This window comes from Chaetodon trifascialis, chromosome 21 (genome assembly GCF_039877785.1).
Source record: "Chaetodon trifascialis isolate fChaTrf1 chromosome 21, fChaTrf1.hap1, whole genome shotgun sequence".
In the NCBI taxonomy this organism is placed as follows: domain Eukaryota; kingdom Metazoa; phylum Chordata; class Actinopteri; order Chaetodontiformes; family Chaetodontidae; genus Chaetodon; species Chaetodon trifascialis.
In genome coordinates, this window is record NC_092076.1 from 1,821,625 (window position 1) to 1,891,528 (window position 69,904).

At 40.4% G+C, this 69,904-nt stretch overlaps 8 protein-coding genes across 8 annotated transcripts in view; 3 read left to right on the forward strand and 5 right to left on the reverse strand.

The window, feature by feature from the left end:
- Window positions 1–130, reverse strand: part of LOC139349809 (stonustoxin subunit beta-like) — a 3,546-nt gene extending 3,416 nt beyond the window's left edge. Inside the window, exon 1 of the mRNA XM_070990804.1 lies at window positions 1–130. This exon is cut by the window's left edge and continues 2 nt beyond it. Coding sequence (XP_070846905.1) covers window positions 1–89 — 89 coding nt within the window. The 5' untranslated portion in view covers window positions 90–130.
- Window positions 131–1,216: 1,086 nt separating this feature from the next.
- On the reverse strand, window positions 1,217–5,730 carry LOC139349812 (neoverrucotoxin subunit alpha-like). Its single transcript, XM_070990808.1, has 3 exons — window positions 5,637–5,730; window positions 2,972–4,435; window positions 1,217–2,867 (listed from the first exon to the last, which is right to left on the reverse strand). Exons 1-3 carry the CDS (start codon window positions 5,725–5,727, stop codon window positions 2,317–2,319), a joined length of 2,106 nt encoding a protein of 701 aa, XP_070846909.1. The 5' UTR covers window positions 5,728–5,730; the 3' UTR covers window positions 1,217–2,316.
- Window positions 5,731–17,869: 12,139 nt separating this feature from the next.
- Window positions 17,870–20,994, reverse strand: LOC139349805 (neoverrucotoxin subunit alpha-like). Its single transcript, XM_070990801.1, has 3 exons — window positions 20,901–20,994; window positions 18,525–19,991; window positions 17,870–18,420 (listed from the first exon to the last, which is right to left on the reverse strand). Exons 1-3 carry the CDS (start codon window positions 20,989–20,991, stop codon window positions 17,870–17,872), a joined length of 2,109 nt encoding a protein of 702 aa, XP_070846902.1. The 5' UTR covers window positions 20,992–20,994.
- Window positions 20,995–26,960: 5,966 nt separating this feature from the next.
- On the forward strand, window positions 26,961–30,997 carry LOC139349866 (neoverrucotoxin subunit alpha-like). Its single transcript, XM_070990903.1, has 3 exons — window positions 26,961–27,054; window positions 28,879–30,342; window positions 30,447–30,997. The coding sequence occupies exons 1-3, from the start codon at window positions 26,964–26,966 to the stop codon at window positions 30,995–30,997; spliced, it is 2,106 nt and encodes a 701-aa protein (XP_070847004.1). The 5' UTR covers window positions 26,961–26,963.
- A 5,210-nt stretch (window positions 30,998–36,207) lies between these two features.
- On the reverse strand, window positions 36,208–39,318 carry LOC139349806 (neoverrucotoxin subunit alpha-like). Its single transcript, XM_070990802.1, has 3 exons — window positions 39,225–39,318; window positions 36,863–38,329; window positions 36,208–36,758 (listed from the first exon to the last, which is right to left on the reverse strand). The coding sequence occupies exons 1-3, from the start codon at window positions 39,313–39,315 to the stop codon at window positions 36,208–36,210; spliced, it is 2,109 nt and encodes a 702-aa protein (XP_070846903.1). The 5' UTR covers window positions 39,316–39,318.
- Window positions 39,319–45,256: 5,938 nt separating this feature from the next.
- Window positions 45,257–49,309, forward strand: LOC139349872 (neoverrucotoxin subunit alpha-like). The gene is made up of 3 exons (XM_070990910.1): window positions 45,257–45,350; window positions 47,191–48,654; window positions 48,759–49,309. Exons 1-3 carry the CDS (start codon window positions 45,260–45,262, stop codon window positions 49,307–49,309), a joined length of 2,106 nt encoding a protein of 701 aa, XP_070847011.1. The 5' UTR covers window positions 45,257–45,259.
- A 5,213-nt stretch (window positions 49,310–54,522) lies between these two features.
- On the reverse strand, window positions 54,523–57,539 carry LOC139349808 (neoverrucotoxin subunit alpha-like). Its single transcript, XM_070990803.1, has 3 exons — window positions 57,446–57,539; window positions 55,178–56,641; window positions 54,523–55,073 (listed from the first exon to the last, which is right to left on the reverse strand). The coding sequence occupies exons 1-3, from the start codon at window positions 57,534–57,536 to the stop codon at window positions 54,523–54,525; spliced, it is 2,106 nt and encodes a 701-aa protein (XP_070846904.1). The 5' UTR covers window positions 57,537–57,539.
- An 8,967-nt stretch (window positions 57,540–66,506) lies between these two features.
- LOC139349881 (neoverrucotoxin subunit alpha-like) lies at window positions 66,507–69,520 on the forward strand. Its single transcript, XM_070990920.1, has 3 exons — window positions 66,507–66,600; window positions 67,402–68,865; window positions 68,970–69,520. Exons 1-3 carry the CDS (start codon window positions 66,510–66,512, stop codon window positions 69,518–69,520), a joined length of 2,106 nt encoding a protein of 701 aa, XP_070847021.1. The 5' UTR covers window positions 66,507–66,509.
- The last annotated feature ends 384 nt before the right edge of the window (window positions 69,521–69,904 follow it).

Consider the following 69,904-nt stretch of genomic DNA (forward strand, 5'->3'; position numbering starts at 1 on the left):
GGGATCAGTTCGTCTCTCCGAGCGTCATACAGCATTCCCAGGGTGAAAGGTCGACCCAGGGCAGCAACTTTCATGGTATTTGATTCCATTTCTCCAACCTGATGAGAACACCTGACCAAGCGGACTCGGTTCGATTGAGGAGCTGAAAGTCGCAACACTGATGCGTTTATCACTAGTTTCGGTTTTGCGTTCACACTGTGACTTCTCAAGTACAACAAACGTTCTGAGCAGCATCACGTGGTTGAAAGGGGCGCTCGTCGATTGGACAAAGTAGGAGGGGAAATCCCTCCCTCCCGGCCCGGAAAAAAACAGTGAACGCAACTGTTGCTGTAACGCTATCGTAGCTTGTCAGGGATTGATTCTGTTATTTTTCTAACTTTGACGATCTAACATGTAACAGCATATGAGCTCAGAGTTTAAGGACTGTGACTGTTGGTAGATGTGATTTGATTTTGTTTAAATATGCCAAATTGTGAGTGTATGGGTTATTGTTGTTCAGACAGTTGAGCTAAGCTAGTTAGCAACTGCTACTGTCAGCGGTCACTTGTTGCCAAAGCGACAGTAAACGTTCACGTAAGGACTAATGAGCTGTACACAGAGATGCAGAATCAGGCTATATTATAAATACAGATGAGATACGTTGTATTTTAGCATGCGTATGCACTGCGTATAGCGTCACTACGTACATTTGGTCCTGTGTTTGGTCCGGTGAGCTTTCACACTGCATACGAACCGAGACCCACGTTTTCAGGCGGACCAGAGTTCGGAAGAGCTTTCACACCTGCCCAAACGAAGCGGACTATCCGAGGAAACGAACTCTGGTCCGTTTAAAGCGGACCAAACAGCTCTGGTGTGAAAGCGACCTAGTGACCACAGTCTTCAGTATTACATTTACATGGTGGAAAGCAGCGGTCCCCAACCACCGGGCCACGGACCGGGCCATTTGGTGCCGGGCCACACAGAGACACTGAACAATGACATAAAAATGTGGTGGCTAATGTTAAAATACATGTGGAAAAAACAAACATTACCTTCATCTGTGTTATTACGATACTCTGAAGAAGCAAAGTTCTACAGTTTCCAAAGAAGATTCTCTAAGTTCTATTATTGTAGTGCTGCATGCAGTGAAATATACTAATTTGTCATAAATGATGAACGTTATAATATTTATTTGTCAACTTCTGAATCTGGAGTAAATAAAGTAGGACACAGCAGTAAACTCAGATCTCCACTTTATTGAAAGTTCTGCTGAAGAAGAGAGTGAATCCAACAGGTGTTTCGCTGTCAAACACATCTGACATTGTTTCAGGTCCACAAACATCATCTTTGTGCTGAACATCCAACAAAATGGTGTTAACAGTGACTCTCTCCTCAGAGCAGGAATTACAGACTGAGTCATTCATGAATCATTGCTTAAACCCAGGTCAGGATTAAGGTACAGACTTGAGAAAAACAAATAAGATTCTTCTTGTATTCTGAAAAGGTAACTTTTGAAAATACCACCCAAAGAACTTTAGTCACCTTATGTCCCAAAATAATCAACACCATAATTTCAACAAAACCAGTCCATCTTTTGTTACACGAGCAACGAGTTTCAATTTCAGCCAACTAGTGTTGACGTGAAATTATGTATTGATATAAGCTCGATATGTTGAAGTGTCAAGAATTAGAACAGAGAGTTACAATTAAAAAATACCCCATGCACCAAACAATGACAGTTTAAAGTGATTGTGAAGCTGTGAAGCACAAACCAGTTTGAAAAGAATGCTGTGCATGAAATCACCATTAACTAATAAAGAGGAAAGGTTTTTAAGTTTGTTAAATCATTAAAAGTCATTAAAAAGATGGCCATTGAACCTCAGGTCAGCTCCAATCAAACAGAACTAATTTATTCCTCTGATACTCTTAAAAGTCTTTTATAAATGCTGCATGAAGAAAAAAAAAAAAGAAAATGCCAAATTAAACAATATGCACTTTAACTACCCCATGTCCTAAAATGATCATCGTGATAAATTCAACATTGTTACATGAGCTTTGAGTTTGTGCATCAATATAAGTTCTGTGTCTTTAAGTTTCAGAAATTAGAGCCGTGAAAACTGATTGTGAATCTGTGAAGCACAAACCACTTTGAGAAGAAGGCTGTGCACAGAATCAACATGAACTAACACACAGGAAATTCTGCAGAGTCACTTTATTACACCATGAGCTATCTTGGTCCCTCTGGGCTTGAATACATTTTTTTATTTGGGAAGGATACATGTTCAAGCTAAACTGGGGTGTTAACAGATCAAGACTCGAAGGTCTTTGTCATTGCACTTATTCAACTGGACACAGGTGCATATAATTGTTGCTGCGTGAAGCCCAAAAACCTGGGTAAACAGGTTCACTGAATTTGTTGTGAAAGGTGTACAGGTGGCTCAGTGTGTTAGAGGAGACTCTGTAGAAGGACAGAGTGCCACCAGACCAGTCCAGATACACCCCAACTCGTCTGACACCAGTAGAGGGTATCGACCCTTCCCATATCTTACCATTATGCCATGCCTTAACTTTGGATTCATCTGTTCTTTTGCCAAAGCTCCATGATATGGAATTAGCGCCTAGCTCGGTCATATTACCCGTTCCTTTTCTTTCAACTCCCTTGTATCCAGCAATCACGTAAACAGAATCATTGGAGGTATTACTCCACTCTATCTCCCAGTAATGGCGCCCAGTTAACCCCTCTTTGCACAACACCTGAGGTTGTGTGTCAAACCTCTCTTCATGATCAGGATATGACTGCCGTGAACCATACGTTGCCTTCTTGTTTCCGTCAGACAGTGTGAGGTTGTAGTTTGCAGTGTTTGGGTCCAGGTTGAGATCAGTGGCATCTGAAGGAGAGACCAAAACAAGACGCGATATTAATCATTCTGATGGTCAAACAGGTCATTTATACAACATGTTTTTGTCTCAAAAAAGGATGGGAAATGCTTACACCAGATCAGATCGTTGCTGTCTTTGATGCTCTCCACAGGGGGGGGGTCAGGCTTTGTAAAGTCATCAGTGACCAGTTCCCCCTTCTTGTAATGATAGATGCTTGCTCCTGCGTGCTTCTTATTATCAAAGGATGCAACCAGGAAGCGGAATCTGCAGTTGTTCTTCAGTGCTTCAGCAAGTTCATGGACAATTTTGGCTTTTTCTCTCATTTTGGTGATCACATCACTTGAGTAGTACCACAGGTCTTCTTTGGCATTTCCTTTATTAGTTGAATCCAAGTAGCTGGCCATGGCATCAAGGCCGGGGTCAGCAGTCTCCAGAGAGGTGAAGACGAAGCACAGAGCATGATCTACACCTGGAGCAAGGACCTCTTTGTCCAGCTCTGACTGACTTTGGACGATTGTTACTCCCTCCATGGTGTTGACGCAGGACCTGATGATGTTGATTTGTCTCTCTTTTTGATCCAGCCACTTGCTCAGCTCGTCATGACTGAAAGGTGACTTGTCTCTCTGGTCAAGGACTTGTTCCACTGAGCTCTCCTCTTCTTTACCTTCACGGATGAGGGGAAATTTCTTTGCCATGGTCTGCTGGAGGCTGTACTCATAGTCATCACACAATTTTTCGAATTTGCTCAGCTCGTCTTGAATCTCTGGAAAATTCTTCACCACATTGTCGACCAGACAATCGTGGCATCTCATTCTTATTTCCCTCAAATCTTGCAGAGCAGCCTTGGCCTTCCTCACCAGTCCAACACTGATTTCTCCTGTCAGCTCAGAAGCTTCAGGAGCAAAAACATTTAATGGCATCAGCCAGACCTTCAGTGGAACACTGCTGTCTCCGTTCTCTCCCAGTAGCTTTGGGAGGTCTACGTAGGTCTTCACTGCATCTTGAAATGTTGCAGGGTTGCTTTCAAGAATGAAGTCTCCGTAGAATTTGCAGGAGAATTTGTCAGTCAGGGCTTTCTCCTCTTCAGTGAGCTTGATGTCAACTTTCCCCGAAATAGAGAAAGAGGGGATCTTCTTTATCACAGCTTCCATGCTGCCCTGCATGTCCTCAACACTGGTGTTTTCTAGCTTCTCACTGTCAAACACAAAGATGGCATTTGCCCCATAAACGATGCCTGTGACCACATGTGTTGCCAAGCCCTTCTTGATGACATCCTTCTGTTGGGTGTTCATGGCTTGAAGGTCAATCACTGACAGCTCTTTGAAGTTGGTGGTAGCGTTGTACTGGCACGTCACTCTGCTCTGATTCTGGAATTGTTTCTTATCATTAAGATACTTGGCAGATCCTGAAACCTCAATCAGTCCACCCATGAAACTGGCCTCCAGAGAAGCACCAACATCCAGCAGAGAAGACCTGGATTCAATGGTGTCAGATGCAGTGATTTGAAAAGAACTGAAGGGCTTAGTGGCTTCACTTGTCTTCTGTTGCAGAGTGTCATTATCCCACAATTTCAAACCTACAGAAATTAGAAGCCGTCAATAATCTATTAAAGCAAGTCAATACTTTTTGTGAATAATTATAATCATTTAGATTTCTGCATGTTGCAGCTTCTTTTCCAGCCAGCAGCTAATATATTTATTGCTTCATTCATGTGTGTGTGTGTGTGTGTGTGTGTGTGTGTGTGTGTGTGTGTGTGTGTGTGTGTGTGTGTATGTGCGCATGTGTGCGTGTGTGTATGCATGTAGTTGAGGGTGGGTGCTTGTACATATGGAGGGTGGGAGGGATGGGTTTTTATTGTTGCTTTATTTTGATTTCTATTGTTTTTAAATCCTGTGAAGCACTTTGTGTTACATTTTAATATGTATGAAAAGTGCTATATAAATAAAGTTTGATTGATGATTGATTGATTGATTGATTTGACATCAACCTAGTTAGGGTTCAAAACCTGACAGGGTATAACCCTATTGAGTTTGCTGATGGTTTATCATCATCGTTTGTTGTCATATGCCGTTACTCAATTTGCTGTGAGCTGGAATGACATACAGACATGAAACTTAATGTATAACAACATGCAAATGCTCCACAAGAAATACAACCGCAATCACAATCATGCTGCGTAATTAACAGCCAAAAGTGACAGTACTGTTTGCTGTGTGTGTGTGTGTGTGTGTGTGTGTGTGTGTGTGTGTGTGTGTGTGTGTGTGTGTGTGTGTGTGTGTGTGTGTGTGTGTGTGTGTGTGTGTGTGTTGTCAGCAGAGCTTAGGTCCACTCTCATGCAAGCGAGTCAGAGAACACAGGAGGATCATCATGGTTGGAAACATTGCACACAAAATCAAAAATTACACCACAGCAATGTTTTCTACTTTGCTAATCTCTCTCCTTGCTTTTGTTCAGTGCTAAAATAACTGACAAATATGTGTTTTAATCCTCATTCAGAGTCACGATTCACAGGGCAGCTCTAATCTGGGGCTCTTACATGTCCGTGGATATAATTCAATGTTCTTATTTATCGTAGGATAATATATCAGCCATCAATACATCAGAATCTCTAAAATTATTTACTATCAACTGGTCAGCATTTACAAATAATTTTTATGGTGTGTATGAATGTTAAAACAGGTGAGATCATTCAATGTTGTGGCTTTGTGAGAGCTGTGACAGGCAGATATATCTAGAAATACATTTCTAATGAGAGTGTAGTCTGAGAGCAGACTTACCTGGGATCAGTTCGTCTCTCCGAGCATCATACAGCATTCCCAGGGTGAAAGGTCGACCCAGGGCAGCAACTTTCATGGTATTTGATTCCATTTCTCCAATCTGATGAGAAATGTCGATTCAGTGACCACACAGTCTTCAGTATTGCATCTACATGGTCTAAAGCAGCAGTCCCCAACCATCGGGCCATTTGATACTGGGCCACACAGAGACACTGAACAAAAAATATTTTATTGCTCATCAGAGTCTGAAAGAAGTTTTATTTTGAAAATTAGGTGCATCCGCCTGTGCCTCTGTACACATGTCAAACCGCTGTCTCGGTCACAGGATACAGCAGTAAAAAAGTAAGCCCACAAGCTAGCAAAAATGTGTAAAAAACAAACATTTTTGGATGTGCGTAAAATGTGGCGACAGGCTCGCAAATGAGGCAATGAAGCTTTCTGGTTGAAGAGAAACAAGCACAGGGCTCGCACTAATTACAACGACATTCAGCATAATGGTGAGTTGTATTTTTAACTAGACAAATTCCCCTCGGCGGGAAATTTGGAGAGTGATACAGTGCGCAAACACTGGGCCGTGTGGCAAACACCGGGCCGTGTGGCTGACAGTGTCCCATACTAAAAACAGAACACGGAGCTGACATTAGCATGTCAAATAACACATTGAAATGGTCTCAAACACCCTTAGAATGCCTTCACCAATCATTTTAGCCAAGGTTAGCATTAGCATGCTAACATTAGCATGTCAAATAACACATTAAAAACATCTGAACCATCATTACAATGCCTTTAACATTAATTTTAACCAAAGTTAGCATTTTAGCATTAGCATGCTAACATTAGCATGTTAGCACAACAACCCGACATCAACAGGTTTACCTCCACGCACCAACAAGTTCATAGGACCTCATGTTAGCATTAGCATGTTAGCATTGTGGCTAATGCTAACAGGCCAACATCACTCATTACATGACCAACACATACAACTCACCAGTAGGTAGCTTGGCTGTGGCTGGTTAGCATGTCACTACAGAGCTTAATGGACAACTGATCATTTGACTGAGCTGCACAGCTGCAGTTAAAGCTACATATGTGTGTGTATGGGAGAGGCACTCAGGCTCAGAGGTTGCCACGGCAACTTCAGATCAGGCCACCGGTCACCATGGTGACGAGCCACGTTGGCTCTGAGAGTTTGAGAAACGTCTGAATTTGGCCTCTGCGCACCCTCCGAACAAACGCTTCTCACGCTGACATCGAAAGTCCTATTGCTGAAATTTCTTCACCATGAGAGCCACAAGGCTTTGCTGTACAAGCTGATCACTTTCTTTTTTCTTTTTTCTGGGCTCAAAAATACAGATTTTACAGCGAGTTAAAAAATGGCTGGCTTCTGTCTCTTCTGTTTTTCATTTGTATTGGACCTTATGGGCGAGGTCAGAGGCGCTCTCTTCGCTCAGGGGCTGAGAACTCAAAAACCGTAAGTCCTATCGCTTAGCCAGGCACATCATGAGAATCAGCGCAAGTGGCACTACGACTCTGGAAATTTTCACGTGCGTAGAGCGAAATTTGTGCTTTATAGGAGCGTGGAAAGACGAAAGTTTCAGACAATTTCAGAGCTTCTCTCCACTCTGGCAGTTAATCCCCTCCACTCTAGCGCGAACATTCCATGCAATACACACCCATTATAAACTCACAATTTCTCCCAGAACGCTCACGGTCATTGAACGGCGACTGCTCAAAAACTATATGACCTATCAAAACGAGAATTAATACACCAATAGACGAGACTTGTGTCTACGTTTTAAAGTTGGAACGACATCTCTAGGTGAAAGTATGCTGGAGCAGTAGCCCTTTGAAAAAGGGGGAGATTTTATTGCATTTTTCGGCTTGTCCCATTCATTTCTTATGGGAATTTTTCGTGCGTTTTTCGGGTCTTACAATGCAAAAAACGCACGAAGAGCCATCGATTCCCGATCGAGCTCCACGTTTTGATATATAATTCGCCTGGGTGCTCTCAGAACTGTAGGACTAGTAGCGAACCGAAAAAAGTACAGAAGAAGAAGAAGAAGAAGCGCACAGAAGAACAATAGTGTTCAGTGCTCAGCACTGTATCACTAATTATTTGTTTTCATTTGTTTCTATGCCCGTCCAGCAAATTATTGCTTAAGTGAAACCGGCCCGTGGTGCAAGAAAAGTTGGGGATCACTGGTCTAAAGCAGCAGGTGTTGACAGTCAGAAAAACTGGGAGTCAACTCTCCTCCTTCACACAAACAGATGGAAAGACAAAGATCAGAGACAGAAAGACTGACGTTTACTGTGCTTAGAAAGGCAGTATTTCCGTGGAAACACTAGTCTGACATTGACACTTTAACACAGACTGGAGGTCAGTAAAAGTCTAAGCATATATTGTCTTTGTCTTTGTCTCCCTCTGCCTCTGCGCCCACTTTGTCCTCACCTGGTGAAGTTGTGGAGATCAGCTGAGTTGTGTGTCAGTCTTCTTGACTTCCAGCTGGAGCGGCGGTGGTCTGATGCTCTGGTCTGCTCCAGGATTGCTTATATCCTGTCAGATCCTCTCCTCTTCTGACTCCTCCCATGACATACCTCCAGACATGACAACAGGCATTTCTTAATATAACAGGCCCAAACCTGTTCTAATGACTGAAGTGAAGTGACATGAAGAAAACATGTTCGCTCTGGCAATAGTAAAACCGCAAACAGATTTTACATCTATAACTCAATTCAATTCAATTCAATTCAATTCACTATACCTTTATTAGTCCCGCAAAGGGAAATTCCAATTTACAGCAGCATCAGTAATAGATAGATAGATAGATAGATAGATAGATAGATAGATAGATAGATAGATAGATAGATAGATAGATAGATAGATAGATAGATAGATAGATAGAGTAAAAACAATAAGTATATACAAAAGAGTGTAATAAAAATAAACATTATCTTAAATTATAAATTGTATTTGCAGACTGTTATGTACAGGCTGGATTGCACAGATTATTGCTCCAATTATTGCTCAGATTATTATAACAGTACAGATGAGACTTCGCAGTTAAGCAGCTTTCATGATGTAAACTCACAATTATAACTCTAACATGATGTAAAGCCACTTTCTAAAGTCCGTATAAGTTTGTAGAATAACAGTATATGTTTGTCTTTGTTTGATGATGATTTAGCCTCTGGGGGTAATGTTTAGGGGCTTCCAGTGTGGCCAGTGTATTTCCTGATAAAGGATATCCAGGTGAAGATTTCATCTTCCAGCATTGATTGTCAGTCTCTATAAACAGGTATCTGCACATGAATGCAAGTAAATTAATAAAAAGGTTAACAGGATAGCCGATGGGTTCAGAGATTACATTTGACATTTGGACCAATGTATTTGGACTCTGTTGCTCTCCACATGGATTATTTACCTGAATGCAACTAAAACCTGCTCAAACGTGATTGGTCAACACTACTCTGACTACAAACAGACACCAGATTGCTTCCAATACCAAAATCTTTCACTTGTCACTCTGTTCAGGTCATCTTAAAAGTGGTTTTTGACATTTTCTGTCACTTTTTGTGAGAACACTGTTTGCATAACAGGTTGCTTTTAGCATTTGGAAAAGAAAAATCTGACCAAACAATTTTTCCAGTGAGGACATTCTGGATCATGACAGTTTTGTATAAATCATACTTTTACAAGGTTTTAATACTCCCTGATAGCAATGAGGCATTCTCCAAAATGTATGGCCGCTATCAGGAAATCAGTTCTCAATCTCCATTGTGAAAAAACTAGTTTACAGGACTGCAAAGCTCTGGTGAATGTAATGCTCGACGGGAACCGCAAAGTAGTTGACAAGTTAAACCACTGGTCAGTGCTCTGTTCAGTCGTCAATAAGAAAATAGGAATACAGCCAGTGTAATAAGCTCCTGAAGGATTGAAGTAATGTGAAATTAGGGGCCGTTTAAACTGGAGAATTTGTGATATCCTACTTGATATATGCGGCAAAAAATTCCATTTAATTCAATTAAAGAAATAAATCTAAATCTAATCTGATCAAGTTGCTCATTGGGCCGTAATCAATGATGGAAGATGCTGGAAGCCCTCAAACGTTACCCCCAGAGGCTAAATCATTGTCAAACAAAGACAACCATATGAACTCTCTAAACTTTGTGAGTCCTCCACACTCAGAATCCACTTGAACGCCAAACAAAGTACAAACTGTTATTTTCCCATGACCTTAAAAGGAACTTGCAGTGGTTAGCAGAAATTTTCCAACAGAAATGAAGACACACTTCGAGGGAAATACGATCAGAAAGACCGTCCCTCTCGCGGCATTTTTGTGCTCCAAACGCTTGAATAAGTTTCATGGTTTTGCAGATTTTAAGTAAACATTAAAACCACATACAGGTTTCTCACATAGAACAAACAGCAACAGAATTGTTCGCTTTCAATAACCTGAACGGTGCAGAAGTTACATCAACGGTTTCCAACAGATATTAAGATAAAGTGACTGAGAACTATGACCGCGCCATGATCGTGGGATTTGTGTTTGACAAACACTTGACTGGGTTCCAGGCTTTGACACTTTCTGATGAAACACTGTAAGGGAAATTCTCCTTGCTGATCGTTGAGAGCTGCTAATCCTCTGAAGAATTACAGAATGTCTTAAAGTTTATACTGTCCAGAAACAAAAGGACGACTGTTTGTCACATACACCTGGTGTTGGTAAATCATTCCCCTGAGGAAGGGCCACAAAAACATGAGACTGATTCCTGGTATTAGTGAGTCATCTAATTCCTACATGGTTTATCATCATGGTCATAACTCCAAACGATGAAGGAAGCAAGTCTTCCAAGGAGGTTCAGGCTAATAAATAAGGAACTTTAAGCGGTGACATTAAAGGGACGGTTATGGCTTCCATGAAACACTCCTACAGTGTATTGTTTTTGTGTTCATTTTCATTGCTCTGCTCATGATACATCGCTGTCTGTACCTGTAGAAGTCTGAACTTCCTGCTGTGGAAAGTTCATAAAGCAGTTATTCGCTGCTGTCTGAACATCGATGTCTGCGTTACCTGTGAAACCTTGACCATTGAGTGATTTTCGTTCTCGTCTGACATTACAGTTTCATCAGAGTCTTACCAAGACGCCATTTGTTCATCTCAGTAACACTGCTAAATCCAACCTATTTTATCACAGCATGATGCTGAAATCATAACTGATGCCTTTGTGTTGTCCAGACTTTATGATTGTAAGGCTGCTGTCTTGGTAGGTGTTCAGCAGCTTGTTCAGCATGAATCTTTACAAACACGAACAAATCTGATCATGTAAATGTTTCTGGCCTCTCTTTACTGCTTATCAGAGCACACTAAGCTTCTTTGGATGTTATTGTGCACTGTTATACAGTCTGATGGCTGTGAGCAGGAAAGACCTGCGGCAGCTCCTTCCTGCACTGGGGATGTAAAAGTCTGGTGCTGAAGGAGCTGCTCGGGGTCCTCACAGTGTGGTGCAGGGGGTGGGGGGAGTTGTCCATGATGGATGTCAGCTTGGCTAACATCCTTCTGTCCGCCACCCCCTCGATGGAGTCCAGTGGGCAGCCCAGGACAGAGCTGCTCTCTTCACCAGTTTGTTCAGTCTCCTCCTGTCTCTGTCCGTGCTGCCCCCTCCCCAGCACACTATGGCATAAAACACTGCAGAGGCCACCACAGTGCCATAGAAAGTCTGTTGTAGAGCCCTGCACACCTCCTCCTCAGCAGGTGTAGGCGACTCTGGCCCTTCCTGTACAGGTCCACCATGTCAATGACCGAGCCCTGGATGTTCATGTGTGAGGGGACGGTTTCCTTCGGAAATCAATGACCATCTCCCTGGTCTTGCCGGTGTTTAGGATCACCACGTGGTTCTGCTGACACCAGTCCATGAAGTCTGTGATCACCCCCCTGTAGTCCTGCTCATTGTCCTCTGACACACAGCCAACAATGGCACTGTCATCAGAGAATTTCTGCAGATGACAGAGGGTGGAGTTGTACATGGAGCCGAGGTGTAGAGGGCGAAAGGGAACGGCGACAGCACTGTTCCCTGGGGGGCCCCTGTGGTGCTGACTACCACGTCTGACACACAGCTGTGTAGCCTCACATATGCGGTCTGTCAGTGAGGTAGTCGCTGGTCCACGCAGCCACCTCTATTTCCCCCCCGCAGCATTGACGGCTGAATGGTGTTGAAAGCACTGGAGAAGTCAAAAAACATGACTCTCAGTGCTCCTGGGGGTCTCCAGGTGAGACAGGGCCCGGTGTGTTATTTATTAGTCTAAACCTCCCTGGAGGACTTGCTTCTGTCATCATTAAGGGTTTGGAGTTATGACCATTTAAATGGACCACGTACTGACATTCTATTCAGACTTTTAACATTTTAGAAATGTACTTTATGTCATCTGATAGTTGTCATGTTGGGTTTACGTGATGAAAACTACTTCAACATCTATTAAACTCAGTGACCAGAATAAAATCATTTCATTTCTGAGTACACAGATGCTTATCTCTGTCCTCTTACATCATAGTTGTAATGTTTGTGGTTTTACTGTTGTGGGAATTAAATGATTCACTATTCCCAGGAATCAGCCTCAAGGTTTTGTGGCCCTACCAACACCAGGTGTATGTGACAAACACTTGTCCTGTTGTTGCCGGACAGTATAAAAGTCAAGACATGGTGGAGATCTAGAGAGAACACTCTACATGAGTCTTCCCTCCATGCTGCATGTATTAAAGAGACCTGATTCATCACACCAAGTTGTTATGATTCCGGAGAATCAGTACTATTGCTGGACCCATGTACGGAAGTATTTCTGTGCCATCTGAGTTTGAATATGAATTTCTAAGATTTAATTATTTCAGCATCAAAATCAAACTTTGAATTTTAAAAACCAAATTTCTAGCACTGATTTTTTTTTTTTTTTGCCTCTGAATTTTTTGTTTTTTGTTTGAATTTTATTTTGTTGAAATAAATTCAGTGTAAAAAAAAACCCAAAAACAATCGTCTCAAAATATTCAGTTTTTAAAAATTCAAAGAAATTCATTACCCCAAAAAATTCAGTGTAAAAAAATTCACCGTCAAAAGACTCAACATCCGGGTCACCAGGGACAAGCAATCGATCCCTGTCTCAATTCAGCCAACGTCCAGCCAATCATGACGACTGACAGTACATTAAACCGTGATATTGTTAACTGGTGACACAGTGTTTCCCACAGGCTTTTAGGAGGCGGGGGGATTTTAACACTGTACAATTACTGCGATATAGCGCATTTACAGTTTATTAGCGGTCTGTCTGTGTGTATGTGTGCGGTGCGACCGCACGCAAGAGAGACGGCAGGTGGAGGCGCTGACTGGCAGAGATGATAGATGGTGAAACGCAGTTTATTTATTTATTTTTTTTCTGTTGGGAAACACTGGGTGACAGCATATCGCGGTTGCTCTAAGTCAGTGATGGCAGCTGTTGACAAACAGCTACAAGCAACAAACCAGTCTATACCCACCAGTCCTCCCATTAGCTGGTCTACTCCCCTTGCTTTACCTGCATTGGGCTCAGCCTGCTTACCAGAAACTGCGTTCATCAGCTCCTCTTTGACTCAACCAGCCCGAACCGTGGGTGTTGATACTCGGACCTGACGTCTTGGACCTCCCCGTTTGGTTTTGGTCTGGCAAGCTCGGTCGGTTGAGAACTCTATGCTGTGACGTGGGGCCGCTCCGGTAGCTCACCTGATAGAGCCGGTAACACCAGGGCTTCATGCAGTGGCCCAGATTCGAGTTCGTTCTCACTTAACAGGACAATATTTTTAGGCTATAGGCTGATTATCTACTGCATTATTATTTCATTCCATAGATTTTTGTTTTTATTTTATGTTTGTACTGTTGAAAATAGATTATTTTAGGCATAATCAAGCATGTTGAAAAAGCCTGAGTCTGAATTTGTGTCTTTACCTATTGAGGGATATTATTTTATTGTATAACTTGTATAAAATCATTGTGTAATCCATAAAGAGGAGGCATACCTTAAGTGTCCTCTTTTTTGGAATTCAAAATATGGTCACCTTAATTAAAGTCCGTTAACATTTAGCTGTTTAACATAATCTTTGCGCTGCTGGTTTGTAATACCCTTCTTACTATTTCTTTATTGTTTGTGATGTCAGGGCAGTCATGGTGATGATATTTTGCAATCAGCCCGTCGCTTACTACAGTTACTGAGTTTGTCTGGTCAACAAGGTGCAGCCAGTGGTGGCGTCACAACTCAGCATATAAGGTTTAGTATTTAACTTTAATTCATGTACATAATTTTACTTATACATTGTAGATGTATTGATGATTAATAAATGTTTTTGGATAGAATCCTGCAGAGAACAGAGACAGACAGCATCACTTTAAACGGAAATGACCAGGTAAAAAGAAGTTTATTTTAAATGAAGCCCTATGTATACACATTTTGACACTCTGTTGATTTGTACAGGCAAAATCAAAGCAATGATAGTATTATGTTGAATGCTCTGTATTGCAGATCTTTAAGTCTGAGTCAGTAAACACTGGAAGAATCTTCTCCAAATAGAGCGTCAAAAACTACTCTTCATCTCTTCATGTGTTGTGCTTTCATCTAGATGAGCAGTCCTATGGCCCAGTCCTGCACACATATGCACTAATTGCTCCTGCTCTTTTGGGGTTTTTTTCACATTGCTTTGGCAATAAATAGAAAGCCACATCCAATGTTTTAGGCCTCTTGGCAGGAGCAGGACTCGCTGCAGGAAAGCGCCTCTTCCCTCTGCCCCTGCTGAAAATACCTGGAAAGGACCTTTAGAAAATTAAAAAAATAAATAAAACATTAACAACCTCATCTATTTTTTGTAATTACATTAGAAAAGCACCTTTATTATTATCAAATCATTGAGATTTTTTTCATTTAATAAACAAATTTAACATTAGCCTTAAAGCTTCAGCATCAAACATCAAAAGGCATCCTTTAGAATGACATTATTCAGTCACCCTCATGTTTGCTTTACTAATTTAAGTGCCATCTTGTGATTAATTAAAAACAAATCTGGCAGAGAACAACTGAAAAAAGTTTTAGTTTGCTCTGTTGCCTGGATTGCTGTATTTTAATGTAACCACAAGATGTGATTTGTGTCCCATCCTGGCCACCCCGGTAAAAAAGTCCTGGATACGCCACTGATATCCATTATTATAAGGAAATCCACTGGCTACAGTGGAAGCCCCCAAACGTTACCCCCAGAGACGAAAACATCATCAGACAAACAAATACAAAAATATAAACTCTCAACTCTCCAACATCAAAATCCACTTATCCACTTAATTAGGTTCACACTCTTATTTTCCCATGGCCTGAAAAATGTAGTGTGTATGGCTTCAGAATATGGCAGAAGTTTTCCAACAGAAATGAAGACACACCTCGAGGGAAATGCGATCCCAAACGTTTGACTGGGTTCAATGGTTTTGACAGTGTTCAATCAAATAGTAAAACCACAAAGCAAAGGTTTTGGAACTATTACAGTACTAGAACAGCGCAAACTCTTCTCAGGTCACAAAGTTCATTAACAACTGACTTACTTTTAATTATATAAACCCACTATGCCAGCTTTAACATGACAAAATGAAAATCTCTAAATTATTAACAGTTTGAATGGAATAGAATGACAGTACCTTCTATTTTTGTGTGACAGCAACGTGGTCCATTAAAATGGCCACAACCCAGTGGTTACAACAAGTCCTCCAACCTCAAAATAACTTTTCATCAAGGTTGGTGAAAAAGGATGGTCATGGTGAAAAGAAATAGCAAAACAGGATGTAAACAGCAGTGTCTTGCATGCTCGGCTCACTGAGCAATCCACCTGAAAACGTTTTGCAAAGTTTAAATAAATCGCATCATGTTTCTTCATGGTTACTTTCAGTATTCAAAAGTATCAGTATTCAGTATTCAGTTTCAAAAAACAATACATCTGACCAAACATGTTCCAGCCAGAAAGTCTGGATCATGATAGTTATGTATGACTCATCCTATTTCAAGGTTTTCATATTCAATGATAGCACTGAGGCAATCTTCCAAATATATGGCTGCTATCAGGAAATGTGTATTTTGATCCAGATGTACATTAAAAATTTGTGATGATGTTTGTAGATAATTCAAAAGGATTCATCCGTGCAAGGTACCTGAACCTGATGGCAGCTCTCAACATGTGTGCAAATCAATCTCTCACTGTTCCAGTCTGAAGTCCCATGTTTCAGAAGACAGTAGTTGTTCCTGTTTGCCTGACAACCATCCAGCATCCGCCATGACTCACCCATTAACACCCACTGACCTGGCCGCAAAGCCAAAGCTTCCTCTTCCCTGCTGGACTTGCACCACAATGTCTCTCTGTCTCAGGGCTGATGCATCTTCCTGCATGATATTGGATGGTGTTGGAAGGAGCCTGAGACCTACCTTGTGCACACAGAACTTGAATTATGTCATATGATAGTCATGCACATAGTCAATTTCTGTACAAAACAAAGTTCAGCTCAAATCATTTTTCACACACAAGTTTGTCGTATTCCCTGATAGGACGCAGTGTCAGACATCATCAAACGACTAACGCCACTGTACCCTCTTCTGGCTGTAAATGCCCAGAAAATACCATAAAATAGTAGACTGGAATACTGATAGAGATGAAGGGAAAACCTGACATGTAAAATCAGTGGTAGCAAGTGCCTCTGTGATTTGACCTTCATGGTGAAAATCAAAGGGAAGCAGGTCCAGCCATCATGGAGGTTAGTGTGGTATGTGTGTTCAATAATTAAGTATGGCCAAGGGCGCCGACGGGGGGCCAGTGGGGGCTAAGGCCACCGTGAGAGCATAGCTGACCCCCAAAATGAGTCAGGTTGGTTCAAATGTTGAATGACATAAAAATTTTTCGGCTAATGTGACCATACATGTGGAAAATTAACAAATATTACCTTCATCTGTGTTATTACGATACTGTGAAGAAGTAAAGTTTCCAATGAGGATTCTCTAAGTTCTATTATTGTAGTGCTGCATGCATTGAAATATACTAAATTGTCATAAATGATAAACCTTATAATATTTACTGGTCAAGTTCTGAATCTGGAGTAAATAAAGTAGGACACAGCAGTAAACTCAGATCTCCACTTTATTGAAAGTTCTGCTGAAGAAGAGAGTGAATCCAACAGGTGTTTCACTGTCAAACACATCTGACATTGTTTCAGGTCCACAAACATCATCTTTGTGCTGAACATCCAACAAAATGGTGTTACAGACTGAGTCATTCATGAATCATTGCTTAAACCCAGGTCAGGGTTAAGGTACAGACTTGGGAAAAACAAATAATATTCTTCTTGTATTCTGAAAAGGTAACTTTTGAAAATACCATGCAAAGAAGAACTTTAGTCACCTTATGTCCCAAAATAATCAACACCATAATTTCAACCAAACCAGTCCATCTTTTGTTACACGAGCAACGAGTTTCAATTTCAGCCAACTAGTGTTGATGTGAAATTATGTATTGATATAAGCTCGATATGTTGAAGTGTCAAGAATTAGAACAGAGAGTTACAATTAAAAAATACCCCATGCACCAAACAATGACAGTTTGAAGTGATTGTGAAGCTGTGAAGCACAAACCAGTTTGGAAAGAATGCTGTGCATGAAATCACCATTAACTAATACAGAGGAAAGGTTTTAAGTTTGTTAAATCATCAAAAGTCATTAAAAAGATGGCCATTGAACCTCAGGTGAGCTCCGATCAAACAGAACTAATTTATTCCTCTGATACTCGTAAAAATCTTTTATAAATGCTGCACGAAGAAAAAAAAAAAGAAAATGCCAAATTAAACAATATGCACTTTAACTACCCCATGTCCTAAAATGATCATCGTGATAAATTCAACATTGTTACATGAGCTTTGAGTTTGTGCATCAATATAAGTTCTGTGTCTTTAAGTTTCAGAAATTAGAGCCGTGAAAACTGATTGTGAATCTGTGAAGCACAAACCACTTTGAGAAGAAGGCTGTGCACAGAATCATCATGAACTAACACACAGGAAATTCTGTAGAGTCACTTTATTACACCATCAGCTATCTTGGTCCCTCTGGGCTTTAATACATTTCTTTATTTATTTGGGAAGGATACATGTTCAAGCTAAACAGGTGTTAACAGATCAAGACTCTAAGGTCTTTGTCATCGCTCTTATTCAATTGGACGCAGGTGCACAAAATTGTTGTTTTTTGAAGCCCAAAAACCTGGGTAAACAGGTTCGGTGAGCGCGTTGTGAAAGGTGTGCACGTGCATCAGAACATTAGAGGAGACTCTGTAGAAGGACAGAGTGCCACCATACCAGTCCAGATAGATCCCAACTCTTCTGAAACCAGTAGAGGATGTTGGCCCTTCCCATATCTTACCATTATGCCATGCCTTAACTTTGGATTCATCTGTTCTTTTGCCAAAACTCATTGAAATGGTGTTACCGCCTATCTCAGCCACTGCACTATCACCTTTTCTTTTAATTCCCTTGTATGCAACACCGGCGTAAACAGAATCATCGGAGGTATTACTCCACTCTATCTCCCAGTAATGGCGCCCAGTTAACCCCTCTTTGCACAACACCTGAGGGTGGTGGTCAAACCTCTCTGGGTGATCAGGATATGACTGTCGTGAACCACGCGTTGCCTTCTTGTTTCCGTCAGACAGTGTGAGGTTGTAGTTCGCAGTGTTTGGGTCCAGGTTGAGATCAGTGGCATCTGAAGGAGAGACCAAAACAAGACGTGATATTAATCATTCTGATGGTCAAACAGGTCATTCATACAATATGTTTTTGACTCAAAAAAGGATGGGAAATGCTTACACCAGATCAGATCGTCGCTGTATCTGATATTCTCTACAATGAGGGGGGGGTCAGGCTTTGTAAAGTCATCAGTGACCAGAATGCCCTCCTTGTAATGATAGATGCTTGCTCCTGCGTGCTTCTTATTATCAAAGGATGCAACCAGGAAGCGGAATCTGCGGTTGTTCTTCAGTGCTTCAGCAAGATCATGGAGAGATTTGGCTTTTTCTCTCATTTTGGTGATCACACCACCTAAGTAGTACCACAGGTCTTCTTTGGCATTTCCTTTTTTAGTTGAATCCAAGTAGCTGGTCATGGCATCAAGGCCGGGATCAGCAGTCTCCAGAGAGGTGAAGACGAAGCACAGAGCATGATCTACACCTGGAGCAAGGACCTCTTTGTCCAGCTCTGACTGACTTTGGACGATTGTTACTCCCTCCATGGTGTTGACGCAGGACCTGATGATGTTGATTTGTCTCTCTTTTTGATCCAGCCACTTGCTCAGCTCGTCATGACTGAAAGGTGACTTGTCTCTCTGGTCAAGGACTTGTTCCACTGAGCTCTCCTCTTCTTTACCTTCACGGATGAGGGGAAATTTCTTTGCCATGGTCTGCTGGAGGCTGTACTCATAGTCATCACACAATTTTTCGAATTTGCTCAGCTCGTCTTGAATCTCTGGAAAATTCTTCACCACTTTGTCCACCAGACAATCGTGGCATCTCATTCTCATTTCCCTCAAATCTTGCAGAGCAGCCTTGGCCTTCCTCACCAGTCCAACGCTGATGTCTCCTGTCAGCCCAGAAGCTTCAGGGGCAAATATATTTAATGGCATCAGCCAGACCTTCAGTGGAACACTGCTGTCTCCGTTCTCTCCCAGTAGCTTTGGGAGGTCTACGTAGGTCTTCACTGCATCTTGAAATGTTGCAGGGTTGCTTTCAAGAATGAAGTCTCCGTAGAATTTGCAGGAGAATTTGTCAGTCAGGGCTTTCTCTTCTTCAGTGAGCTTGATGTCAACTTTCCCCGAAATAGAGAAAGAGGGGATCTTCTTTATCACAGCTTCCATGCTGCCCTGCATGTCCTCAACACTGGTGTTTTCTAGCTTCTCACTGTCAAACACAAAGATGGCATTTGCCCCATAAACGATGCCTGTGACCACATGTGTTGCCAAGCCCTTCTTGATAAGATCCTTCTGTTGGGTGTTCATGGTTTGAAGGTCAATCACTGACAGCTCTTTGAAGTTGGTGGTAGCGTTGTACTGGCACGTCACTCTGCTCTGATTCTGGAATTGTTTCTTATCATTCAGATACTTGGCAGATCCTGAAACCTCAATCAGTCCACCCATGAAACTGGCCTCCAGAGAAGCACCAACATCCAGCAGAGAAGACCTGGATTCAATGGTGTCAGATGCAGTGATTTGAAAAGAACTGAAGGGCTTAGTGGCTTCACTTGTCTTCTGTTGCAGAGTGTCATCATCCCACAATTTCAAACCTATAGAAATTGGAAGCCGTCAATGATCTATTAAAGCAGGTCAATACTTCTGTGAATAATTATAATCATTTAGCTTTTTGCATGTTGCAGCTTCTTTTGTAGCCAGCAGCTAATATATTTATTGCTTTATTCATTTGGCATCAACCTAGTTAGGGTTCAAAACCTGACAGGGTATAACCCTTTTGAGTTTGCTGATGGTTTATCATCATCGTTTGTTGTCATATGCCGTTACTCAATTTGCTGTGAGCTGGAATGACATACAGACATGAAACTTAATGTATAACAACGTGCAAATGCTCCATAAGAAATCCAACCACAATCACAATCATGCTGCGTAATTAACAGCCAAAAGTGACAGTACTGTTTGCTGTGTGTGTGTGTGTGTGTGTGTGTGTGTGTGTGTGTGTGTGTGTGTGTGTGTGTGTGTGTGTGTGTGTGTTGTCAGCAGAGCTTAGGTCCACTCTCATGCAAGCGAGTCAGAGAACACAGGAGGATCATCATGGTTGGAAACATTGCACACAAAATCCAAAATTACACCACAGCAATGTTTTCTACTTTGCTCATCTCTCTCCCTGCTTTTGTTCAGTGCTAAAATAATTGACAAATATGTGTTTTAATCCTCATTCAGAGTCAGGATTCACAGGGCAGCTCTAATCTGGGGCTCTTACATGTCCATGGATATAATTCAATGTTCTTACTTATCGTAGGATAATATATCAGCCATCAATACATCAGCATCTCTAAAATGATTAACTATCAGCTGGTCAGCATTTACAGGTTCTTTTTATAGTGTGTATGAATGTTAAAACAGGTGAGATCATTCAATGCTGTGGCTTTGTGAGAGCTGTGACAGGCAGATATATCTAGAAATACATTTCCAATGAGAGTGTAGTCTGAGAGCAGACTTACCTGGGATCAGTTCATCTCTCCGAGCATCATACAGCATTCCCAGGGTGAAAGGTCGACCCAGGGCAGCAACTTTCATGCTATTTGATTCCATTTCTCCAACCTGATGAGAAAAGTCAATTAAGTGACCACACAGTCTTCAGTATTGTGTCTACATGGTCTAAAGCAGCAGGTGTTGACAGTCAGAAAAACTGGGAGTCAACTCTCCTCCTTCACGCAAACAGATGGAAAGACAAAGATCAGAGACAGAAAGACTGACGTTTACTGTGCTTAGAAAGGCAGTATTTCCCTGGAAACACTAGTCTGACATTGACACTTTAACACAGACTGGAGGTCAGTAAAAGTCTAAGCATATATCCGTCTTTGTCTCCCTCTGCCTCTGCGCCCACTTTGTCCTCACCTGGTGAAGTTGTGGAGATCAGCTGAGTTGTGTGTCAGTCTTCTTGACTTCCAGCTGGAGCGGCGGTGGTCTGATGCTCTGGTCTGCTCCAGGATTGCTTATATCCTGTCAGATCCTCTCCTCTTCTGACTCCTCCCATGACATGCCTCCAGACATGACAACAGGCATTTCTTAATGTAACAGGCCCAAACCTGTTCTAATGACTGAAGTGAAGTGACATCAAGAAAACATTTTCGCTCTGGCTCCCTTTGCAGTGATGAATGTCAATATTGTTCATTTGTTCTTCAGTCTCTGCTGATGTAAACACACACACACTTTATCATCCTTTGCCAGGACTTAAAGCTTCCTTCAGACATGTCACAATGTGCATAAAAAATATTGCACAAACTGCAGTCGTGTCCACTGTTTCTATTGCATAACAGTGACACCATAGATTCTGCAGAAAGGCATGTATGCGTTTAACATATAACATGCCAATAAAGAAGGCATGCCTCAGGGGAAACATGATGAAACACAGCATGTCTGTGTTCCAAACATCTGTCTAAACTCCTGTGTTTCAGCAGTTTTTAATTATATGGTGAAACCATGAACAGGTTTTACATGTATGATATAACAGTACAGATGAGACTTCGCAGATAAGGATCAATTTATTGAACAGAAAGAATTTTACTCAGGCCATCAGTTTCATAACAACTGAAGTTGCTTTCAATACATTAATGCACTAAATGCAATTATTTGCTGTTTAATCGTGATAATTTGGGATTTCCTAATTGACAAACGCTGAAGAAGAAAAAACAAACCTGATGAAATCCACAGCGTTCGCTTCCAGTGACTTTAGAGGGGCAGTGATTGCTGAAATTATAATGCAGCAAAGGTTTCCAAAAGAAAAGAAGACAAACCAACTGAGAAATATGATTAGAAGGACCCGACCATGAACACAGCATTTCTGTCCACACAGAGAGAGCGAGAGAGACTTCAGTCAAAAGTCAAAAAAAGAAGCTTAGTGTGCTCTGATAAGCAGTAAAGAGAGGCCAGAAACATTTACATGATCAGATTTGTTCGTGTTTGTAAAGATTCATGCTGAACAAGCTGCTGAACACCTACCAAGACCGGAGAAAGCAGCCTTACAATCATAAAGTCTGGACAATACAAAGGCATCAGTTATGATTTCAGCATCATGCTGTGATAAAATAGGTTGGATTTAGCAGTGTTACTGAGATGAACAAATGGCGTCTTGGTAAGACTCTGATGAAACTGGAATGAAAATCACTTGATGGTCAAGGTTTCACAGGTAACACAGACATCGATGTTCAGACAGCAGCGAATAACTGCTTTATTAACTTTCCACAGCAGAAAGTTCAGACTTGCATTTTTTCTGTTTCTGATGGACATGCCTGTAAGTTCAGGAGTCTGTACAGGTACAGACAGCGATGTATCATGAGCAGAGCATGAAAATGAACACAAAACAATCAAATCAAACTTTATTTATATCGCACTTTTCATTCATATTAAAATGCAAAACAAAGTGCTTTCCAACAGTTAAAAACAATATAAATGAAAACAGAACAGAGAAAACCCATCCCTCCCACCCTCTGTATGTTCTGATACACACCCTGAACTGCATGCATACACACACACACACACACACACACACACACACACACACACACACACACACACACACACACACACACATTCTCACCACAGACAGTAGTGAGAGGAGCAAGGCATGGCAAGGCACTGTGGAAGACGCCACACCCGGACCCCCCTGACCCTGACAGACAGGTGGACCCCCACACCAAGATGGGGAGCACCCCCAGCAGCAGACCAGACACAGCTCTCAGTGTGGAGGACCCCCCTGAAAAAACACTGGAATTTAAAAAAAAAAAAAAAAAAGCATAAGAGAGAGCAAAAGGCATCATATAAGATGAGTAAAATAAACTTAACAGTAGAAAGAAGAGAAATACACAAGATTTTAAGTAGATAAAATAATACAAAATTTAAAACAGCAAAATAAAAGGCATCAACATAAGATAAAATCTGATAAGAACGTAAGAAGAATTTAAAGGTCAGTTAAAACCCTGATTAAAAAGGTGTGTCTTTAACCTTTTTTAAAAATATCAACAGTCTCTGCAGTCCTGAGGCTCTCGGCAGACTGTTCAGCTGTGGAGCATAGTGGCTAAATGCCGCCTCTCCTGGGTTTTAGTTCTGACTTTTGGATAAAAGGCCGGTGCCGGAGGACCTCAGGGTCCGCGAGGGTTGATATAGTAAAAGCAGGTCAGATAAGTAAGAGGGCGCAAGGCCGTTAAGACATTTAAAAACAAGTTAAAGAACCTTAAAATCAATCCTGAAGCAGACAGGGGGCCAATGCAGCGACTGTAAAACGGGTGTAACGTGGGCCCACCCTCTGGTCTTTGTCAGCACATGTGCAGCTGAGTTTTACAGTAATTGAAGGTTTGAAATACTCTTTTTGGGAAGACCAGAGAGCAGGGCATTACAGTAATAAATAGTACACACATAGTAATAAATCATGCATTAGCACCTCTGCGCTGGCCTGAGAGAGAAACGGGCGGACTCTGGCCATGTTTTTAAGGTGATAAAAGCCTATTTTTGTTATATTTTAGATATGAGGGATAAAAGTCAGCTCAGAGTCAAAAATGACGCCCAGGTTTTTTACAGATTGTGTTGGTTTAAAATCTTGTAGTTTGGTAAAAGATTCTCAGTCTGGCCTTCAGGACCTATAACTAAAACCTCTGTTTTGTCCTGGCTGAGCTGTAGGAAATTCCGTGCCATCCATGACCTGATATCTAAAATGCAGTTAAAAAGGGTATCTGTTGGCCCTGTGTCATCAGGAGACGCAGCAATGTACAGCTGTGTATCATCAGCGTAGCTACGGAAACTGATACCGTGTCTCCTGATGATGTCCCTAAGAGGAAGCATGTAAAGATGAAAAAGAATTGGACCTAAAATTCAGCTTTGGGGAACCCAAGAGTGTTTCACAGATGCCATAACCGTCCCTATAGTGTCACCGCTTAAGGTTCCTCATTTACTAGGCTAAACCTCCTTGGAGGTCGTTAAGGGTTTGGAGTCATGACCATTTAAATGGACCATCAGACTTTTAACATAAATGTACTTTATGTCGTCTGATAGTTGTCAAGGTGGGTTTACGCAGTGAGAACTACTTCAACGTTTATTAAACTCAGTGACCGGAGTAAAAGTATTTCTGTTGAGTACAAAGACACTTGTCTCTGTACTCTTAAATCATAGTTGCACAACCTGTTTGTGGTTTTACTGTTTCATGAAAAAGTGTCAAAGCCCTGGAACCCAGTCAAATGTACATCGAACAGTAATCCCACGATCATGGCACAGTCATAGTTCCCAGTCACTTTGCATTAATTTCTGTTGGAAACCTTTGATGTAACTGTCAATGTAAATGTTATTGGAAGCGAATGCTTCTGTTGCTGTTTGTTCTATGTGCGAAACCTTTTTGCGGATTTAGTATTTAATTAAAATCTGAGTGTGGAGGACTCACAAAGTTGAGAGAGTTCATATGTTTGTCTTTGTTTGACAATGATTTAGCCTCTGGGGGTAACGTTTGAGGGTTTCTAGCATCTTCCATCATTGATTACGGCGCAATGAGCAACTTGATCAGATTAGATTTAGAGTTATTTATTTAGATGAATTAAGTGGATGTTGTTGTTGCATATATCAAGTAGGATATCACAAATTCTCCACTTTAAACGGCCCATAATTTCACATTACTTCAATCCTTCAGGAGCTTATTACACTGGCTGTATTTCTATTTTCTTATTTACGACTGAACAGAGCACTGACTAGTGGTTCAACTTGTCAACTACTTTGCGGTTCCCGTCGAGCATTACATTCACCAGAGCTTTGCAGTCCTGTAAACTACTGTAGTTTTTTCACAATGGAGATCGAGAACTGATTTCCTGATAGCGGCCATACATTTTGGAGAATGCCTCATTGCTATCAGGGAGTATTAAAACCTTGTAAAAGGATGATTTATACAAAACTGTCATGATCCAGAATGTCCTAACTGGAAAAATTGTTTGGTCAGATTTTTTTTTTCCAAATGCTAAAAGCAACCTGTTTTGCAAACAGTGTTCTCACAAAAAGTGACAGAAAATGTCAAAAACCACTTTTAAGATGACCTGAACAGAGTGACAAGTGAAAGATTTTGGTATTGGAAGCAATCTGGTGTCTGTTTGTAGTCAGAGTAGTGTTGACCAATCACGTCTGAGAGGATTTGAGTTGCATTCGGGTAAATAATCCATGTGGAGAGCAACAGATTCCAAATACATTGGTCCAAATGTCAAATGTAATCCTGGAACCCCTCAGCTATTGTGTTTACCTTTTTATTAGATTTTTAAATATTTATTTTCATATGTAGATACCTGTTTATAGAGACTGGGTTAAGTCAAGCCAAGTTCGTGTTGAGATTGAACATCAGTTTACTTATTGGACTGTAACCAGTGCTGGAGGATGAAGTCTTCACCTGGATATCTTTTATCAGGAAATCCACTGGACACACTGGAAGCCCCCAAACATTACCCCCAGAGGATAAATCATCATCAAACAAAGACAAAGATATACCGTTAATCGACAAACAAAGTGGCTTTACATCATGTTAGAGTTGGTTAATTGTGAGTTTACATCATGAAAGCTAATTGATTTTTATCTGCGAAGTCTCATCTGTACTGTTATATCATACATGTAAAACCTGTTCATGGTTTCACCATTTAATTAAAAACTGCTGAAACGCAGGAGTTTAGACAGATGTTTGGAACACAGACATGCTGTGATCATGGCAAGCTCTTTCATCATGTTTCCCCTGAGGCATGCCTTCTTTATTGGCATGTTATATGTTAAACGCATACATGCCTTTCTGCAGAATCTATGGTGTCACTGTTATGCAATAGAAACAGTGGACACGACTGCAGTTTGTGCAATATTTTTTATGCACATTGTGACATGTCTGAAGGAAGCTTTAAGTCCTGGCAAAGGATGATAAAGTGTGTGTGTGTTTACATCAGCAGAGACTGAAGAACATGTGCATGAACAAATGAACAATATTGACATTCATCACTGTAAAGGGAGCCAGAGCGAAAATGTTTTCTTCATGTCACTTCACTTCAGTCATTAGAACAAGTTTGGGCCTGTTACATTAAGAAATGCCTGTTGTCATGTCTGGAGGCATGTCATGGGAGGAGTCAGAAGAGGAGAGGATCTGACAGGATATAAGCAATCCTGGAGCAGACCAGAGCATCAGACCACCGCCGCTCCAGCTGGAAGTCAAGAAGACTGACACACAACTCAGCTGATCTCCACAACTTCACCAGGTGAGGACAAAGTGGGCGCAGAGGCAGAGGGAGACAAAGACCGATATATGCTTAGACTTTTACTGACCTCCAGTCTGTGTTAAAGTGTCAATGTCAGACTAGTGTTTCCAGGGAAATACTGCCTTTCTAAGCACAGTAAACGTCAGTCTTTCTGTCTCTGATCTTTGTCTTTCCGTCTGTTTGTGTGAAGGAGGAGAGTTGACTCCCAGTTTTTCTGACTGTCAACACCTGCTGCTTTAGACCATGTAGACACAATACTGAAGACTGTGTGGTCACTTAATTGACTTTTCTCATCAGGTTGGAGAAATGGATTCAAATAGCATGAAAGTTGCTGCCCTGGGTCGACCTTTCACCCTGGGAATGCTGTATGATGCTCGGAGAGACGAACTGATCCCAGGTAAGTCTGGTCTGAGACTACACTCCCTATTTAACATTCATACACACCATAAAAAGCATTTGTAAATGCTGACCAGTTGATAGTTAATCATTTTAGAGATGCTGATGTATTGATGGCTGATATATTATGATGATCCTCCTGTGTTCTCTGGCTCTCATGCATGAGAGTGGGGCCTAAGCTCTGCTGACAACAACACACACACACACACACACACACACACACACACACACACACACACACACACGCACAAAGGCAAAGGCAAATTTATTTGTATAGCACAATTCATACACTAGGCAATTTAAAGTGTCTAAGAAAGAAAGAAATAAAGAGATTAGAAGAGAATAGAAAAATAAAATACAATAAAGGAAATTAAAAACAGAAGCCAGTAGACAATAAGACAAAAGACAATAATTTTGCATTTACAATGATTAAAATCATTGAGCAGATATATTTACTTTAAATAAAAGCTGTAGCAAATAATAATGTTTTCAACCCTGATTTAAATGAGCTGACACTTGGTGCAGACCTCAGGTGTGCAGGGAGAATGTTCCACAGGTGAGGAGCATAATAACTGAAAGCTGCTTCACTTTGTTTGGTTCTCATTCTGGGAACACACAATAGACCTGATGACCTGAGGGGTCTGATTACTTCATATGGAGTTAATAAATCTAGAATATATTTTGCTCCTAGACCATTTAATGTTTTGTAGACCAACAGTAAGATTTTAAAGTCTATTCTTTGACTCACAGGAAGCCAATGTAGTGATCTGAGGACTGATGTGATGTGGTCCATTTTTCTGGTGTTTGTCAGGACTCGTGCAGCAGCATTTTGAATCAGCTGTAGTTGCCTAATTGATTTTTTGTTAAGGCCAGTAAACAAGTAGCAGGTAGTAGTAGGCTGATTTGGTAACGAGCTTTAAATGGTTGTTAAAATTCAGGTCTGAATCAATAATTACACCAAGATTTCTGGCTTTATCTGTTGTTGTCAGTGACATGGAGTTAAGTTGAACACTGATCTTTGACCTTTCATTTTTGGGGCCAAATACAATCACTTCTGTCTTATCTGCATTAAGCTGAAGAAAATTCTGGCACATCCACTCATTGATTTGATGAATACACTCATTCAGTGAAAGTAAGGGACTGTAGTCATGTGATGAAACAGAAATATAAAGTTGTGTATCATCTGCGTAAGTATGATAAGAACTATTGTGATGCTCCATAATCTGAGCTAGGGGCAACATGCAGATATTGAAAAGAAGTGGTCCAAGAATGGACCCTTGGCACCCCACACATCATCTTTTTTCGTTCAGACACATGCTCACCAATTAACACAATGTTGTCTCTATCTTGTAAAAAGGATACACACACACACACACACACACACACACACACACACACACACACACACACACACACACACACTCAGATAATAATGACACCACTGAGCAGAAAATGCTGACCTTAACTTTGCACCACCGCGGCGCTCAAACAGCAAATCATCTATCAGCCAAAACATTTCAAAACACAAAGACAGCAGACAGCAAACAGTACCGCCACTGTCTGTTAATTATGCAGCATGATTGTGATTGTGCTTGTATTTCTTGTGAAGCATTTACATGTCGTTATATATTAAGTTTCATGTCTGTGTGTAATTCCAGCTCACAGGAAATTGAGCAACAGGTTGATGTCAAATGAATAAAGCAATAAATATATTAGCTGCTTGCTGAAAAAGAAGTTCCAACATGTAGAAATTTAAATTATTATGATTATTCACAAAAGTATTGACCTGCTTTAATAGATCATTGATGGTTTCCAATTTCTATAGGTTTGAGATTGTGGGATGATGACACTCTGCAGCAGAAGACAAGTGAAGCCACTAAGCCCTTCAGTTCTTTTCAAATCACTGCATCTGACACCATTGAATCCAGGTCTTCTCTGCTGGATGTTGGTGCTTCTCTGGAGGCCAGTTTCATGGGTGGACTGATTGAGGTTTCAGGATCTGCCAAGTATCTTAATGATAAGAAACAATTCCAGAATCAGAGCAGAGTGACGTGCCAGTACAACGCTACCACCAACTTCAAAGAGCTGTCAGTGATTGACCTTCAAACCATGAACACCCAACAGAAGGATGTCATCAAGAAGGGCTTGGCAACACATGTGGTCACAGGCATCCTTTATGGGGCAAATGCCTTCTTTGTGTTTGACAGTGAGAAGCTAGAAAACACCAGTGTTCAGGACATGCAGGGCAGCATGGAAGCTGTGATAAAGAAGATCCCCTCTTTCTCTATTTCGGGGAAAGTTGACATCAAGCTCACTGAAGAAGAGAAAGCCCTGACTGACAAATTCTCCTGCAAATACTACGGAGACTTCATTCTTGAAAGCAACCCTGCAACATTTCAAGATGCAGTGAAGACCTACGTAGACCTCCCAAAGCTACTGGGAGAAAACGGAGACAGCAGTGTTCCACTGAAGGTCTGGCTGATGCCAATAAAAGTTTTTGCTTCTGAAGCTTCTGGGCTGACAGGAGACATCAGTGTTGGACTGGTGAGGAAGGCCAAGGCTGCTCTGCAAGATTTGAGGGAAATGGGAATGAGATGCCACGATTGTCTGGTGGACAATGTGGTGAAGAATTTTCCAGAGATTCAAGACGAGCTGAGCAAATTCGAAAAATTGTGTGATGACTATGAGTACAGCCTCCAGCAGACCATGGCAAAGAAATTTCCCCTCATCCGTGAAGGTAAAGAAAAGGAGAGCTCAGTGGAACAAGTCCTTGACCAGAGAGACAAGTCACCTTTCAGTCATGACGAGCTGAGCAAGTGGCTGGATCAAAAAGAGAGACAAATCAACATCATCAGGTCCTGCGTCAACACCATGGAGGGAGTAAAAATCATCCAAAGTGTGTCAGAGCTGGACAAAGAGATCCTTGCTCCAGGTGTAGATCATGGTCTGTGCTTTGTCTTCACCTCTCTGGAGACTGCTGACCCCGGCCTTGATGCCATGACCAGCTACTTGGATTCAACTAATAAAGGTAGTGCCAAAGAAGACCTGTGGTACTACTCAAGTGATGTGATCACCAAAATGAAAGAAAAAGCCAAAATTGTCCATGATCTTGCTGAAGCACTGAAGAACAACCGCAGATTCCGCTTCCTGGTTGCATCCTTTGATAATAAGAGGCACACAGGAGCAAGCATCTATCATTACTACAAGGGCATGATGGTCACTGATGACTTTATGAAGCCTGATGCCCCCCCTGTAGAGGATATCAGACACATCAACGATCTGATCTGGTGTAAGCATTTCCCATCCTTTTTTGAGTCAAAAACATGTTGTATAAATGACCTGTTTGACCATCAGAATGATTAATATCACGTCTTGTTTTGGTCTCTCCTTCAGATGCCACTGATCTCAACCTGGACCCAAACACTGCAAACTACAACCTCACACTGTCTGACGGAAACAAGAAGGCAACGTATGGTTCACGGCAGTCATATCCTGATCACCCAGAGAGGTTTGATGCACAGCCTCAGGTGTTGTGCAAAGAGGGGTTAACTGGGCGTCATTACTGGGAGATAGAGTGGAGTAATACCTCCAACGATTCTGTTTACGCGATTGCTGGATACAAGGGAGTTGAAAGAAAAGGAAAGGGTGATCTGACCGAGCTAGGGAATAATCCTGTATCATGGAGCTTCGGCAAAAGATCAGATGAATCCAAACTTAAGTCATATTATAATAAGAATAAATGGGAGGTGCCGATACCCTCTACTGGTGTCAGACGAATTGGGGTGTATCTGGACTGGTCTGGTGGCACTCTGTCCTACTACAGAGTCTCCTCTAACACACTGAGCTACCTGTTCAGCTTTTCCCACCATTTCAATGAGCCTGTTTACCCAGGTTTGTGGGCTTCAAAAAACAACAATTATGTTCACCTGTGTCCAATTGAATAAGAGCGATGACAAAGACCTTCGAGTCTTGATCTGTTAACAGGGATCTGTGATTATATTCAAAGTTCAAAGGAAAAACTTAACAACCCAGTTTAGCTTGAACATGTATCCTTCCCAAATAAATAAAGAAATGTATTCAAGCCCAGAGGAACCAAGATAGTCGATACTATAATAAAGTGACAAAGTGGTTTGTGCTTCACAGATTCACAATCAGTTTTCACGGCTCTAATTTCTGATACACAGAACTTATATTGATGCACAAACTCAAAGCTCATGTAACAATGTTAAATTTATCACAATGATCATTTTAGGACATGGGGTAGTTTAAGTGCATATTGTTCAATTTAGCATTTTCTTTTTTTTTTTTCTTCGTGCAGCACTTATAAAAGACTTTTAAGAGTGTCAGAGGAATAATTTAGTTCTGTTTGATCGGAGCTGACCTGAGGTTCAATGGCCATCTTTTTAATGACTTTTGATGATTTAACAAACTTAAAAACCTTTCCTCTGTATTAGTTAATGGTGATTTCATGCACAGCATTCTTTTCAAACTGCTTTGTGTTTCACAGCTTCACAATCACTTTAAACTGTTATTGTTTGGTGCATGGGGTATTTTTTAATTGTTACTCTCTGTTCTAATTCTTGACACTTCAACATATCGAGCTTATATCAATACATAATTTCACATCAACACTAGTTAGCTGAAATCTAAACTCGTTGCTCGTGTAACAAAAGATGGACTGGTTTTGTTGAAATTATGGTGTTGATTATTTTGGGACATAAGGTGACTAAAGTTCTTTGTGTGGTATTTTCAAAAGTTACCTTTTCAGAATACAAGAAGAATCTTATTTGTTTTTCTCAAGTCTGTACCTTAATCCTGACCTGGGTTTAAGCAATGATTCATGAATGACTCAGTCTGTAATTACTGTTCTGAGGAGAGAGCCACTGTTAACAGCATTTTGTTGGATGTTCAGCACACAGATGATGTTTGTGGACCTGAAACAATGACAGATGTGTTTGACAGTGAAACACCTGTTGGATATGTTCACTCTCTTCTTCAGCAGAACTTTCAATAAAGTGGAGATCTGAGTTTATTACTGTGTCCTTCTTTATTTACTCCAGATTCAGAAGTTGACAAATAAATATTATAAGGTTTATCATTTATGACAAAGTAGTGTATTTCAATGCATGCAGCTCTACAATAATAGAACTTAGAGAATCCTCATTGGAAACTGTAGAACTTTGCTTCTTCACAGTATCGTAATAACACAGATGAAGGTAATGTTTGTTTTTTCCACATGTATTTTAACATTAGCCGAAAAAATTTTATTGTCATTCAACATTTGAACCAACCTGATTCATTCTAGGGGTCAGCTTTGCTCTCATGGTGGCCTTAGGCCCAACTGCCCCCCCCCCCCCCCCCCCCCCGCAGCGCCCTTGGCCAGAACAGAAATTGACTATGTGCATGACTATCATATGAGATAATTCAAGTTATGTATGCACAACAATTACACTGAAACATTCATAAATGATAAATGATCACTTTTTCAATCACATTTCAGCAGTCTTCACAACATGTATGTTGACACTGATAAACACACATCAGACACCTTTTGATGATTAAAGACTACATTCTTCAATAATCACACTGACATATATGATAACTAATAGAATAACTAACTAATGGCACAAAGGCAGATTATATTTGCCGAATTAAGCACTACGAATTATAATTGTCTCATGTCAAGTATCTAAAACCTAACCACTACTAGTCTCTAGATGGCAGTATGGTTCCATGGTAGAAACCCGGACAAACACGATTATGAGATTTAAGATCATAGTTTTGTCATTTTACAAGCTAGAAACACAGGGACAAATACATAGGGATTTCCACAGGGATACCGTACAAATTATGAGTTTAGTGCTGTGGGAATATCCAAAGTTGAATCAAATATATCGTTTTCATTATCCTGATGTGGTAGAAAAGAAAGCACACAGACACACAAAACAGTTTGCTCCAGGAATGTCTGATTTGCAACTTGTCAGTGCTATCAGGTTCTTGAGGCCTCTTGAGGCCTGGTGATTGTCCACCCTGATGGTTTTAACGCCTTCATCTGGTGTGGAGCTGTAAGGAAAGATTAGCATCTATATGGCAGCAGTTTAAATAATAGGTGACCCTTTGTAGTTGACGTGTTCTTCCACCCAGCTCTCCTGAAGGAATGCAGGGGAAAGTTGGAGGTCTGTTGTCCCACAACTGTAATCAATAATGGGAGATGAAGTCTTCACCTAGATATCCATTATTATAAGGAAATCCACTGGCTACAGTGGAAGACCCCAAATGTTACCCCCAGAGGTTAAATCATCATCAGACAAACAAATACAAACATATAAACTCTAAACTCTCCAACCTCAGGATTCACTTATCCACTTAATTAGATTCACACTATTATTTTCGCATGGCCTGAAAATGTACTGATTATGGTTTCAGAATGCAGCAAAAATTTTCCAACAGAAATGAAGACACACCTCGAGGGAAATGTGAGCCCTTGATCCACGGAATATCTGTGCTCCAAATGTGGTGCTCCTACTTTTCATTATATAAACCCACTATGACAGCTTTAACATGACAAAATGAAAATCTCTAAATTATTAACAGTTTGAATGGAATAGAATGACAGTACCTTCTATTTTTGTGTTACAGCAACGTGGTCCATTAAAATGGCCACAACCCAGTGGTTACAACAAGTCCTCCAACCTCAAAATAACTTTTCATCAAGATTGGTGAAAAAGGATGGTCATGGTGAAAAGAAATAGCAAAACAGGATGTAAACAGCAGTGTCCTGCATGCTCGGCTCACTGAGCAATCCACCTGAAAACGTTTTGCAAAGTTTAAATAAATCGCATCATGTTTCTTCATGGTTGCTTTCAGTATTCAAAAGTATCAGTATTCAGTATTCAGTTTCAAAAAACAATACATCTGACCAAACATGTTCCAGCCAGAAAGTCTGGATCATGATAGTTATGTATGACTCATCCTATTTCAAGGTTTTCATATTCAATGATAGCACTGAGGCAATCTTCCAAATATATGCTATCAGGAAATGTGTATTTTGATCCAGATGTACATTAAAAATTTGTGATGATGTTTGTAGATAATTCAAAAGGATTCATCCGTGCAAGGTACCTGAACCTGATGGCAGCTCTCAACATGTGTGCAAATCAATCTCTCACTGTTCCAGTCTGAAGTCCCATGTTTCAGAAGACAGTAGTTGTTCCTGTTTGCCTGACAACCATCCAGCATCCGCCATGACTCACCCATTAACACCCACTGACCTGGCCGCAAAGCCAAAGCTTCCTCTTCCCTGCTGGACTTGCACCACAATGTCTCTCTGTCTCAGGGCTGATGCATCTTCCTGCCTGATATTGGATGGTGTTGGAAGGAGCCTGAGACCTACCTTGTGCACACAGAACTTGAATTATGTCATATGATAGTCATGCACATAGTCAATTTCTGTACAAAACAAAGTTCAGCTCAAATCATTTTTCACACACAAGTTTGTTGTATTCCCGTAGGATGCAGTGTCAGAGGTCATCAAATGACTAACGTCACTGTACCCTCTTCTGGCTGTAACATGCCCAGAAAATACCATAAAATAGTAGACTGGAATAATTGATAGAGATGAAGGGAAAACCTGACATGTAAAATCAGTGGTAGCAAGTGCCTCTGTGATTTGACCTTCATGGTGAAAATCAAAGGGAAGCAGGTGCAGCCATCATGGAGGTTAGTGTGGTATGTGTGTTCAATAATTAAGTATGGCCAAGGGTGCCGCCAGGGGGCCAGTGGGAGCTAAGGCCACCGTGAGAGCATAGCTGACCCCCAAAATGAGTCAGGTTGGTTCAAATGTTGAATGACATAAAAATGTTGCGGCTAATGTTAAAATGCATGTGGAAAAAAACAAATATTACCTTCATCTGTGTTATTACAATACTGTGAAGAAGTAAAGTTTAAAATGAGGATTCTCTAAGTTCTATTATTGTAGTGCTGCATGCATTGAAATATACTCATTTGTCATAAATGATAAACCTTATAATATTTATTTGTCAACTTCTGAATCTGGAGTAAATAAAGTAGGACACAGCAGTAAACTCAGATCTCCACTTTATTGAAAGTTCTGCTGAAGAAGAGAGTGAATCCAACAGGTGTTTCACTGTCAAACACATCTGACATTGTTTCAGGTCCACAAACATCATCTTTGTGCTGAACATCCAACAAAATGGTGTTACAGACTGAGTCATTCATGAATCATTGCTTAAACCCAGGTCAGGGTTAAGGTACAGACTTGAGAAAAACAAATAAGATTCTTCTTGTATTCTGAAAAGATAACTTTTGAAAATACCACCCAAAGAGGAACTTTAGTCACCTTATGTCCCAAAATAATCAACACCATAATTTCAACCAAACCAGTCCATCTTTTGTTACACGAGCAACGAGTTTCAATTTCAGCCAACTAGTGTTGACGTGAAATTATGTATTGATATAAGCTCGATATGTTGAAGTGTCAAGAATTAGAACAGAGAGTTACAATTAAAAAATACCCCATGCACCAAACAATGACAGTTTGAAGTGATTGTGAAGCTGTGAAGCACAAACCAGTTTGGAAAGAATGCTGTGCATGAAATCACCATTAACTAATACAGAGGAAAGGTTTTAAGTTTGTTAAATCATCAAAAGTCATTAAAAAGATGGCCATTGAACCTCAGGTGAGCTCCGATCAAACAGAACTAATTTATTCCTCTGATACTCGTAAAAATCTTTTATAAATGCTGCACGAAGAAAAAAAAAAAGAAAATGCCAAATTAAACAATATGCACTTTAACTACCCCATGTCCTAAAATGATCATCGTGATAAATTCAACATTGTTACATGAGCTTTGAGTTTGTGCATCAATATAAGTTCTGTGTCTTTAAGTTTCAGAAATTAGAGCCGTGAAAACTGATTGTGAATCTGTGAAGCACAAACCACTTTGAGAAGAAGGCTGTGCACAGAATCATCATGAACTAACACACAGGAAATTCTGTAGAGTCACTTTATTACACCATCAGCTATCTTGGTCCCTCTGGGCTTTAATACATTTCTTTATTTATTTGGGAAGGATACATGTTCAAGCTAAACAGGTGTTAACAGATCAAGACTCTAAGGTCTTTGTCATCGCTCTTATTCAATTGGACGCAGGTGCACAAAATTGTTGTTTTTTGAAGCCCAAAAACCTGGGTAAACAGGTTCGGTGAGCGCGTTGTGAAAGGTGTGCACGTGCATCAGAACATTAGAGGAGACTCTGTAGAAGGACAGAGTGCCACCATACCAGTCCAGATAGATCCCAACTCTTCTGAAACCAGTAGAGGATGTTGGCCCTTCCCATATCTTACCATTATGCCATGCCTTAACTTTGGATTCATCTGTTCTTTTGCCAAAACTCATTGAAATGGTGTTACCGCCTATCTCAGCCACTGCACTATCACCTTTTCTTTTAATTCCCTTGTATGCAACACCGGCGTAAACAGAATCATCGGAGGTATTACTCCACTCTATCTCCCAGTAATGGCGCCCAGTTAACCCCTCTTTGCACAACACCTGAGGGTGGTGGTCAAACCTCTCTGGGTGATCAGGATATGACTGTCGTGAACCACGCGTTGCCTTCTTGTTTCCGTCAGACAGTGTGAGGTTGTAGTTCGCAGTGTTTGGGTCCAGGTTGAGATCAGTGGCATCTGAAGGAGAGACCAAAACAAGACGTGATATTAATCATTCTGATGGTCAAACAGGTCATTCATACAATATGTTTTTGACTCAAAAAAGGATGGGAAATGCTTACACCAGATCAGATCGTCGCTGTATCTGATATTCTCTACAATGAGGGGGGGGTCAGGCTTTGTAAAGTCATCAGTGACCAGAATGCCCTCCTTGTAATGATAGATGCTTGCTCCTGCGTGCTTCTTATTATCAAAGGATGCAACCAGGAAGCGGAATCTGCGGTTGTTCTTCAGTGCTTCAGCAAGATCATGGAGAGATTTGGCTTTTTCTCTCATTTTGGTGATCACACCACCTAAGTAGTACCACAGGTCTTCTTTGGCATTTCCTTTTTTAGTTGAATCCAAGTAGCTGGTCATGGCATCAAGGCCGGGATCAGCAGTCTCCAGAGAGGTGAAGACGAAGCACAGAGCATGATCTACACCTGGAGCAAGGACCTCTTTGTCCAGCTCTGACCGACTTTGGACGATTGTTACTCCCTCCATGGTGTTGACGCAGGACCTGATGATGTTGATTTGTCTCTCTTTTTGATCCAGCCACTTGCTCAGCTCGTCATGACTGAAAGGTGACTTGTCTCTCTGGTCAAGGACTTGTTCCACTGAGCTCTCCTCTTCTTTACCTTCACGGATGAGGGGAAATTTCTTTGCCATGGTCTGCTGGAGGCTGTACTCATAGTCATCACACAATTTTTCGAATTTGCTCAGCTCGTCTTGAATCTCTGGAAAATTCTTCACCACTTTGTCCACCAGACAATCGTGGCATCTCATTCTCATTTCCCTCAAATCTTGCAGAGCAGCCTTGGCCTTCCTCACCAGTCCAACGCTGATGTCTCCTGTCAGCCCAGAAGCTTCAGGGGCAAATATATTTAATGGCATCAGCCAGACCTTCAGTGGAACACTGCTGTCTCCGTTCTCTCCCAGTAGCTTTGGGAGGTCTACGTAGGTCTTCACTGCATCTTGAAATGTTGCAGGGTTGCTTTCAAGAATGAAGTCTCCGTAGAATTTGCAGGAGAATTTGTCAGTCAGGGCTTTCTCTTCTTCAGTGAGCTTGATGTCAACTTTCCCCGAAATAGAGAAAGAGGGGATCTTCTTTATCACAGCTTCCATGCTGCCCTGCATGTCCTCAACACTGGTGTTTTCTAGCTTCTCACTGTCAAACACAAAGATGGCATTTGCCCCATAAACGATGCCTGTGACCACATGTGTTGCCAAGCCCTTCTTGATAAGATCCTTCTGTTGGGTGTTCATGGTTTGAAGGTCAATCACTGACAGCTCTTTGAAGTTGGTGGTAGCGTTGTACTGGCACGTCACTCTGCTCTGATTCTGGAATTGTTTCTTATCATTCAGATACTTGGCAGATCCTGAAACCTCAATCAGTCCACCCATGAAACTGGCCTCCAGAGAAGCACCAACATCCAGCAGAGAAGACCTGGATTCAATGGTGTCAGATGCAGTGATTTGAAAAGAACTGAAGGGCTTAGTGGCTTCACTTGTCTTCTGTTGCAGAGTGTCATCATCCCACAATTTCAAACCTATAGAAATTGGAAGCCGTCAATGATCTATTAAAGCAGGTCAATACTTCTGTGAATAATTATAATCATTTAGCTTTTTGCATGTTGCAGCTTCTTTTGTAGCCAGCAGCTAATATATTTATTGCTTTATTCATTTGACATCAACCTAGTTAGGGTTCAAAACCTGACAGGGTATAACCCTTTTGAGTTTGCTGATGGTTTATCATCATCGTTTGTTGTCATATGCCGTTACTCAATTTGCTGTGAGCTGGAATGACATACAGACATGAAACTTAATGTATAACAACGTGCAAATGCTCCATAAGAAATCCAACCACAATCACAATCATGCTGCGTAATTAACAGCCAAAAGTGACAGTACTGTTTGCTGTGTGTGTGTGTGTGTGTGTGTGTGTGTGTGTGTGTGTGTGTGTGTGTGTGTGTGTTGTCAGCAGAGCTTAGGTCCACTCTCATGCAAGCGAGTCAGAGAACACAGGAGGATCATCATGGTTGGAAACATTGCACACAAAATCCAAAATTACACCACAGCAATGTTTTCTACTTTGCTCATCTCTCTCCCTGCTTTTGTTCAGTGCTAAAATAATTGACAAATATGTGTTTTAATCCTCATTCAGAGTCAGGATTCACAGGGCAGCTCTAATCTGGGGCTCTTACATGTCCATGGATATAATTCAATGTTCTTACTTATCGTAGGATAATATATCAGCCATCAATACATCAGCATCTCTAAAATGATTAACTATCAGCTGGTCAGCATTTACAGGTTCTTTTTATAGTGTGTATGAATGTTAAAACAGGTGAGATCATTCAATGCTGTGGCTTTGTGAGAGCTGTGACAGGCAGATATATCTAGAAATACATTTCCAATGAGAGTGTAGTCTGAGAGCAGACTTACCTGGGATCAGTTCATCTCTCCGAGCATCATACAGCATTCCCAGGGTGAAAGGTCGACCCAGGGCAGCAACTTTCATGCTATTTGATTCCATTTCTCCAACCTGATGAGAAAAGTCAATTAAGTGACCACACAGTCTTCAGTATTGTGTCTACATGGTCTAAAGCAGCAGGTGTTGACAGTCAGAAAAACTGGGAGTCAACTCTCCTCCTTCACACAAACAGACGGAAAGACAAAGATCAGAGACAGAAAGACTGACGTTTACTGTGCTTAGAAAGGCAGTATTTCCCTGGAAACACTAGTCTGACATTGACACTTTAACACAGACTGGAGGTCAGTAAAAGTCTAAGCATATATCCGTCTTTGTCTCCCTCTGCCTCTGCGCCCACTTTGTCCTCACCTGGTGAAGTTGTGGAGATCAGCTGAGTTGTGTGTCAGTCTTCTTGACTTCCAGCTGGAGCGGCGGTGGTCTGATGCTCTGGTCTGCTCCAGGATTGCTTATATCCTGTCAGATCCTCTCCTCTTCTGACTCCTCCCATGACATGCCTCCAGACATGACAACAGGCATTTCTTAATGTAACAGGCCCAAACCTGTTCTAATGACTGAAGTGAAGTGACATCAGGAAAACATTTTCGCTCTGACTCCCTTTGCAGTGATGAATGTCAATATTGTTCATTTGTTCTTCAGTCTCTGCTGATGTAAACACACACACACTTTATCATCCTTTGCCAGGACTTAAAGCTTCCTTCAGACATGTCACAATGTGCATAAAAAATATTGCACAAACTGCAGTCGTGTCCACTGTTTCTATTGCATAACAGTGACACCATAGATTCTGCAGAAAGGCATGTATGCGTTTAACATATAACATGCCAATAAAGAAGGCATGCCTCAGGGGAAACATGATGAAACACAGCATGTCTGTGTTCCAAACACCTGTCTAAACTCCTGTGTTTCAGCAGTTTTTAATTATATGGTGAAACCATGAACAGGTTTTACATGTATGATATAACAGTACAGATGAGACTTCGCAGATAAGGATCAATTTATTGAACAGAAAGAATTTTACTCAGGCCATCAGTTTCATAACAACTGAAGTTGCTTTCAATACATTAATGCACTAAATGCAATTATTTGCTGTTTAATCGTGATAATTTGGGACTTCCTAATTGACAAACGCTGAAGAAGAAAAAACAAACCTGATGAAATCCACAGCGTTCGCTTCCAGTGACTTTAGAGGGGCAGTGATTGCTGAAATTATAATGCAGCAAAGGTTTCCAAAAGAAAAGAAGACAAACCAACTGAGAAATATGATTAGAAGGACCCGACCATGAACACAGCATTTCTGTCCACACAGAGAGAGCGAGAGAGACTTCAGTCAAAAGTCAAAAAAAGAAGCTTAGTGTGCTCTGATAAGCAGTAAAGAGAGGCCAGAAACATTTACATGATCAGATTTGTTCGTGTTTGTAAAGATTCATGCTGAACAAGCTGCTGAACACCTACCAAGACCGGAGAAAGCAGCCTTACAATCATAAAGTCTGGACAATACAAAGGCATCAGTTATGATTTCAGCATCATGCTGTGATAAAATAGGTTGGATTTAGCAATGTTACTGAGATGAACAAATGGCGTCTTGGTAAGACTCTGATGAAACTGGAATGAAAATCACTCGATGGTCAAGGTTTCACAGGTAACACAGACATCGATGTTCAGACAGCAGCGAATAACTGCTTTATTAACTTTCCACAGCAGAAAGTTCAGACTTGCATTTTTTCTGTTTCTGATGGACATGCCTGTAAGTTCAGGAGTCTGTACAGGTACAGACAGCGATGTATCATGAGCAGAGCATGAAAATGAACACAAAACAATCAAATCAAACTTTATTTATATCGCACTTTTCATTCATATTAAAATGCAAAACAAAGTGCTTTCCAACAGTTAAAAACAATATAAATGAAAACAGAACAGAGAAAACCCATCCCTCCCACCCTCTGTATGTTCTGATACACACCCTGAACTGCATGCATACACACACACACACACACACACACACACACACACACACATTCTCACCACAGACAGTAGTGAGAGGAGCAAGGCATGGCAAGGCACTGTGGAAGACGCCACACCCGGACCCCCCTGACCCTGACAGACAGGTGGACCCCCACACCAAGATGGGGAGCACCCCCAGCAGCAGACCAGACACAGCTCTCAGTGTGGAGGACCCCCCTGAAAAAACACTGGAATTTAAAAAAAAAAAAAAAAAAGCATAAGAGAGAGCAAAAGGCATCATATAAGATGAGTAAAATAAACTTAACAGTAGAAAGAAGAGAAATACACAAGATTTTAAGTAGATAAAATAATACAAAATTTAAAACAGCAAAATAAAAGGCATCAACATAAGATAAAATCTGATAAGAACGTAAGAAGAATTTAAAGGTCAGTTAAAACCCTGATTAAAAAGGTGTGTCTTTAACCTTTTTTAAAAATATCAACAGTCTCTGCAGTCCTGAGGCTCTCGGCAGACTGTTCAGCTGTGGAGCATAGTGGCTAAATGCCGCCTCTCCTGGGTTTTAGTTCTGACTTTTGGATAAAAGGCCGGTGCCGGAGGACCTCAGGGTCCGCGAGGGTTGATATAGTAAAAGCAGGTCAGATAAGTAAGAGGGCGCAAGGCCGTTAAGACATTTAAAAACAAGTTAAAGAACCTTAAAATCAATCCTGAAGCAGACAGGGGGCCAATGCAGCGACTGTAAAACGGGTGTAACGTGGGCCCACCCTCTGGTCTTTGTCAGCACATGTGCAGCTGAGTTTTACAGTAATTGAAGGTTTGAAATACTCTTTTTGGGAAGACCAGAGAGCAGGGCATTACAGTAATAAATAGTACACACATAGTAATAAATCATGCATTAGCACCTCTGCGCTGGCCTGAGAGAGAAACGGGCGGACTCTGGCCATGTTTTTAAGGTGATAAAAGCCTATTTTTGTTATATTTTAGATATGAGGGATAAAAGTCAGCTCAGAGTCAAAAATGACGCCCAGGTTTTTTACAGATTGTGTTGGTTTAAAATCTTGTAGTTTGGTAAAAGATTCTCAGTCTGGCCTTCAGGACCTATAACTAAAACCTCTGTTTTGTCCTGGCTGAGCTGTAGGAAATTCCGTGCCATCCATGACCTGATATCTAAAATGCAGTTAAAAAGGGTATCTGTTGGCCCTGTGTCATCAGGAGACGCAGCAATGTACAGCTGTGTATCATCAGCGTAGCTACGGAAACTGATACCGTGTCTCCTGATGATGTCCCTAAGAGGAAGCATGTAAAGATGAAAAAGAATTGGACCTAAAATTCAGCTTTGGGGAACCCAAGAGTGTTTCACAGATGCCATAACCGTCCCTATAGTGTCACCGCTTAAGGTTCCTCATTTACTAGGCTAAACCTCCTTGGAGGTCGTTAAGGGTTTGGAGTCATGACCATTTAAATGGACCATCAGACTTTTAACATAAATGTACTTTATGTCGTCTGATAGTTGTCAAGGTGGGTTTACGCAGTGAGAACTACTTCAACGTTTATTAAACTCAGTGACCGGAGTAAAAGTATTTCTGTTGAGTACAAAGACACTTGTCTCTGTACTCTTAAATCATAGTTGCACAACCTGTTTGTGGTTTTACTGTTTCATGAAAAAGTGTCAAAGCCCTGGAACCCAGTCAAATGTACATCGAACAGTAATCCCACGATCATGGCACAGTCATAGTTCCCAGTCACTTTGCATTAATTTCTGTTGGAAACCTTTGATGTAACTGTCAATGTAAATGTTATTGGAAGCGAATGCTTCTGTTGCTGTTTGTTCTATGTGCGAAACCTTTTTGCGGATTTAGTATTTAATTAAAATCTGAGTGTGGAGGACTCACAAAGTTGAGAGAGTTCATATGTTTGTCTTTGTTTGACAATGATTTAGCCTCTGGGGGTAACGTTTGAGGGTTTCTAGCATCTTCCATCATTGATTACGGCGCAATGAGCAACTTGATCAGATTAGATTTAGAGTTATTTATTTAGATGAATTAAGTGGATGTTGTTGTTGCATATATCAAGTAGGATATCACAAATTCTCCACTTTAAACGGCCCATAATTTCACATTACTTCAATCCTTCAGGAGCTTATTACACTGGCTGTATTTCTATTTTCTTATTTACGACTGAACAGAGCACTGACTAGTGGTTCAACTTGTCAACTACTTTGCGGTTCCCGTCGAGCATTACATTCACCAGAGCTTTGCAGTCCTGTAAACTACTGTAGTTTTTTCACAATGGAGATCGAGAACTGATTTCCTGATAGCGGCCATACATTTTGGAGAATGCCTCATTGCTATCAGGGAGTATTAAAACCTTGTAAAAGGATGATTTATACAAAACTGTCATGATTCAGAATGTCCTAACTGGAAAAATTGTTTGGTCAGATTTTTTTTTTCCAAATGCTAAAAGCAACCTGTTTTGCAAACAGTGTTCTCACAAAAAGTGACAGAAAATGTCAAAAACCACTTTTAAGATGACCTGAACAGAGTGACAAGTGAAAGATTTTGGTATTGGAAGCAATCTGGTGTCTGTTTGTAGTCAGAGTAGTGTTGACCAATCACGTCTGAGAGGATTTGAGTTGCATTCGGGTAAATAATCCATGTGGAGAGCAACAGATTCCAAATACATTGGTCCAAATGTCAAATGTAATCCTGGAACCCCTCAGCTATTGTGTTTACCTTTTTATTAGATTTTTAAATATTTATTTTCATATGTAGATACCTGTTTATAGAGACTGGGTTAAGTCAAGCCAAGTTCGTGTTGAGATTGAACATCAGTTTACTTATTGGACTGTAACCAGTGCTGGAGGATGAAGTCTTCACCTGGATATCTTTTATCAGGAAATCCACTGGACACACTGGAAGCCCCCAAACATTACCCCCAGAGGATAAATCATCATCAAACAAAGACAAAGATATACCGTTAATCGACAAACAAAGTGGCTTTACATCATGTTAGAGTTGGTTAATTGTGAGTTTACATCATGAAAGCTAATTGATTTTTATCTGCGAAGTCTCATCTGTACTGTTATATCATACATGTAAAACCTGTTCATGGTTTCACCATTTAATTAAAAACTGCTGAAACGCAGGAGTTTAGACAGATGTTTGGAACACAGACATGCTGTGATCATGGCAAGCTCTTTCATCATGTTTCCCCTGAGGCATGCCTTCTTTATTGGCATGTTATATGTTAAACGCATACATGCCTTTCTGCAGAATCTATGGTGTCACTGTTATGCAATAGAAACAGTGGACACGACTGCAGTTTGTGCAATATTTTTTATGCACATTGTGACATGTCTGAAGGAAGCTTTAAGTCCTGGCAAAGGATGATAAAGTGTGTGTGTGTTTACATCAGCAGAGACTGAAGAACATGTGCATGAACAAATGAACAATATTGACATTCATCACTGCAAAGGGAGCCAGAGCGAAAATGTTTTCTTCATGTCACTTCACTTCAGTCATTAGAACAAGTTTGGGCCTGTTACATTAAGAAATGCCTGTTGTCATGTCTGGAGGCATGTCATGGGAGGAGTCAGAAGAGGAGAGGATCTGACAGGATATAAGCAATCCTGGAGCAGACCAGAGCATCAGACCACCGCCGCTCCAGCTGGAAGTCAAGAAGACTGACACACAACTCAGCTGATCTCCACAACTTCACCAGGTGAGGACAAAGTGGGCGCAGAGGCAGAGGGAGACAAAGACGGATATATGCTTAGACTTTTACTGACCTCCAGTCTGTGTTAAAGTGTCAATGTCAGACTAGTGTTTCCAGGGAAATACTGCCTTTCTAAGCACAGTAAACGTCAGTCTTTCTGTCTCTGATCTTTGTCTTTCCGTCTGTTTGTGTGAAGGAGGAGAGTTGACTCCCAGTTTTTCTGACTGTCAACACCTGCTGCTTTAGACCATGTAGACACAATACTGAAGACTGTGTGGTCACTTAATTGACTTTTCTCATCAGGTTGGAGAAATGGAATCAAATAGCATGAAAGTTGCTGCCCTGGGTCGACCTTTCACCCTGGGAATGCTGTATGATGCTCGGAGAGACGAACTGATCCCAGGTAAGTCTGGTCTGAGACTACACTCCCTATTTAACATTCATACACACCATAAAAAGCATTTGTAAATGCTGACCAGTTGATAGTTAATCATTTTAGAGATGCTGATGTATTGATGGCTGATATATTATGATGATCCTCCTGTGTTCTCTGGCTCTCATGCATGAGAGTGGGGCCTAAGCTCTGCTGACAACAACACACACACACACACACACACACACACACACACACACACACACACACACACACACACACACACACACACACACACACACACACACACACACACAAAGGCAAAGGCAAATTTATTTGTATAGCACAATTCATACACTAGGCAATTTAAAGTGTCTAAGAAAGAAAGAAATAAAGAGATTAGAAGAGAATAGAAAAATAAAATACAATAAAGGAAATTAAAAACAGAAGCCAGTAGACAATAAGACAAAAGACAATAATTTTGCATTTACAATGATTAAAATCATTGAGCAGATATATTTACTTTAAATAAAAGCTGTAGCAAATAATAATGTTTTCAACCCTGATTTAAATGAGCTGACACTTGGTGCAGACCTCAGGTGTGCAGGGAGAATGTTCCACAGGTGAGGAGCATAATAACTGAAAGCTGCTTCACTTTGTTTGGTTCTCATTCTGGGAACACACAATAGACCTGATGACCTGAGGGGTCTGGTTACTTCATATGGAGTTAATAAATCTAGAATATATTTTGCTCCTAGATCATTTAATGTTTTGTAGACCAACAGTAAGATTTTAAAGTCTATTCTTTGACTCACAGGAAGCCAATGTAGTGATCTGAGGACTGATGTGATGTGGTCCATTTTTCTGGTGTTTGTCAGGACTCGTGCAGCAGCATTTTGAATCAGCTGTAGTTGCCTAATTGATTTTTTGTTAAGGCCAGTAAACAAGTAGCAGGTAGTAGTAGGCTGATTTGGTAACGAGCTTTAAATGGTTGTTAAAATTCAGGTCTAAATCAATAATTACACCAAGATTTCTGGCTTTATCTGTTGTTGTCAGTGACATGGAGTTAAGTTGAACACTGATCTTTGACCTTTCATTTTTGGGGCCAAATACAATCACTTCTGTCTTATCTGCATTAAGCTGAAGAAAATTCTGGCACATCCACTCATTGATTTGATGAATACACTCATTCAGTGAAAGTAAGGGACTGTAGTCATGTGATGACACAGAAATATAAAGTTGTGTATCATCTGCGTAAGTATGATAAGAAATATTGTGATGCTCCATAATCTGAGCTAGGGGCAACATGCAGATATTGAAAAGAAGTGGTCCAAGAATGGACCCTTGGCACCCCACACATCATCTTTTTTCGTTCAGACACATGCTCACCAATTAACACAATGTTGTCTCTATCTTGTAAAAAGGATACACACACACACACACACACACACACACACACACACACACTCAGATAATAATGACACCACTGAGCAGAAAATGCTGACCTTAACTTTGCACCACCGCGGCGCTCAAACAGCAAATCATCTATCAGCCAAAACATTTCAAAACACAAAGACAGCAGACAGCAAACAGTACCGCCACTGTCTGTTAATTATGCAGCATGATTGTGATTGTGCTTGTATTTCTTGTGAAGCATTTACATGTCGTTATATATTAAGTTTCATGTCTGTGTGTAATTCCAGCTCACAGGAAATTGAGCAACAGGTTGATGTCAAATGAATAAAGCAATAAATATATTAGCTGCTTGCTGAAAAAGAAGTTCCAACATGTAGAAATTTAAATTATTATGATTATTCACAAAAGTATTGACCTGCTTTAATAGATCATTGATGGTTTCCAATTTCTATAGGTTTGAGATTGTGGGATGATGACACTCTGCAGCAGAAGACAAGTGAAGCCACTAAGCCCTTCAGTTCTTTTCAAATCACTGCATCTGACACCATTGAATCCAGGTCTTCTCTGCTGGATGTTGGTGCTTCTCTGGAGGCCAGTTTCATGGGTGGACTGATTGAGGTTTCAGGATCTGCCAAGTATCTTAATGATAAGAAACAATTCCAGAATCAGAGCAGAGTGACGTGCCAGTATAACGCTACCACCAACTTCAAAGAGCTGTCAGTGATTGACCTTCAAACCATGAACACCCAACAGAAGGATGTCATCAAGAAGGGCTTGGCAACACATGTGGTCACAGGCATCCTTTATGGGGCAAATGCCTTCTTTGTGTTTGACAGTGAGAAGCTAGAAAACACCAGTGTTCAGGACATGCAGGGCAGCATGGAAGCTGTGATAAAGAAGATCCCCTCTTTCTCTATTTCGGGGAAAGTTGACATCAAGCTCACTGAAGAAGAGAAAGCCCTGACTGACAAATTCTCCTGCAAATACTACGGAGACTTCATTCTTGAAAGCAACCCTGCAACATTTCAAGATGCAGTGAAGACCTACGTAGACCTCCCAAAGCTACTGGGAGAAAACGGAGACAGCAGTGTTCCACTGAAGGTCTGGCTGATGCCAATAAAAGTTTTTGCTTCTGAAGCTTCTGGGCTGACAGGAGACATCAGTGTTGGCCTGGTGAGGAAGGCCAAGGCTGCTCTGCAAGATTTGAGGGAAATGGGAATGAGATGCCACGATTGTCTGGTGGACAAAGTGGTGAAGAATTTTCCAGAGATTCAAGACGAGCTGAGCAAATTCGAAAAATTGTGTGATGACTATGAGTACAGCCTCCAGCAGACCATGGCAAAGAAATTTCCCCTCATCCGTGAAGGTAAAGAAAAGGAGAGCTCAGTGGAACAAGTCCTTGACCAGAGAGACAAGTCACCTTTCAGTCATGACGAGCTGAGCAAGTGGCTGGATCAAAAAGAGAGACAAATCAACATCATCAGGTCCTGCGTCAACACCATGGAGGGAGTAAAAATCATCCAAAGTGTGTCAGAGCTGGACAAAGAGATCCTTGCTCCAGGTGTAGATCATGGTCTGTGCTTTGTCTTCACCTCTCTGGAGACTGCTGACCCCGGCCTTGATGCCATGACCAGCTACTTGGATTCAACTAATAAAGGTAGTGCCAAAGAAGACCTGTGGTACTACTCAAGTGATGTGATCACCAAAATGAAAGAAAAAGCCAAAATTGTCCATGATCTTGCTGAAGCACTGAAGAACAACCGCAGATTCCGCTTCCTGGTTGCATCCTTTGATAATAAGAGGCACACAGGAGCAAGCATCTATCATTACTACAAGGGCATGATGGTCACTGATGACTTTATGAAGCCTGATGCCCCCCCTGTAGAGGATATCAGACACATCAACGATCTGATCTGGTGTAAGCATTTCCCATCCTTTTTTGAGTCAAAAACATGTTGTATAAATGACCTGTTTGACCATCAGAATGATTAATATCACGTCTTGTTTTGGTCTCTCCTTCAGATGCCACTGATCTCAACCTGGACCCAAACACTGCAAACTACAACCTCACACTGTCTGACGGAAACAAGAAGGCAACGTATGGTTCACGGCAGTCATATCCTGATCACCCAGAGAGGTTTGATGCACAGCCTCAGGTGTTGTGCAAAGAGGGGTTAACTGGGCGTCATTACTGGGAGATAGAGTGGAGTAATACCTCCAACGATTCTGTTTACGCGATTGCTGGATACAAGGGAGTTGAAAGAAAAGGAAAGGGTGATCTGACCGAGCTAGGGAATAATCCTGTATCATGGAGCTTCGGCAAAAGATCAGATGAATCCAAACTTAAGTCATATTATAATAAGAATAAATGGGAGGTGCCGATACCCTCTACTGGTGTCAGACGAATTGGGGTGTATCTGGACTGGTCTGGTGGCACTCTGTCCTACTACAGAGTCTCCTCTAACACACTGAGCTACCTGTTCAGCTTTTCCCACCATTTCAATGAGCCTGTTTACCCAGGTTTGTGGGCTTCAAAAAACAACAATTATGTTCACCTGTGTCCAATTGAATAAGAGCGATGACAAAGACCTTCGAGTCTTGATCTGTTAACAGGGATCTGTGATTATATTCAAAGTTCAAAGGAAAAACTTAACAACCCAGTTTAGCTTGAACATGTATCCTTCCCAAATAAATAAAGAAATGTATTCAAGCCCAGAGGAACCAAGATAGTCGATACTATAATAAAGTGACAAAGTGGTTTGTGCTTCACAGATTCACAATCAGTTTTCACGGCTCTAATTTCTGATACACAGAACTTATATTGATGCACAAACTCAAAGCTCATGTAACAATGTTAAATTTATCACAATGATCATTTTAGGACATGGGGTAGTTTAAGTGCATATTGTTCAATTTGGCATTTTCTTTTTTTTTTCTTCGTGCAGCACTTATAAAAGACTTTTAAGAGTGTCAGAGGAATAATTTAGTTCTGTTTGATCGGAGCTGACCTGAGGTTCAATGGCCATCTTTTTAATGACTTTTGATGATTTAACAAACTTAAAAACCTTTCCTCTGTATTAGTTAATGGTGATTTCATGCACAGCATTCTTTTCAAACTGCTTTGTGTTTCACAGCTTCACAATCACTTTAAACTGTTATTGTTTGGTGCATGGGGTATTTTTTAATTGTTACTCTCTGTTCTAATTCTTGACACTTCAACATATCGAGCTTATATCAATACATAATTTCACATCAACACTAGTTGGCTGAAATCTAAACTCGTTGCTCGTGTAACAAAAGATGGACTGGTTTTGTTGAAATTATGGTGTTGATTATTTTGGGACATAAGGTGACTAAAGTTCTTTGTGTGGTATTTTCAAAAGTTACCTTTTCAGAATACAAGAAGAATCTTATTTGTTTTTCCCAAGTCTGTACCTTAATCCTGACCTGGGTTTAAGCAATGATTCATGAATGACTCAGTCTGTAATTACTGTTCTGAGGAGAGAGCCACTGTTAACAGCATTTTGTTGGATGTTCAGCACACAGATGATGTTTGTGGACCTGAAACAATGACAGATGTGTTTGACAGTGAAACACCTGTTGGATATGTTCACTCTCTTCTTCAGCAGAACTTTCAATAAAGTGGAGATCTGAGTTTATTACTGTGTCCTTCTTTATTTACTCCAGATTCAGAAGTTGACAAATAAATATTATAAGGTTTATCATTTATGACAAAGTAGTGTATTTCAATGCATGCAGCACTACAATAATAGAACTTAGAGAATCCTCATTGGAAACTGTAGAACTTTGCTTCTTCACAGTATCGTAATAACACAGATGAAGGTAATGTTTGTTTTTTCCACATGTATTTTAACATTAGCCGAAAAAATTTTATTGTCATTCAACATTTGAACCAACCTGATTCATTCTAGGGGTCAGCTTTGCTCTCATGGTGGCCTTAGGCCCAACTGCCCCCCCCCCCCCCCCCCCCCGCAGCGCCCTTGGCCAGAACAGAAATTGACTATGTGCATGACTATCATATGAGATAATTCAAGTTATGTATGCACAACAATTACACTGAAACATTCATAAATGATAAATGATCACTTTTTCAATCACATTTCAGCAGTCTTCACAACATGTATGTTGACACTGATAAACACACATCAGACACCTTTTGATGATTAAAGACTACATTCTTCAATAATCACACTGACATATATGATAACTAATAGAATAACTAACTAATGGCACAAAGGCAGATTATATTTGCCGAATTAAGCACTACGAATTATAATTGTCTCATGTCAAGTATCTAAAACCTAACCACTACTAGTCTCTAGATGGCAGTATGGTTCCATGGTAGAAACCCGGACAAACACGATTATGAGATTTAAGATCATAGTTTTGTCATTTTACAAGCTAGAAACACAGGGACAAATACATAGGGATTTCCACAGGGATACCGTACAAATTATGAGTTTAGTGCTGTGGGAATATCCAAAGTTGAATCAAATATATCGTTTTCATTATCCTGATGTGGTAGAAAAGAAAGCACACAGACACACAAAACAGTTTGCTCCAGGAATGTCTGATTTGCAACTTGTCAGTGCTATCAGGTTCTTGAGGCCTCTTGAGGCCTGGTGATTGTCCACCCTGATGGTTTTAACGCCTTCATCTGGTGTGGAGCTGTAAGGAAAGATTAGCATCTATATGGCAGCAGTTTAAATAATAGGTGACCCTTTGTAGTTGACGTGTTCTTCCACCCAGCTCTCCTGAAGGAATGCAGGGGAAAATTGGAGGTCTGTTGTCCCACAACTGTAATCAATAATGGGAGATGAAGTCTTCACCTAGATATCCATTATTATAAGGAAATCCACTGGCTACAGTGGAAGACCCCAAATGTTACCCCCAGAGGTTAAATCATCATCAGACAAACAAATACAAACATATAAACTCTAAACTCTCCAACCTCAGGATTCACTTATCCACTTAATTAGATTCACACTATTATTTTCGCATGGCCTGAAAATGTACTGTTTATGGTTTCAGAATGCAGCAAAAATTTTCCAACAGAAATGAAGACACACCTCGAGGGAAATGTGAGCCCTTGATCCACGGAATATCTGTGCTCCAAATGTGGTGCTCCTACTTTTCATTATATAAACCCACTATGACAGCTTTAACATGACAAAATGAAAATCTCTAAATTATTAACAGTTTGAATGGAATAGAATGACAGTACCTTCTATTTTTGTGTTACAGCAACGTGGTCCATTAAAATGGCCACAACCCAGTGGTTACAACAAGTCCTCCAACCTCAAAATAACTTTTCATCAAGATTGGTGAAAAAGGATGGTCATGGTGAAAAGAAATAGCAAAACAGGATGTAAACAGCAGTGTCCTGCATGCTCGGCTCACTGAGCAATCCACCTGAAAACGTTTTGCAAAGTTTAAATAAATCGCATCATGTTTCTTCATGGTTGCTTTCAGTATTCAAAAGTATCAGTATTCAGTATTCAGTTTCAAAAAACAATACATCTGACCAAACATGTTCCAGCCAGAAAGTCTGGATCATGATAGTTATGTATGACTCATCCTATTTCAAGGTTTTCATATTCAATGATAGCACTGAGGCAATCTTCCAAATATATGGCTGCTATCAGGAAATGTGTATTTTGATCCAGATGTACATAAAAAATTTGTGATGATGTTTGTAGATAATTCAAAAGGATTCATCCGTGCAAGGTACCTGAACCTGATGGCAGCTCTCAACATGTGTGCAAATCAATCTCTCACTGTTCCAGTCTGAAGTCCCATGTTTCAGAAGACAGTAGTTGTTCCTGTTTGCCTGACAACCATCCAGCATCCGCCATGACTCACCCATTAACACCCACTGACCTGGCCGCAAAGCCAAAGCTTCCTCTTCCCTGCTGGACTTGCACCACAATGTCTCTCTGTCTCAGGGCTGATGCATCTTCCTGCCTGATATTGGATGGTGTTGGAAGGAGCCTGAGACCTACCTTGTGCACACAGAACTTGAATTATGTCATATGATAGTCATGCACATAGTCAATTTCTGTACAAAACAAAGTTCAGCTCAAATCATTTTTCACACACAAGTTTGTTGTATTCCCGTAGGATGCAGTGTCAGAGGTCATCAAATGACTAACGTCACTGTACCCTCTTCTGGCTGTAACATGCCCAGAAAATACCATAAAATAGTAGACTGGAATAATTGATAGAGATGAAGGGAAAACCTGACATGTAAAATCAGTGGTAGCAAGTGCCCCTGTGATTTGACCTTCATGGTGAAAATCAAAGGGAAGCAGGTCCAGCCATCATGGAGGTTAGTGTGGTATGTGTGTTCAATAATTAAGTATGGCCAAGGGTGCCGCCAGGGGGCCAGTGGGAGCTAAGGCCACCGTGAGAGCATAGCTGACCCCCAAAATGAGTCAGGTTGGTTCAAATGTTGAATGACATAAAAATGTTGCGGCTAATGTTAAAATGCATGTGGAAAAAAACAAATATTACCTTCATCTGTGTTATTACAATACTGTGAAGAAGTAAAGTTTAAAATGAGGATTCTCTAAGTTCTATTATTGTAGTGCTGCATGCATTGAAATATACTCATTTGTCATAAATGATAAACCTTATAATATTTATTTGTCAACTTCTGAATCTGGAGTAAATAAAGTAGGACACAGCAGTAAACTCAGATCTCCACTTTATTGAAAGTTCTGCTGAAGAAGAGAGTGAATCCAACAGGTGTTTCACTGTCAAACACATCTGACATTGTTTCAGGTCCACAAACATCATCTTTGTGCTGAACATCCAACAAAATGGTGTTACAGACTGAGTCATTCATGAATCATTGCTTAAACCCAGGTCAGGGTTAAGGTACAGACTTGAGAAAAACAAATAAGATTCTTCTTGTATTCTGAAAAGATAACTTTTGAAAATACCACCCAAAGAGGAACTTTAGTCACCTTATGTCCCAAAATAATCAACACCATAATTTCAACAAAACCAGTCCATCTTTTGTTACACGAGCAACGAGTTTCGATTTCAGCCAACTAGTGTTGATGTAAAATTATGTATTGATATAAGCTCGATATGTTGAAGTGTCAAGAATTAGAACAGAGAGTTACAATTAAAAAATACCCCATGCACCAAACAATGACAGTTTGAAGTGATTGTGAAGCTGTGAAGCACAAACCAGTTTGGAAAGAATGCTGTGCATGAAATCACCATTAACTAATACAGAGGAAAGGTTTTAAGTTTGTTAAATCATCAAAAGTCATTAAAAAGATGGCCATTGAACCTCAGGGGAGCTCCGATCAAACAGAACTAATTTATTCCTCTGATACTCGTAAAAATCTTTTATAAATGCTGCACGAAGAAAAAAAAAAAGAAAATGCCAAATTAAACAATATGCACTTTAACTACCCCATGTCCTAAAATGATCATTGTGATAAATTTAACATTGTTACATGAGCTTTGAGTTTGTGCATCAATATAAGTTCTGTGTCTTTAAGTTTCAGAAATTAGAGCCGTGAAAACTGATTGTGAATCTGTGAAGCACAAACCACTTTGAGAAGAAGGCTGTGCACAGAATCATCATGAACTAACACACAGGAAATTCTGTAGAGTCACTTTATTACACCATCAGCTATCTTGGTCCCTCTTGGCTTGAATACATTTCTTTATTTATTTGGGAAGGATACATGATCAAGCTAAACTGGGGTGTTAACAGATCAAGACTCTAAGGTCTTTGTCATTGCTCTTATTCAATTGGACGCAGGAACACATAATTGTTGCTGCGTGAAGCCCAAAAACCTGGGTAAACAGGTTCACTGAATTTGTTGCGAAAGGTGTACAGATGGCTCAGTGTGTTAGAGGAGACTCTGTAGTAGGACAGAGTGCCACCAGACCAGTCCAGATACACCCCAACTCGTCTGACACCAACAGAGGGTGTTGGTCCTTCCCATATCTTACCATTATACCATGCCTTAACTTTGGATTCATCTGTTCTTTTGCCAAAACTCCATGATATGGTATTACCGCCTAGCTCGGCCAATTGGCTGCCACCTTTTCTTTTAATTGCCTTGTATCCAACACCCCCGTAAACAGAATCACTGGAGGTATTACTCCACTCTATCTCCCAGTAATGATGCCCAGTTAACCCCTCTTTGCACAACACCTGAGGTTGGTGGTCAAACCTCTCTGGGTGATCAGGATATGACTGCCGTGAACCATACGTTGCCTTCTTGTTTCCGTCAGACAGTGTGAGGTTGTAGTTTGCAGTGTTTGGGTCCAGGTTGAGATCAGTGGCATCTGAAGGAGAGACCAAAACAAGACGTGATATTAATCATTCTGATGGTCAAACAGGTCATTTATACAATGTGTTTTTGACTCAAAAAAGGATGGGAAATGCTTACACCAGATCAGATCGTTGCTGTCTTTGATACTCTCCACAGGGGGGGGGTCAGGCTTTGTAAAGTCATCAGTGACCAGAATGCCCTTCTTGTAATGATAGATGCTTGCTCCTGTGTACTTCTTATTATCAAAGGATGCAACCAGGAAGCGGAATCTGCGGTTGTTCTTCAGTGCTTCAGCAAGTTCATGGAGAGATTTGGCTTTTTCTCTCATTTTGGTGATCACATCACTTGAGTAGTACCACAGGTCTTCTTTGGCACTACCTTTATTAGTTGAATCCAAGTAGCTGGTCATGGCATCAAGGCCGGGGTCAGCAGTCTCCAGAGAGGTGAAGACGAAGCACAGAGCATGATCTACACCTGGAGCAAGGACCTCTTTGTCCAGCTCTGACCGACTTTGGATGATTGTTATTCCCTCCATGGTGTTGACGCAGGACCTGATGATGTTGATTTCTCTCTCTTTTTGATCCAGCCACTTGCTCAGCTCGTCATGACTGAAAGGTGACTTGTCTCTCTGGTCAAGGACTTGTTCCACTGAGCTCTCCTCTTCTTTACCTTCACGGATGAGGGGAAATTTCGTTGCCATGGTCTGCTGGAGGTTGTACTCATAGTCATCACACAATTTTTCGAATTTGCTCAGCTCGTCTTGAATCTCTGGAAAATTCTTCACCACTTTGTCCACCAGACAATCGTGGCATCTCATTCCCATTTCCCTCAAATCTTGCAGAGCAGCCTTGGCCTTCCTCACCAGTCCAACACTGATGTCTCCTGTCAGTGCAGAAGCTTCAGGTGCAAAAACATTTAATGGCATCAGCCAGACCTTCAGTGGAACACTGCTGTCTCCGTTCTCTCCCAGTAGCTTTGGGAGGTCTACGTAGGTCTTCACTGCATCTTGAAATGTTGCAGGGTTGCTTTCAAGAATGAAGTCTCCGTAGAATTTGCAGGAGAATTTGTCAGTCAGGGCTTTCTCTTCTTCAGTGAGCTTGATGTCAACTTTCCCTGAAATAGAGAAAGAGGGGATCTTCTTTATCACAGCTTCCATGCTGCCCTGCATGTCCTCAACACTGGTGTTTTCTAGCTTCTCACTGTCAAACACAAAGATGGCATTTGCCCCATAAACGATGCCTGTGACCACATGTGTTGCCAAGCCCTTCTTGATGACATCCTTCTGTTGGGTGTTCATGGTTTGAAGGTCAATCACTGACAGCTCTTTGAAGTTGGTGGTAGCGTTGTACTGGCACGTCACTCTGCTCTGATTCTGGAATTGTTTCTTATCATTCAGATACTTGGCAGATCCTGAAACCTCAATCAGTCCACCCATGAAACTGGCCTCCAGAGAAGCACCAACATCCAGCAGAGAAGACCTGGATTCAATGGTGTCAGATGCAGTGATTTGAAAAGAACTGAAGGGCTTAGTGGCTTCACTTGTCTTCTGTTGCAGAGTGTCATCATCCCACAATTTCAAACCTACAGAAATTGGAAACCATCAATCATTTATTAAAGCAAGCCAATACTTTTGTGAGTAATCAGAATCATTTAGATTTCTGCATGTTGAAGCTTCTTTTCCAGCCAGCAGCTAATATATTTATTGCTTTATTCATTTGACATCAACCTGTTGCTCAATTTGCTGTGAGCTGGAATGAGATATAGACAAGAAACTTAGTGTATAACGACATGTAAATGCTTCACAAGAAATACAACCACAGTCACAATCATGCCGCATAATTAACAGCAAAAAGTGGTGGTGTTTGCTGTGTGTGTGTGTGTGTGTGTGTGTGTGTGTGTGTGTGTGTGTGTGTGTTGTCAGCAGAGCTTAGGTCCACTCTCATGCAAGCGAGTCAGAGGACACAGGAGGATCATCATGGTTGGAAACATTGCACACAAAATCAAAAATTACACCACAGCAATGTTTTCTACTTTGCTCATCTCTCTCCTTGCTTTTGTTCAGTGCTAAAATAATTGACAAATATGTGTTTTACTCCTCATTCAGAGTCAGGATTCACAGGGCAGCTCTAATCTGGGGCTCTTACATGTCCATGGATATAATTCAATGTTCTTACTTATCGTCGGATAATATATCAGCCATCAATACATCAGCATCTCTAAAATTATTAACTATCAACTGGTCAACATTTACAGATTCTTTTTATAGTGTGTATGAATGTTAAAACAGGTGAGATCATTCAATGTTGTGGCTTTGTGAGAGCTGTGACAGGCAGATATATCTAGAAATACATTTCTAATGAGAGTGTAGTCTGAGACCAGACTTACCTGGGATCAGTTCATCTCTCCGAGCATCATAGAGCATTCCCAGGGTGAAAGGTCGACCCAGGGCAGCAACTTTCATGGTATTTGATTCCATTTCTCCAACCTGATGAGAAAAGTCAATTAAGTGACCACACAGTCTTCAGTATTGTGTCTACATGGTCTAAAGCAGCAGGTGTTGACAGTCAGAAAAACTGGGAGTCAACTCTCCTCCTTCACACAAACAGACGGAAAGACAAAGATCAGAGACAGAAAGACTGACGTTTACTGTGCTTAGAAAGGCAGTATTTCCCTTGGAAACACTAGTCTGACATTGACACTTTAACACAGACTGGAGGTCAGTAAAAGTCTAAGCATATATCGGTCTTTGTCTCCCTCTGCCTCTGCACCCACTTTGTCCTCACCTGGTGAAGTTGTGGAGATCAGCTGAGTTGTGTGTCAGTCTTCTTGACTTCCAGCTGGAGCGGCGGTGGTCTGATGCTCTGGTCTGCTCCAGGATTGCTTATATCCTGTCAGATCCTCTCCTCTTCTGACTCCTCCCATGACATACCTCCAGACATGACAACAGGCATTTCTTAATGTAACACGCCCAAACTTGTTCTAATGACTGAAGTGATGTGACATGAAGAAAACATTTTCGCTCTGGCTCCCTTTGCAGTGATGAATGTCAATATTGTTCATTTGTTCTTCAGTCCCTGCTGATGTAAACACACACACTTTATCATCCTTTGCCAGGACTTAAAGCTTCCTTCAGACATGTCATAATGTGCATAAAAAATATTGCACAAACTGCAGTCGTGTCCACTGTTTCTATTGCATAACAGTGACACCATAGATTCTGCAGAAAGGCATGTATGCATTTCACACATAGATGCCAATAAAGAAAACATGCCGTGGGGGAAATAAGATGAAAGAGCTTGCCATTCAACAACATCTCTGTGTTCCAAACACCTTGCCACACGTCTTGGCTGCATTTCAGCAGTTTTTAATTAAATAGTGAAACAGTTTTACATCTATGATATAACAGTAGAGATGAGACTTCGCAGATAGGAATCAGTTAAGCAGCTTTCATGATGTAAACTCACAATTACAACTCTAACATGATGTAAAGCCGGTTTCTAAAGTTTGTATTAGTTTGTAGAATAACAGCATATGTTGGCCTTTGTTTGATGATGATTTATCCTCTGGGGGTAATGTTTAGGGGCTTCCAGTGTGACCAGTGGTTTTCCAGGTGAAGACTTCATCCTCCAGCACTGATTACAGACCAATAAGCAACTTCATGTTCAATCTCAACGCAAACTTGGCTTGACTTGACTTCCCATCTTCATAAGCAGGTATCTACATGTGAATGCAAATAAATTAATAAAAATATAATAAAAAGGTAAACACAATAGCTGAGGGGTTCCAGGATTACATTTGACATTTGGACCAATGTATTTGGAATCTGTTGCTCTGTTGCTCACTACTCTGACTACAAACAGACACCAGATTGCTTCCAATACCAAAATCTTTCACTTGTCACTCTGTTCAGGTCATCTTCAAATTGGTTTTTGACATTTTCTGTCACTTTTTGTGAGAAGACTGTTTGAAAAACAGGTTGCTTTCAGCATTTGGAAAAAAAAAAAAAATCTGACCAAACAATTTTTCCAGTGAGGACATTCTGAATCATGACAGTTTTGTATAAATCATCCTTTTACAAGGTTTTAATACTCCCTGATAGCAATGAGGTATTCTCCAAAATGTATGGCCGCTATCAGGAAATCAGTTCTCGATCTCCATTGTGAAAAAACTAGTTTACAGGACTGCAAAGCTCTGGTGAATGTAATGCTCGACGGGAACCGCAAAGTAGTTGACAATTTAAACCACTAGTCAGTGCTTTAGTGAGTTGTCAATAAGAAAATAGGAATACAGCCAGTGTAATAAGCTCCTGAAGGATTGAAGTAATGTGAAATTATGCACAGTTTAAATGGGAGAATTTCTGATATCCTACTTGATATCTGCAACAAAAATGTCCACTTAATTCATTTAAATAAATAACTCTAAATCTAATGTAATCTAATCAAGTTGCTCATTGGCTGTAATCAATGATGGAAGATCTTCATCTGGATATCCATTATCAGAAAATCTGCTGGAAGCCCTCAAACGTTACCCCCAGAAGCTAAATCAGTCAGACAAACAAAGATGACCACATGAACTCTCTCAACTTTGTGAGTACTCCACTCCCAGAATCCACGTAAACACCTAACGAAGTGCAAACTGTTATTTTCCCATGGTCTTAGCGGTTAGCAGCGGTTAGCAGAAATTTGGTGTTGGTGTTGGTGTATGAGAACAAACAACTACAGAATTGTTCGCTTCCAATAACCTGAAGGTGCAGAAGTTACATCAAAGGTTTCCAACAGAAATTAATGCAAAGTGACTGGGAACTATGACTGCGCCATGATTGTGGGATTACTGTTTGATGTGTATTTGACTGGGTTCCAGGGCTTTGACACTTTTTCATGAAACAGTAAAACCACAAACAGGTTGTGCGCCTAAGATCTAAGAGCACAGAGACAAGCATCTTTGTACTCAACAGAAATACTTTTACTCCGGTCACTGAGTTTAATTAAGGTTGAAGTAGTTTTCATTGCGTAAACCCACCTTGACAACTATCAGACGACATAAAGTACATTTATTATAAAAGTCTGAATAGAATATAAGTCAGTACATGGTCCATTTATATGGTCATGACTCCAAACCCTTAACGACCTCCAAGGAGGTTTAGCCTAGTAAATGAGGAACCTTAAACGGTGACATTCTTTCTCTGCTCAGAGGCCTCTTACAATCTTTCAAAAATCACCCAAAACAAAGGGTCATCCTTTCTAAATTAAATCACTGCTGTGAGCGCAGTATTGATTTCTATTCATACTTTTGGAAATTTTTTAAAATCAGTGTTTTGAATGCAAGGACTGGGTCTTGGGAGCAACTGGTGGTTGGCAACAGAGCAGTGTTGAACCTACCCAGAGCATTTTTTTTTTTTTTTTTTTTTTTATATATATATATATACTCAAAACAAGATGTCAACTAAAAAGCTGACAGAGGAAATGGCAGAGATTAAAAACTCTCTCAACTTCATGTCAGAAGAAATCAGAACGATAGTGAAGCAACAAAAAACCCTCACTGGCCTAATGGAGGAGATCCGTGAGTTGAAAACAATCATCAAGCAAAGGGACCAGAGGATTGAACTCCTGGAACAAAGGGTTGACGAATTGGAGCAGTACTCCCGAGCTGACGACCTTATAATCACTGGACTGGAGACTAAACATCGAAGCTATGCCAGGGTTGCTAGCCCAGCCGGTGACCAACAAGTTGAGGATGCACCATCCGAGGAGCTGCACTCCCTGGAGAAACAAGTTGTTCAATTCCTGTCTAGTAAAAACATTCACCTGGAGAGTCACCAAATCTCAGCCTGCCACACTCTTCCACGTAAAGACAGCAAAACTAATCCCACAATTGTGGTAAAGTTTTCAAATAGAAAGCACAAGGTGGAAGTGCTGAAGCAAGCCAAAAAACTTAAAGGCACTGGGGTGTATATAAATGAGCACCTGATGAAGAAAAATGCTGAAATAGCAAGGAACGGCCGTATCCTCAGAAAGCAAAGCAAGATTCAAGCAACCTGGACAAGGAATGGAAAGGTGTACATTCGGTTAAATGGCCCCCCAGACAAGCTAAAGTGGTTGTGGTAAGACATTTGAGAGACCTGGATCAATACAAGTGATAATGACTTTTTTTTTTTTCTCTCTCTCTCTCTATTTTTTTTTTCTGCTGAGATTTGTCTAAAAATCTGTGTTGTGGAATAAGGATTTAACTTTCAAGAAAATGACAGGATATAAATTATTTTTGTTTAATGACTGATATACTTAAGAGTCATTCTTTTTTAAGATCTGAACACACAGATCATAGAATCTATGATTTTGAAAATGATGTGGATCCAGAGAATCACGTTTTTGGTCACATTAATGACTCTTGTAGATATTATACTGATGAACATCTTAATGACAGTGTTGAGTTCGACAAGACCCTTTCATTAATACATTTCAATTGTAGAAGCCTACTTAAAAATTTCACAAAAATTAATGAATTTTTGGACATATTTAAATTTAATGTAATAGCTCTATCTGAGACATGGATAAATGAAAAGAAGGATATTGATTTGCACATCAAGGGTTATGATTTATATGTCACCAATAGAACTAATAGGAGTGGAGGGGGTGTGGCTCTTTATATTGACAGTAACTTAAAATGTAGACCAGTGGAATGCTTAACAGTTGCAATGGATGATTTAATGGAGTGTATCGCAGTGGAAATTGAAATAGAAAGTAGGAGAAACATGGTTGTTGCATGTGTTTACAGGAAACCAGGATCAAATGTTGAAACATTTAAGGATAGTTTAGATGATTTGATGAAAGATTTAAATGTCAATAAATCACTTATACTTTGTGGTGATTTTAACATCGACCTTTTAAAGGTATCAACACATAAACAAACTTCAGACTTTCTGGACACATTATACAGTAGAGGGCTATACCCACTGATCACAAAGCCCAGTAGAGTAACATCATTTAGTGCAACATTAATCGATAATATTTTTACAAATGTTCTGGAAAACAGCATTAATAGTGGCCTTGTGATAAATGACATAAGTGACCATCTACCTGTATTTGCAACATTTAATTATGAACAACAGCGAAAGATTACAGAGAATTGCCGCAGATATAAAAGGGTGAGGACTGATGACCGAATAAATGCCTTTAGAAGTGATCTCTTAAAACAGGAGTGGAATGGGGTTTATACAGACGAAGTAAATACTGCATATGATTAATTCTTAAACTGTTATTTAGCTCTTTATGATAAACACTGTCCATTAGTTTTATGTAAGCATAAAACTAATTATTATAACAAAAAACCCTGGATATCAAAGAGCTTACAAAATGCATGTAAAAAGAAAAATAAACTTTATAGAGACTTCATAAAATCTAGAACAGAGACTGCTGAAAAAAAAGGTGTACAAAAATAAATTAACTAATATATTGAGAAAGGTAAAAAAGGAATATTATAATGCAATTCTACAAGAAAATAAAAACAACATTAAGGGTACATGGAACATTCTAAACAGTGTAATGGGTAACAAATCTAGAACAACAGATCTGCCCAATCATTTCATTAAGGACAATAAGGTGATTGAAAACATGAATGAAGTGGTAAATGAATTTAATTCCTTTTTTGTAAATGTTGGGCCTAATTTGGCAAATGACATTATAAAAAATCAGGGTCAAACAGAAAGTGGCTGGAAAGGGGAAAATAAGGTGATGCAATCAATGTTTCTTGGTGAGGTTAGTGAAAATCAAATTATTTGGGTGGTAGCTAAAACAAAAAATAAGATATCAACTGATAGTGATGGAATAGACATGAAAATAGTAAAAATGACTACTGACTGTATTATTAAACCACTATGTTATGTTTATAATCTTTCATTTAAAACAGGTGTTTTTCCCGATAAGATGAAAACAGCAAAGGTTATTCCACTTTTCAAGGCAGGAGATAAACACAGCTTTAACAATTACAGACCAGTATCATTACTTTCCCAATTTTCAAAAGTGCTAGAAAAGTTGTTTGTTCAAAAACTAGATAACTTCATTGAAAAAAATAATATATTAAGTGAGAGTCAATATGGTTTTCGGACAAATCGGTCTACTGCTCTGGCAATAATGGAAATAATAGAAGAAATTACAACAGCAATTGATAGAAGGAAATATACAATAGGAGTATTCATTGACCTAAAGAAGGCATTCGATACAATAGATCACTCAATTTTATTTGCTAAGTTGAATACATATGGTGTGAGAGGAGTTGTTCTGAACTGGTTAACTAGCTATTTACATAATAGACAACAATATGTGCATTTTGCTGGTAATACATCTGAATGTTTGAAGATTGAATGTGGGGTCCCACAAGGTTCAATGACATTTGTGATGTTTCTAAATTGTTACGGTTCGTTTTGTTTGCAGATGACACAAATTTCTTTTGTTCAGGAGATAATTTAAGAACATTATCTAAAAATATTGAAAGTGAAATGGTGAAACTTAAAATTTGGTTTGGAGTAAATAAGTTATCGTTAAATTTGATCAAAACTTTGAAAAAAACAACCATAAAACAAAAGTTTATGGTTTTTGCTAAAAGGAGCAAAGATGAAGTTTCATTATCCATTAATGGAGTTAATATTGAGAAGGTATCAGAGTTAAAGTTTTTGGGAATCACACTGGATGAAAATCTGACATGGAAATCGCATGTATCATATGTTAAAAAAAAGTTGTCAAAGAATATTTTTATATTGAATAAAGTAAAGTATGTTTTAGATTGCAAAACAATGAGAATGTTGTATTGCTCACTTATACTGCCTTATTTGAGTTATTGTGCAGAAGTGTGGGGTAATACATATACAAACAATATAATGCCTTTGTTCTTATTGCAGAAAAGAGCAATCCGAATCATTCACAAAGTTACATTTGGAGAACATACCAATAGTTTATTTATTAAATCAGGGTTATTGAAACTTACGGAGATAATAGAACTCCAGACGTTATTAATTATGTTTAAAGCCAGAAACAGAGTTTTACCAGAAAATCTGCAAAAGCTGTTTGCATTTACTTCAGAAGATGAAAATCATAGAAGAAGATTTGATTTTAAGCACCAAGTTGCTCGGACTACTTTGAAACAGATGTGTATTTCGGTTGTTGGTGTAAGAATATGGAATTCCCAACTACAAGATTTAAAAGGTTGTACAGATATTTATAGATTTAAAAAAATGTACAAATGCAGAAAAAATTGCTAATATGTATGTGAAACTTAAACTGGATATTAATGATAAATTGTTTTGAGCATGTAAAATTTACTTGGATTTTTTTGGTTCGTTTTTGTTTTGCGGTTATAATCAAAGTGTTGATGGTGTAGGCTATTGAAAATCAATTGTATGTGAGGTCAGACCATCTTTTTTTTTTATTTATTTTTTTTTATTTAATTTGTTCAAGTAGGGGGCAGACAAATATAAGAACTGTTTTCTTCTTGCTGCTCCTTTCCAATCATGGAGGTGTTGAATTGAAAATGTAAAGTGCATTTATGTACAAATTATGTTGTCCACTTTCATGAAAGGAAAAAAAAAGGAAATAAATAAATAAACATTAAAGGGATGGTTATGGCTTCCATGAAACACTCCTACAGTGTACTGTTTTTGTGTTCATTTTCATGCTCTGCTCATGATACATCGCTGTCTGTATCTGTAGAGCCTCCTAAACTTACAGGCATGTCCATCAGAAACAGAAAAAATGCAAGTCTGAACTTTCTGCTGTGGAAAGTTAATAAAGCAGTTATTCGCTGCTGTCTGAACATCGATGTCTGTGTTACCTGTGAAACCTTGACCATCGAGTGATTTTCATTCCAGTTTCATCAGAGTCTTACCAAGACGCCATTTGTTCATCTCAGTAACACTGCTAAATCCAACCTATTTTATCACAGCATGATGCTGAAATCATAACTGATGCCTTTGTATTGTCCAGACTTTATGATTGTAAGGCTGCTTTCTCCGGTCTTGGTAGGTGTTCAGCAGCTTGTTCAGCATGAATCTTTACAAACACGAACAAATCTGATCATGTAAATGTTTCTGGCCTCTCTTTACTGCTTATCAGAGCACACTAAGCTTCTTTTTTTGACTTTTGACTGAAGTCTCTCTCGCTCTCTCTGTGTGGACAGAAATGCTGTGTTCATGGTCGGGTCCTTCTAATCATATTTCTCAGTTGGTTTGTCTTCTTTTCTTTTGGAAACCTTTGCTGCATTATAATTTCAGCAATCACTGCCCCTCTAAAGTCACTGGAAGCGAACGCTGTGGATTTCATCAGGTTTGTTTTTTCTTCTTCAGCGTTTGTCAATTAGGAAATCCCAAATTATCACGATTAAACAGCAAATAATTTCACATCATCTGAATCTGAGTGGATTCATGTCCTGAAAACAACTTCAGTTGTTATGAAACTGATGACCTGATTAAAATTCTTTCTGTTCAATAAATTGATTCTTATCTGCGAAGTCTCATCTCTACTGTTATATCATACGTAATCGTATCATATGTAAAACCTGTTTCACTATTTAATTAAAAACTGCTGAAATGCAGCCAAGACGTGTGGCAAGGTGTTTGGAACACAGAGATGTTGTTGAATGGCAAGCTCTTTCATCTTATTTCCCCCACGGCATGTTTTCTTTATTGGCATCTATGTGTGAAATGCATACATGCCTTTCTGCAGAATCTATGGTGTCACTGTTATGCAATAGAAACAGTGGACACGACTGCAGTTTGTGCAATATTTTTTATGCACATTATGACATGTCTGAAGGAAGCTTTAAGTCCTGGCAAAGGATGATAAAGTGTGTGTGTTTACATCAGCAGGGACTGAAGAACAAATGAACAATATTGACATTCATCACTGCAAAGGGAGCCAGAGCGAAAATGTTTTCTTGATGTCACTTCACTTCAGTCATTAGAACAGGTTTGGGCCTGTTATATTAAGAAATGCCTGTTGTCATGTCTGGAGGTATGTCATGGGAGGAGTCAGAAGAGGAGAGGATCTGACAGGATATAAGCAATCCTGGAGCAGACCAGAGCATCAGACCACCGCCGCTCCAGCTGGAAGTCAAGAAGACTGACACACAACTCAGCTGATCTCCACAACTTCACCAGGTGAGGACAAAGTGGGCGCAGAGGCAGAGGGAGACAAAGAGCGATATATGCTTAGACTTTTACTGACCTCCAGTCTGTGTTAAAGTGTCAATGTCAGACTAGTGTTTCCAGGGAAATACTGCCTTTCTAAGCACAGTAAACGTCAGTCTTTCTGTCTCTGATCTTTGTCTTTCCGTCTGTTTGTGTGAAGGAGGAGAGTTGACTCCCAGTTTTTCTGACTGTCAACACCTGCTGCTTTAGACCATGTAGACACAATACTGAAGACTGTGTGGTCATTTAATTGACATTTCTCATCAGGTTGGAGAAATGGAATCAAATAGCATGAAAGTTGCTGCCCTGGGTCGACCTTTCACCCTGGGAATGCTGTATGATGCTCGGAGAGATGAACTGATCCCAGGTAAGTCTGCTCTCAGACTACACTCTCATTAGAAATGTATTTCTAGATATATCTGCCTGTCACAGCTCTCACAAAGCCACAACATTGAATGATCTCACCTGTTTTAACATTCATACACACTATAAAAAGAATCTGTAAATGTTGACCAGCTGATAGTTAATCATTTTAGAGATGCTGATGTATTGATGGCTGATATATTATCCTACGATAAGTAAGAACATTGAATTATATCCATGGACATGTAAGAGCCCCAGATTAGAGCTGCCCTGTGAATCCTGACTCTGAATGAGGATTAAAACACATATTTGTCAATTATTTTAGCACTGAACAAAAGCAAGGAGAGAGATGAGCAAAGTAGAAAACATTGCTGTGGTGTAATTTTTGATTTTGTGTGCAATGTTTCCAACCATGATGATCCTCCTGTGTCCTCTGACTCGCTTGCATGAGAGTGGACCTATACACACAACACACACACACACACACACACACACACACACACACACACACACACACACAGCAAACACCACCACTTTTTGCTGTTAATTATGCGGCATGATTGTGACTGTGGTTGTATTTCTTGTGAAGCATTTACATGTCGTTATACGTTAAGTTTCTTGTCTATATCTCATTCCAGCTCACAGCAAATTGAGCAACAGGTTGATGTCAAATGAATAAAGCAATAAATATATTAGCTGCTGGCTGGAAAAGAAGCTTCAACATGCAGAAATCTAAATGATTCTGATTACTCACAAAAGTATTGACCTGCTTTAATAGATCATTGATGGTTTCCAATTTCTATAGGTTTGAGATTGTGGGATAATGACACTCTGCAACAGAAGACAAGTGAAGCCACTAAGCCCTTCAGTTCTTTTCAAATCACTGCATCTGACACCATTGAATCCAGGTCTTCTCTGCTGGATGTTGGTGCTTCTCTGGAGGCCAGTTTCATGGGTGGACTGATTGAGGTTTCAGGATCTGCCAAGTATCTTAATGATAAGAAACAATTCCAGAATCAGAGCAGAGTGACGTGCCAGTACAACGCTACCACCAACTTCAAAGAGCTGTCAGTGATTGACCTTCAAACCATGAACACCCAACAGAAGGATGTCATCAAGAAGGGCTTGGCAACACATGTGGTCACAGGCATCCTTTATGGGGCAAATGCCATCTTTGTGTTTGACAGTGAGAAGCTAGAAAACACCAGTGTTGAGGACATGCAGGGCAGCATGGAAGCTGTGATAAAGAAGATCCCCTCTTTCTCTATTTCGGGGAAAGTTGACATCAAGCTCACTGAAGAAGAGAAAGCCCTGACTGACAAATTCTCCTGCAAATACTACGGAGACTTCATTCTTGAAAGCAACCCTGCAACATTTCAAGATGCAGTGAAGACCTACGTAGACCTCCCAAAGCTACTGGGAGAGAACGGAGACAGCAGTGTTCCACTGAAGGTCTGGCTGATGCCATTAAATATATTTGCCCCTGAAGCTTCTGGGCTGACAAGAGACATCAGCATTGGACTGGTGAGGAAGGCCAAGGCTGCTCTGCAAGATTTGAGGGAAATGGGAATGAGATGCCACGATTGTCTGGTGGACAAAGTGGTGAAGAATTTTCCAGAGATTCAAGACGAGCTGAGCAAATTCGAAAAATTGTGTGATGACTATGAGTCCAGCCTCCAGCAGACCATGGCAAAGAAATTTCCCCTCATCCGTGAAGGTAAAGAAGAGGAGAGCTCAGTGGAACAAGTCCTTGACCAGAGAGACAAGTCACCTTTCAGTCATGACGAGCTGAGCAAGTGGCTGGATCAAAAAGAGAGAGAAATCAACATCATCAGGTCCTGCGTCAGCACCATGGAGGGAGTAACAATCGTCCAAAGTCGGTCAGAGCTGGACAAAGAGGTCCTTGCTCCAGGTGTAGATCATGCTCTGTGCTTCGTCTTCACCTCTCTGGAGACTGCTGACCCCGGCCTTGATGCCATGGCCAGCTACTTGGATTCAACTAATAAAGGTAGTGCCAAAGAAGACCTGTGGTACTACTCAAGTGACGTGATCACCAAAATGAGAGAAAAAGCCAAAATTGTCCATGAACTTGCTGAAGCACTGAAGAACAACCGCAGATTCCGCTTCCTGGTTGCATCCTTTGATAATAAGAAGCACGCAGGAGCAAGCATCTATCATTACAAGAAGGGCATTCTGGTCACTGATGACTTTACAAAGCCTGACCCCCCCCCTGTGGAGAGTATCAAAGACAGCAACGATCTGATCTGGTGTAAGCATTTCCCATCCTTTTTTGAGTCAAAAACATGTTGTATAAATGACCTGTTTGACCATCAGAATGATTAATATCACGTATTGTTTTGGTCTCTCCTTCAGATGCCACTGATCTCAACCTGGACCCAAACACTGCGAACTACAACCTCACACTGTCTGACGGAAACAAGAAGGCAGCGTATGGTTCACGGCAGTCATATCCTGATCACCCAGAGAGGTTTGACCACCACCCTCAGGTGTTGTGCAAAGAGGGGTTAACTGGGCGCCATTACTGGGAGATAGAGTGGAGTAATACCTCCAACGATTCTGTTTACGGGATTGCTGGATACAAGGGAGTTGAAAGGCAAGGAAAGGGTGATCTGACCGAGCTAGGGAATAATTCCATATCATGGAGCTTTGGCAAAAGATCAGATGAATCCAAACTTAAGTCATTTTATGATAAGAAGAAATGGGAAGTGCCGATACCCTCTACTGGTGTCAGACGAGTTGGGGTGTATCTGGACTGGTCTGGTGGCACTCTGTCCTACTACAGAGCCTCCTCTAACACACTGAGCCATCTGTACACCTTTCGCAACAAATTCAGTGAACCTGTTTACCCAGGTTTGTGGGCTTCACGCAGCAACAATTATGTTCACCTGCGTTCAGTTGAATAAGTGCAATGACAAAGACCTTCGAGTCTTGATCTGTTAACACCCCAGTTTAGCTTGAACATGTATCCTTCCCAAATAAAAAAATGTATTCAAGCCAAGAGGGACCAAGATAGCTGATGGTGTAATAAAGTGACTCTGCAGAATTTCCTGTGTGTTAGTTCATGATGATTCTGTGCACAGCCTTCTTCTCAAAGTGGTTTGTGCTTCACAGATTCACAATCAGTTTTCACGGCTCTAATTTCTGATACTTAAAGACACAGAACTTATATTGATGCACAAACTCAAAGCTCATGTAACAATGTTGAATTTATCACAATGATCATTTTAGGACATGGGGTAGTTAAAGTGCATATTGTTCAATTTGGCATTTTCTTTATTTTTTCTTTG

What these genes read in the sequence shown, in the direction of transcription:
- LOC139349812 (XM_070990808.1), bottom strand. Translation starts at nt 5,727, where the DNA reads ATGGAATCAAATACCATGAAAGTTGCTGCCCTGGGTCGACCTTTCACC. An exon ending in GAGAGACGAACTGATCCCAG is followed by an intron (nt 4,436 to 5,636) that starts GTAAGTCTGCTC and finishes TAATTTCTGTAG; the next exon opens with GTTTGAAATTGTGGGATAAT. An exon ending in CAGCAACGATCTGATCTGGT is followed by an intron (nt 2,868 to 2,971) that starts GTAAGCATTTCC and finishes TCTCTCCTTCAG; the next exon opens with ATGCCACTGATCTCAACCTG.
- LOC139349805 (XM_070990801.1), bottom strand. Translation starts at nt 20,991, where the DNA reads ATGGAATCAAATAGCATGAAAGTTGCTGCCCTGGGTCGACCTTTCACC. An exon ending in GAGAGATGAACTGATCCCAG is followed by an intron (nt 19,992 to 20,900) that starts GTAAGTCTGCTC and finishes CAATTTCTATAG; the next exon opens with GTTTGAAATTGTGGGATGAT. An exon ending in CAGCGACGATCTGATCTGGT is followed by an intron (nt 18,421 to 18,524) that starts GTAAGCATTTCC and finishes TCTCTCCTTCAG; the next exon opens with ATGCCACTGATCTCAACCTG.
- LOC139349866 (XM_070990903.1), top strand. Translation starts at nt 26,964, where the DNA reads ATGGATTCAAATAGCATGAAAGTTGCTGCCCTGGGTCGACCTTTCACC. An exon ending in GAGAGACGAACTGATCCCAG is followed by an intron (nt 27,055 to 28,878) that starts GTAAGTCTGGTC and finishes CAATTTCTATAG; the next exon opens with GTTTGAGATTGTGGGATGAT. An exon ending in CATCAACGATCTGATCTGGT is followed by an intron (nt 30,343 to 30,446) that starts GTAAGCATTTCC and finishes TCTCTCCTTCAG; the next exon opens with ATGCCACTGATCTCAACCTG.
- LOC139349806 (XM_070990802.1), bottom strand. Translation starts at nt 39,315, where the DNA reads ATGGAATCAAATAGCATGAAAGTTGCTGCCCTGGGTCGACCTTTCACC. An exon ending in GAGAGATGAACTGATCCCAG is followed by an intron (nt 38,330 to 39,224) that starts GTAAGTCTGCTC and finishes CAATTTCTATAG; the next exon opens with GTTTGAAATTGTGGGATGAT. An exon ending in CAGCGACGATCTGATCTGGT is followed by an intron (nt 36,759 to 36,862) that starts GTAAGCATTTCC and finishes TCTCTCCTTCAG; the next exon opens with ATGCCACTGATCTCAACCTG.
- LOC139349872 (XM_070990910.1), top strand. Translation starts at nt 45,260, where the DNA reads ATGGAATCAAATAGCATGAAAGTTGCTGCCCTGGGTCGACCTTTCACC. An exon ending in GAGAGACGAACTGATCCCAG is followed by an intron (nt 45,351 to 47,190) that starts GTAAGTCTGGTC and finishes CAATTTCTATAG; the next exon opens with GTTTGAGATTGTGGGATGAT. An exon ending in CATCAACGATCTGATCTGGT is followed by an intron (nt 48,655 to 48,758) that starts GTAAGCATTTCC and finishes TCTCTCCTTCAG; the next exon opens with ATGCCACTGATCTCAACCTG.
- LOC139349808 (XM_070990803.1), bottom strand. Translation starts at nt 57,536, where the DNA reads ATGGAATCAAATACCATGAAAGTTGCTGCCCTGGGTCGACCTTTCACC. An exon ending in GAGAGATGAACTGATCCCAG is followed by an intron (nt 56,642 to 57,445) that starts GTAAGTCTGGTC and finishes CAATTTCTGTAG; the next exon opens with GTTTGAAATTGTGGGATGAT. An exon ending in CAGCAACGATCTGATCTGGT is followed by an intron (nt 55,074 to 55,177) that starts GTAAGCATTTCC and finishes TCTCTCCTTCAG; the next exon opens with ATGCCACTGATCTCAACCTG.
- LOC139349881 (XM_070990920.1), top strand. Translation starts at nt 66,510, where the DNA reads ATGGAATCAAATAGCATGAAAGTTGCTGCCCTGGGTCGACCTTTCACC. An exon ending in GAGAGATGAACTGATCCCAG is followed by an intron (nt 66,601 to 67,401) that starts GTAAGTCTGCTC and finishes CAATTTCTATAG; the next exon opens with GTTTGAGATTGTGGGATAAT. An exon ending in CAGCAACGATCTGATCTGGT is followed by an intron (nt 68,866 to 68,969) that starts GTAAGCATTTCC and finishes TCTCTCCTTCAG; the next exon opens with ATGCCACTGATCTCAACCTG.